Source organism: Schistocerca cancellata, chromosome 6 (genome assembly GCF_023864275.1).
Source record: "Schistocerca cancellata isolate TAMUIC-IGC-003103 chromosome 6, iqSchCanc2.1, whole genome shotgun sequence".
In the NCBI taxonomy this organism is placed as follows: domain Eukaryota; kingdom Metazoa; phylum Arthropoda; class Insecta; order Orthoptera; family Acrididae; genus Schistocerca; species Schistocerca cancellata.
The window spans coordinates 156939653-157011741 of NC_064631.1; positions in this window are offsets into that span (position 1 = coordinate 156939653).

Consider the following 72089-nt stretch of genomic DNA (forward strand, 5'->3'; position numbering starts at 1 on the left):
TGCACTGCAGTATAAAAAAACTGCCAAGCGTCTGTTGCGCAGAAATGATATTTCTGGATGTAGGGTCACTGACTTTTTCCATCGTTCCATGAGACAGGTAAATATTCACTCCATGAATGACTTTGCCCATATACGGTGTGGCGCAAAATGGATCACATTTGAATTTTCCATCATTTCACGTGCTTGGTAAAATTTCGCTGTAGTCACTAACGTTGTCGAAACATGATTTGACTGTCACATGGCTCAACCATCCTATAAGGATCAATAGAATAAATGGTATCTTCCACTACCAAATTTACAAAGAAATCGTTTTCATTTTTTTAGGGTCACCTGTCTTACTTCGGCGGGCGAGACATGGTTAACACGCGAAGTGTTATGGCCTTGGTAACAGGTTAGATTTTAAAAGTCAATGTCTTGATCACATATTTTATTACAATTGATTACCAGTTTCGGCTCTTTACCCATAATCAGATCCAAAAATTTAGCAGCGACAAGTGGACGCGTAGCCAATACATCTGACGACGCGCCTACGGGTCGATGCTAAATTTCACGTGGCTGAAAAGCTGAAACTGGTTATCAGTTTTAGTAAAATATTACGTGACTTTTTTAATCTAATAGTTTTAATTAACTAATGCAACCGCACCTCTGCTTGAGCCTCGCTGCTGGCTGCTCATGATCTGAAAACTCCTAGATCCCATCAGTGGAATAGATGTCAGACCCCACTAATCTACCCACTGATTCCAGTCAGAATCCTTCAATTACTGCTACAAAGAACAGTATTTAGACTAAAATTGACTACATCCTTGCGCAGACACAAACAGTGCCACTCCCAGATTTTGTAAAGAGAAAAAAAAAATTGATTGCTAACGGTCAGGCATCTGATCTTTTGCAGAGGACTTGCGTTGCAGCTCCAGTAGCAATATAAAGTGACGGAATTTGACGGGACGATGTGCGACTCGGTTTTACAGGTAGTCTTGCTACTGATCCACATCGACAAATGCGTAATGTCGCTGTAAGTTGTGCAAACAATATGAAGCAATGGAAGAACACTATATATAGTGATGAGTTCGCAACATGTTGTGGATTCGGGAGAGTGACTGGATGACTAGAAACTGCACGAGTTTGTTTGTTGGTTTGTCGGTGTTTCTGATTTGGGCGCTATGATGCTATTAATGATGTCATGTTTCCTGAACTGTGGAAACAGTTTGGAATCATATCTTTCTTGTATTTGTTCTTGTATCAAGAACTATGGTGTCGGCGTTCGAAAAAAATTAATTGGTTTGTGGGCTTGGATAGCCAATATACTGAAAAAGGGGAGCAGAAGGCAGTAACATGTTACTTAATATTGTTTATAATTCGAATAAAACATTCAATACGACACGTGTTCAACTTTTATTGCTTACAAGGATACAGTTTCATTTTCAATGTTTATACTCTATTTGCAAGAGGTATATTTAGTCGATTAAAATCAATATGGCTTCGTAGAGACAAATTTTCAAGAGCTCTTCTCTGTAAATATGGTGTGGTATGATACTCAGCCAATTGAGTGGGCTTGTGCAGTCGCATCATCTTACACTGCCTCGAAAGACTTTTTTCGAAACGAGCTTCAAGCATTATTCTAGCATGATGGATCCCCTGCACATTCTATATTTAGGAGACACATTATCTAAACCTAACACATCCCTGAAGATGTACTGGCAGAAATGCTACGTTTCTAGACCTCCGCGTTCACCGAACCTCATCCCCCTAAATCTCCTGGGGGGGGGGGGGGGTGGCTAGAAGGTTAAGTCAACAAAGAAAAATTAAACACAACAGATGAATTGACAGTTCAGGCTACAAGCAGTGCTGCCTCCGAGATAGAACGCCAAGATTGCCTCAGCTACACGGGATTAAAAAAATGCGGTGAAGTCGGATGTCGAGTTTCTGAAAATCAACTTTGAATTAAGTCATTTGACCTTCTGTGAGTTTTTGTTGGGTTACATTGTCACAGTTGTATTGCTGTAACAAAATAAATTAGATAAATATTATATCTAATAGGTTATTTGAATTACTCTGTACTGTTTTACCATTTTAATTAAACGTTAGACATAAAAACACAGAATGTTAACGAATATTACTTATTTTGCTTTTCTCTAAAGGATCAAAGTCTCCTCCCACTTTTCGAGAAACGCCAATTCAAAAACAAGCTCTTAGGTTGAAGTCTACGAGTGAGCTTCTGCGGGTGGATTTCGTTCTCTTCAATGCTTAAAAAAGCAACATGCACATGTAAGTCTAAACATCGACATAATCGTAGCTGCAGACTTGTAATGTCGTGAAAATTTACACTGTGGAAACAGAAGTCTAGGAGACTTCTATGAAAATAATCACGCAAACCTCACACTGTAGGTGTGTTAGCCCTAGCTATAGCAGAGTTTCCACACTGTCAAGATAATCCGAAAATCAGTGAAACTGTGAAACCCTTTGCAAGCTGAAAAGCAGGATGGCAATTTGATCTAACTGCAGATTCATTCGTTACGTGTTCCTCTGAAAAAAAAGTGTTTTAATAGTGAAAATGTAGGGAAAATCATTGAGACGTTTATTTTACTTTATTTTATTTATTTTTTACATACATTGGCTTCTTGTTTTTCGCCTTCCAAGTATCCTTAGTTTTTTGCTTTAAATCTGTTGTAATGTTCTTGTAAACAATTTTTTCGTTGTTTTCAAAGTTCGAAACACATTGATAGAACACTAAGAACTCTAAGCGTATAAAGACACCACCGCATACAATAAACATATAAAAGTTTCTAACTCGACCATCATGCTACTTTTCATCCCTTTAAAAACAGCGATTCTCCACTTTAAAAAAAAATTAATTGCTGTTTCATATCTTCGGAAGGTTTACTTTTACATCCCAAACGATTTGGCTGTATTGGGATTACAATCCATCTAAGAAAAGTTTAAATAGGGAATGTGACACATTCCAGAACAAAGATAATTTATGATTTTTATCACCATCAAACAGAGGGATCTTTACTCCAAACTTAGAATAAACTCAGAAACAAATTGCTAGACTTCCAGGAAAACTGAAGCCAAGGAAATGGTAGCCTGTCAATGGAAATCAATTACTGTTCCTGTTAATAGTATAAATATAAGTCTAAGGCACAGATTTTTATTCAGAAATTTCAAGAAAAGGCTACCCCGATCTTAACTAGAAGAAACCTAATATACTCAGGAAGAGAAAATGTTTTGGTGCCGGTGAATTTTGATGGTTATGTGTCTTGTAATAGCATTCATTTTTAGATAAAATGTTAAAATCCATTTTATCATAAATTTGATTTCTAAGATCAGTGTCAACTTTATTATCATAAATGTTAACCAGTTTGAATGCAGTTTTTGCAGGAAGTAGTCTTGATGTGTTTGCATACTTCTGTGCATTAATACACTACTGCCAATTAAAAGTGCTACACCAAGAAGAAATGCAGATGATAAACGGGTATTCATTGGACAAATACGAGGGCTGTTCAGAAAGTAAGCTCCGATTGATCGCGAAATGGAAACGACTATGATAATCCGATAAAGCTTTGCACAGATGTGTTGGGCAGTGTCTCTAGTATGACCCTAGATAGCATCACGTCACCCCTCTCATTTCTGGGCTCACAGTGATCGCGTAAAGTTGTCTAGAGAATAATGTCTCCCGCCAAGTACGAGGACCTGGTGAGAAATTTCGCCTGAAGCTATACAGCCAACATTACATAACTGTCGTGCAGTTTCTTCTACAAGGCAATATTCTCAGCCGCATTCTGAAGGAGCAATGAAGATGCTGCTGCATCGTTTTCAATTGTAAATGTTTGACTACCCACAATACAGCCCGTAATTGACTCCCCCTGCGTTTCATTTCTGCTCACATGAACCGCTGGCTATGAATACAACATTTTGGCACAGAAAACGAGCTGTAGGCCAGCGTAGAGAATTGGCGGAAAGCACTGGCGGCTGTCTTTTATGATGAGGGTATTGGAAAGCTGGTACAACGCTACGACAAATGTCTTAGTCAGGACGGCAACTACGTAGAGAAGTAACTGGATGGTGTAGCTAACTGTTAAAAATAAAACATTTCTAATTTTCACTGTGGTTCCCATTTCGCGATCAATCGGAGCTTACTTTCTGAACAGCCCTCGTATATTATACTAGAACTGACATGTGATTACCTTTTCACACAATTTGGGTGCATAGATCCTGAGAAATCAGTACCCAGAACAACCACCACTGGCCGTAATAACGGCCTTGATACGCCTGGGCATTGAGTCAAACAGAGCTTAGATGGCGTGTACAGGTACAGCTGCCCATGCAGATTCAACACGATATCACAGTTCATCAAGAGTAGTGACTGGTGTATTGTGACGAGCCAGTTGCTCGGCCACCATTGACCAGACGTTTCCAATTGTGAGAGATCTGGAGAGTGTGCTGGCCAGGGCAGCAGTCGAACATTTTCTGTATCCAGAAAGGCCCGTACAGGACCTGCAACATGCGGTCGTGCATTATCCTGCTGAAATGTAGGGTTTCGCAGGGATCGAATGAGGGTAGAGCCACGGGTCGTAACACCTCTGAAATGTAACGTCCACTGTTCAAAGTGCCGTCAATGCGAACAAGAGGTGACCGAGGCTTGTAACCAATGGCACGCCATACCACCACGTCGGGTGATATACCAGTATGGCTATGACGAATACACGATTCCAATGTGCGTTCAACGCGATGTCGCCAAACACGGATGCGACCATCATGATGCTGTAAACAGAACCTGGATTCATGCGGAAAAATGACGTTTTGCCATTCGTGCACCCAGGTTCGTCGTTGAGTACACCATCGCAGGCGCTCCTGTCTGTGATGCAGCGTCAAGGGTAACCGCAGCCGTGGTCTCCGAGCTGATAGTCCATGCTGTTGCGAACGTCGTCGAACTGTTCGTGCAGATGGTTGTTGCCTTGCAAACGTCCGCATCTGTTGACTCAGGGATCGAGACGTGACTGCACGATTCCTTACAGCCATGCGGATAAGATGCCTGTCATCTCGACTGTTAGTGATACGAGGCCGTTGGGATGCAGCACGGCGTTCCGTGTTACCCTCCTGAACCCACCGATTCCATATTCTGCCAACAGTCAATGGACCTCGACCAACGCTATCAGCAATGTCGCGATACGATAAACCACGATCGCGATAGGTTACAATCAGACCTTTATCAAAATCGGAAACGTGATGGTACACATTTCTCCTCCTTACACGAGGCATCACAACAACGTTTCACCAGGCAACGCCGGTCAACTGCTGTTTGTGTATGAGAAATCGGTTGGAAACTTTCCTCATGTCAGCTCGTTGTAGGTGTCGCCACCGGCGCCTACCTTGTGTGAATGCTCTGAAAAGCTAATCATTTGCATATCGCAGCGTCTTCCTCCTGTCGGTTAAATTTTGCGTCTGTAGCACGTCATCTTCGTGGTGTAGCAATTTTAATGGCCTGTAGTGTATTATCGAAAATTTAATTTGTTTCTTTTATCATCACATTTATGTAGACATAATTACAGAAAATTTAGGACCGAAATTTGAAATAAACACCGGTAACAAATTATTAATATTTCTTATAAAAAGAGTGCACATAACTGTTGAGCTATGTCTTGTGAATGTACCTACAAAATCTGGCGTGTGAAACTGTGGTGCGTATACCAAAAGTTCGTTTACAAAAATACCATTAAAAATCATACACTCCTGGAAATGGAAAAAAGAACACATTGACACCGGCGTGTCAGACCCACCATACTTGCTCCGGACACTGCGAGAGGGCTGTACAAGCAATGATCACACGCACGGCACAGCGGACACACCAGGAACCGCGGTGTTGGCCGTCGAATGACGCTAGCTGCGCAGCATTTGTGCACCGCCGCCGTCAGTGTCAGCCAGTTTGCCGTGGCATACGGAGCTCCATCGCAGTCTTTAACACTGGTAGCATGCCGCGACAACGTGGACGTGAACCGTATGTGCAGTTGACGGACTTTGAGCGAGGGCGTATAGTGGGCATGCGAGAGGCCGGGTGGACGTACCGCCGAATTGCTCAACACGTGGGGCGTGAGGTCTCCACAGTACATCGATGGAGGGACGAACGGAGACGTGTCGTCTTCAGCGATGAGAGTCGCTTCTGCCTTGGTGCCAATGATGGTCGTATGCGTGTTTGGCGCCGTGCAGGTGAGCGCCACAATCAGGACTGCATACGACCGAGGCACACAGGGCCAACACCCGGCATCATGGTGTGGGGAGCGATCTCCTACACTGGCCGTACACCACTGGTGATCGTCGAGGAGACACTGAATAGTGCACGGTACATCCAACCCGTCATCGAACCCATCGTTCTACCATTCCTAGACCGGCAAGGGAACTTGCTGTTCCAACAGGACAATGCACGTCCGCATGTATCCCGTGCCACCCAACGTGCTCTAGAAGGTGTAAGTCAACTACCCTGGCCAGCAAGATCTCCGGATCTGTCCCCCATTGAGCATGTTTGGGACTGGATGAAGCGTCGTCTCACGCGGTCTGCACGTCCAGCACGAATGCTGGTCCAACTGAGGCGCCAGGTGGAAATGGCATGGCAAGCCGTTCCACAGGACTACATCCAGAATCTCTACGATCGTCTCCATGGGAGAATAGCAGCCTGCATTGCTGCGAAAGGTGGATATACACTGTACTAGTGCCGACGTTGTGCATGCTCTGTTGCCTGTGTCTATGTGCCTGTGGGTCTGTCAGTGTGATCATGTGATGTATCTGACCCCAGGAATGTGTCAATAATAAAGTTTCCCCTTCCTGGGACAATGAATTCACGGTGTTCTTATTTCAATTTCCAGCAGTGTATTAAAAACTCAAAATTCGAAAATCAGTGACGTTGTGGGATTCAAAGCTTGGATATTGTTACATCCTTACATAACAGACACGATTTTAATCGATTGGTTGCTATCGACAGTAGATAAAATTAAATTTTTGAGTGGAGTCTCCCCTCAAGCAGTGCACCGTATTTACTGTACCTAATTACGGTGATTCCCCTGAAGGCAGCGCAGTGTCTGCACGTCTCCCGCGTTACGAGTCGGCCGTGCTGCGCTACGTAACAACGTCTGGCCGTTGCATTTTACCGCGAGCGATCAAAATCCAGGCGGCGAGCGGACGTGAGTGCCGCTGCTCGCCTAGCCGCATTCTCAACCGGCTGCTGTAGCCTACTCCGTCTTCAGGCCACGAGTGGCTTACCGGGACCATCCGACCGCAGTGTCATCCTCAGTGGAGGTTGCGGATAGGAGGGTCGTGGGGTCAGCACACCTCTCTCCCGGTCGTTATGATGGTATTCTTCACCGACGCCGCTACCAATCGGTCGAGTAGCTCCTCAATTGGCATCACGAGGCTGAGTGCACCCCGAAAAATGGCAACAGCGCCTGGCGGGCTGGATGGTCACCCATCCAAGTGGCGACCACGCCCGACAGCGCTTCACTTCGGTGATCTCACGGGAACCGGTGTAGCCACTGCGGCAAGGGCGTTGCCCCGCTGTAGTCTACAACATATACACTCCTGAAAATTGAAATAAGAACACCGTGAATTCATTGTCCCAGGAAGGGGAAACTTTATTGACACATTCCTGGGGTCAGATACATCACATGATCACACTGACAGAACCACAGGCACATAGACACAGGCAACAGAGCATGCACAATGTCGGCACTAGTACAGTGTATATCCACCTTTCGCAGCAATGCAGGCTGCTATTCTCCCATGGAGACGATCGAAGAGATGCTGGATGTAGTCCTGTGGAACGGCTTGCCATGCCATTTCCACCTGGCGCCTCAGTTGGACCAACCAGCGTTCGTGCTGGACGTGCAGACCGCGTGAGACGACGCTTCATCCAGTCCCAAACATGCTCAATGGGGGACAGATCCGGAGATCTTGCTGGCCAGGGTAGTTGACTTACACCTTCTAGAGCACGTTGGGTGGCACGGGATACATGCGGACGTGCATTGTCCTGTTGGAACAGCAAGTTCCCTTGCCGGTCTAGGAATGGTAGAACGATGGGTTCGATGACGGTTTGAATGTACCGTGCACTATTCAGTGTCCCCTCGACGATCACCAGTGGTGTACGGCCAGTGTAGGAGATCGCTCCCCACACCATGATGCCGGGTGTTGGCCCTGTGTGCCTCGGTCGTATGCAGTCCTGATTGTGGCGCTCACCTGCACGGCGCCAAACACGCATACGACCATCATTGGCACCAAGGCAGAAGCGACTCTCATCTCTGAAGACGACACGTCTCCATTCGTCCCTCCATTCATGCCTGTCGCGACACCACTGGAGGCGGGCTGCACGATGTTGGGGCGTGAGCGGAAGACGGCCTAACGGTATGCGGGACCGTAGCCCAGCTTCATGGAGACGGTTGCGAATGGTCCTCGCCGATACCCCAGGAGCAACAGTGTCCCTAATTTGCTGGGAAGTGGCGGTGCGGTCCCCTACGGCACTGCGTAGGATCCTACGGTCTTGGCGTGCATCCGTGCGTCGCTGCGGTCCGGTCCCAGGTCGACGGGCACGTGGACCTTCCGCCGACCACTGGCGACAACATCGATGTACTGTGGAGACCTCACGCCCCACGTGTTGAGCAATTCGGCGGTACGTCCACCCGGCCTCCCGCATGCCCACTATACGCCCTCGCTCAAAGTCCGTCAACTGCACATACGGTTCACGTCCACGTTGTCGCGGCATGCTACCAGTGTTAAAGACTGCGATGGAGCTCCGTATGCCACGGCAAACTGGCTGACACTGACGGCGGCGGTGCACAAATGCTGCGCAGCTAGCGCCATTCGACGGCCAACACCGCGGTTCCTGGTATGTCCGCTGTGCCGTGCGTGTGATCATTGCTTGTACAGCCCTCTCGCGGTGTCCGGAGCAAGTATGGTGGGTCTGACACACCGGTGTCAATGTGTTTTTTTTTCCATTTCCAGGAGTGTACTGTATCTTTACCAGTTTCATGCGGGTTTTCTCATCTTCTAACTGTGGGAGAAAGTATGGATTTAATTGCTGTCATTTGCTTGCGTTTCTGCTGCAAAGATTTTGTATTCGGTATCTGCCCATACAGCTTTTGATTCTAAGAACCACTCAAGGTGAATGCTGCGGTTATGCCATACGAAAGGCCAACTTTGAGATAATCTTGTCAGTCTTCATTAGGGAATATTTTAGAAATTTCAAGAGACATTTAACCGACTTTGTGTCGTTCCAGAGAACACACGAGGACGTAGTTTCTTCTCGTCCCCCGTTAGATTTATTTATAGTATTTAGAAGATTGCCAATAAATACATTAAACTGTTTTTCAATATTTACATATTTTTCAGTGATTCTGACATGTTATTCGGCTTTGTAACTGCTGTCCTTAGGCCACAGAAATGATTTTAAGTTCCCATCAAATTGTAGTTTATTGAAAGCCTTTGCAATCGTTTCGGCAATGTTAATTGCTGATTTTTTTTCTTCTTTTCCAATCAAAGTTTGAAATTAGTCGGTCGGACTGGTGGCCATGGTACTCTGCATCTTCTCGATGATTTTTCACCAATAAGTAGACATTAGGATGAACTTTTTATAAAGTATTTTTCTTGAGTTCCACCATTATGACGCGTTTTTATTGCGATGGCGCCTGCCACTGCACCCCTCTCTTGGCGTGTGTTCGTCATCGAGTCAATGGTCCACAAAATAGTCATACAAGTCCTGAAGCTTTGATTTTCAGGCGTGCTCTCGAGAATACACAGCCAACTATTACCCAACGTTTCCAGGGAAAGATGTGCTAGAGCAGAACACGTTATAATAGGACAGCGTATTTCCTCGTTCCCTTATGGGCTGGCCGGCCGGTGTGGTGCAGAACTGAAATAGAGAAAAAAGGATTGTATGGCACATTGGCACATGTTGACTTAAAGAAGAGACTGGTTGATAGAACGCATCCTGAGATTTGAATGAATCCTCAGTTGGGAGATGAAATTAGCTGTGGGGGTTTTGCAACCGTATATGATCAAGGACTGAGGACAGCAAGCAGGTTCAGATGGACGTAGGTTGTGGTAGTTATGAAGAGATGAAGAGGCTAGCTCAGGATAGACTAGTGTGGATAGCACCATCAAAGCAGTCTTCGGAATAAAGAGATGCAAGAGAGATGCAAGAGAGCGCCGGCCACTGTGGTCCAGCGGTTCTAGGAGCTTCAATCTGGAATCACGCGACCGCTACGGTCGCAGGTTCGAATCCTGCCTCCGGCATGGATGTGGGTGATGTCCTTAGGTTAGTTAGGTTTAAGAAGTTCTACGTTCTAGGGGGCTTATGATCTCAGATGCTCAGTCGCATAGTGCTCAGAACTATTTGAACCTTATGGGCTGGAACGAGGCCACAACACTGAACATGTTTCCTCAAACATTGATTCAAACGGTAATTGCAATCATTAATATCTGTTTCAGGAAGCAAACTGTTAGCTGCTTGGACGATGGCAATATCGAAGTCCATCATCAGTGATGGATGGTTCCACCCAGGTACGTTTAGTTTTAAAAGCTTTAAAAAACTTCATATGTTTCTCACTTTTTATTTGGCAGCAAAGCATAAACAAATAGAATAATGTTTGTTTCCTTGCGAGGTGCCAGGGCAAGCAGTGTATTTAACACTAAATTATTCTAGAATCTACATATGTAAATGATGCTCTAAGCCCCCCTATTCTAACTCCGACTTTTGCTGTTGCACAAGGATTAAAAACAATACGCGAACTGACTCTAATCAACTCTGCCAGTGGAGTAGAAGAGAGTTTGGCACCTGCAATAATTTAATTTGATAAATAAGTTAAATAAACGAAGGTTTCATTAACATAGTGAGGAATTATAGGGTTGCTCTACCGATTAACAGAATGAAAGTTCTGTCCAAAATAACATTATGATTTATTAAGATAATGCACAAAATAATAAACAAAAACACATGAAACATTTACAATACATCAAATTGGCTCAAATTGGATACTCAAACAAACGCTGTGAATGTGAAGTTGTCCCTAAACTAGATTGTGAGGATTATGACGAAGTGGTATGTGCAGCCAATTCCTTGCAACTCAAATCTTAGAGAAAACACATAGCCAACCCAACATTAATTGCTGCTACCCAAGACAGAACAAAGTTAGAAAAAGACGAACAGGCGCGCTCTGCTGAGCTCTGATTATCACCTAGGAAAATCCCTGTCTGCCGGTGCTGCGGACATATCTTACCAAACTGTCTTCTTAACTGCCAGAACACGATCTGGCGTACTGGAGGCGATGGCTGGTTGCTTCGACATCCTCGACCGAAAGGCCAGAGCCGACTACCCACAAGAGCACCCGTACAAAACCGAACACAGAACATTCTCGCACCCACGACAGTGGCCGTGGTTAAACGTTCCAATCAGCAACTCGAAAACCGGCGGAAAATTCCACTCCATTGCCGGAACACTACCATTCCAGCAATGGAGATTCTTGGCGCAAATTTCTGCGTCGATTTTGCTACGTCACGGAGCTATGCCCTGAGCAAGCCAATCACAGTTACGATTTTGCAGAAAGCGCGGGAATTTGCCCGCCAGAACTGCCTGGGTACACAAGTCATTCCCACGCCTCGCTGTTAGCCCGCCAGAAAGTGTTTTCGCTAAGTTTCTGCGAAGTAACGGAACCTCTAGCCCAGCCGCAACTTCAGGCTCCTGCGGGCGTGCCTCTTGACAATGTCGGCGTCTGGAAAGCATTCACTCGACTCTCTCACACCCGTCAGCTTACCCTTTCAAAGTCAGCAGAGCCCGCCTGTCACCGGACCACCCGGGTGACGAGAGACGCTGCGTGGGAAGTCCGCGTGTGAAGGAATAGCAACTTTCCACTGCATGCAATTAGAGAGGAGAATCGTAAGATAGAAATATGAGAGGGGGCTCATGCCACCTCTCATCCTCACAGGAACTATTAAGGTCGGGGCGGAGTATAAACATCTGTCGTAACTGCTTGCTCGAACTCTTGAACGATCCACCCACAGCCGACGATGTCAGCAGTCTGGTCCCATAAGACCTTACCACAAATTTCCAAATCGGTGAAAGCTTCCCTTTGGTGGTGTCGGTGAACTCCATTAACACGAAACGCTATTTGCCAGTGCGGTCAACTGCAGTACTGAACTCTGGGAGAAATCGACGCACGCTACGAACTGGTGCAGGGATAGGGAACTTTGTGCAGGGACTGTGCTTTGGTCTTCCCCTGAATACATCGTAGCAGGTGTGTGGGGGGGGGGGAGCAGGCCAGTGTATCCTACTTCTGGAACACCCTGTCCGCTACCTACAGTGTCCTAGCGACCTGAGCTTCGTACAAATGTCAACACATTCCCTCTCAGTACAAATGTCAGTCAGTGCACCTGTCACGAACGCCCTGCAGCCTGCTATCAGGGCCTCACACAATGGACAAGAGTGCACACTCCATAAACGCAAACAGACATCACTTTCACTACGAAGCTACGTTTATTTAAATGGCACATGTATCTTTTTTCTACAGCAATGAAAATTAGTGGTAGACTTTAGGGACAAGACATGGTTCTAGTGTTCTAAAGACAAGCCTTGTTTGTGTCATATTAGCCCACAGAAATTTCAGGTTTGAACATGACATCCAGCTCGGAAAATGCAATCACAAATAACGGGTTACGTTACCTCCGTGAAAGCTTCGTCACCTCAACAGATGTGCCAAGCTTGCATCAGTTCACTTGTGGGCATGTTGAACATGTGAGCGTTGCACAGACTGTAGTGTTTCCAAAGATACTGCCGCACACACAGAGTTAATACGTTGTTGCATATCCTCAGGTATCGTTGGGGATTCGTGGTACGCACACTCTTTCGGTGCGCCCCAAAGAAAGAAGCCTAGCTGCGTCACGTAGGGGGACAGGGCTGGCTAGCTCACAGGACCTCCCGGTTCTATCGACCTATTTGGAAACGTTGCATTCACAACGTCTCTGGAAACACGTGCGTAGTATGCAGGGCAACAAACACGCTGGAGCCACATTGATAGACGTGTTTCCAACCCCACGTTCTCCATGAGAGGGGGTCAGATAAAGACCTACAATCAGGATAACAATAATGCTGCACCAAACATTGATACCCCACTGTCGTTGATAAGCAACCGCACGAATTCAATGGGGTAATACAAGTTCTGCTGATTCATATGTCCATGATTTGAGAACGAAGCTTCATCCATAAACAGCGTATCACTCAGGAAGTGAGGATGACCTCTCAACCGCTGAAGTACAAAACGACAGAATTCGATGCAGAATTCAAAGTCATCCGTTTACAGTTCTTGGTACAATAGGTATGATAAGGGTGAAACGTACGCCCACGCAAAATTTCTAGACAGACTACTACGGTTTATTCCAGAACCGTGAGCGATCCGTCGTACTCTCACCTCGACACTGTGCGTCACAACAGCCAGAACGGCAATTTCGTTGTCATTACTAGTCACTGTGTTTGTATATTTTTTGGGTGACCAGCTGCCTATTTCGATGATATCTGTGCACATGTTGGAAACGGTACGACATGATGGACGCCGTCAATCTGGGAAGCGTCCAGCGTACACCGCTACAGCTGTCGTTGCATTTCTGTCACATTCGGCGTAAATTAACATATCTAGTTTTTATTCATTACTGAAGAACAGCGTATCGACGCCTCTCTCCAGAAGCATTTCCACGATTTTATCGTGCTGCCTAACTACAGACTGTAGCATTCTAAACAAGCTGTTTCACTTAACGTCCATTTCTTGCTTCCAGCTTGTCTGTACCGAATTCACGTTACCAGTTTTATTCATGAAACGGACAGTCTCTTTGGCAGCGTAAATCGTGGTATAAACAACTGCAACCTCCTTTAACAAAAAAAGTCACAGAAAGTGATTCAGGGCTGTGTTCAGAACACGAGTGATGCATGCATAATGCTGAAAGGCTGCAGTGCCCGCTTAGAGGTTCTTTGGGCCTCATCCGGAAGTTTCGGCCTTCGTTACCAAAATATTGCAGTAGATATGCTGATCTGACCGCAGATGTCACAAGCTACACCAAAACAGGAAAAGCACTGTCCGAACAAATAGATATAATTTACATTTCATCTCGCTAATGAGAAAATTGGGAAAATAATTTGTATGTGTTGTTACGTCGTCAGACGGACCATTTCGTTAGTTTATTATTGGTGAAGAAGGCAATTCTAACGTTGTATGATCTAAGTACATCTATATCTAGATCTATAGCTCGTAAGTCACCTTACGTTTTATAGCGAAAAGTAATTCTGGGACTTCCATATCTTCCTCCATTTTCCTGATCCATTCAAGAAAGGAAAGAGGGAAGAATGAGTGCCCGCAATATTCCGCATAAGCTCTAATTTTTGTGATTTTATTGACATGGTAATTTCACAAAACGTATACGGTAGGAAGTAATATGTTATATGACTCTTCTTGTAACTTGGCTCTCCAAAATTCAGCGGTGAACCTGTCTGTGACGCACAACACCTCTCTTGTAGCGTCTGCAGCTGGAGTTTGTTTCGCATCTCCGTAACAGTGTTGCGCTTAATAAACGTTTCCGTGACGAAAGGCACTTCGCTTCGTTTGATCATCTGTCTCTTCTCTTTTAATCCTACTTGGTAAGTTTGCCAAACTCATATGAGACTCTCAAGAATCGCCCGAAAAAGTCTTCCAAACGACTGCTTTCGTGGACGAATTAGATTTTCTGTAGATTCTCCAAATGAATCTGAGATTCGCATCTGATTTTTCTTGTATGTCTTTCATGTGGCCATTCTACTGTAGGATGCTCTGGATGGTTACTCCTCTGTGTCTTACGGCAGTGAATTGGTTAAATTTTTATGGAATGGTACCATAATAAATTATGAAATGCGTCTGCCCTGCTGTCCACTTGTTCCTTGTTTCTATTTTTGTTGTTATTCATTCCTTTAATGACTTTCCTACAAATCTGGTCTACGAGGGACAGTCTGAATCCTCATTCAGGAGGTACTTCTTTAATTTCAATTCAGTTGGCTGAACTTCGTCGCTGGATGGCACTTCGTGTGTAATTCGCCTGTTTGGAGGCGATATGGCGAGACGTGATTTATATTTGTGATCATAGATTTTCTATACATCCTACCGATATGTTCATTTTCTTACATGCCGATTTTAAAGTGAAACCGTTGTTAATATTTGCTGCCATTTGCAACCATTCAGTTGCAAACATGGAATTTTTTCTTGTCTGTAGTATAAGGCATAACTGAAGCAAAATTCCTTCATCAAGGAAGACGAAGTAAATATTCCTGAATTCAGATCAACTACAGCTGCAAACGTGAGTAACTTAAAAGCGGCTCTCCTCCGTCTGGTGTAGCAGCTTAAATCACTTAATAAAGGCAAATTATCCGGTCCTGACTGTATACAAATAGGATTCCTTTAGAGTTTGCTGATACAATAGCTCCATACTTAACAATCACACGCAACCGCTTGCTCGCCGAAAGATCAGTACCTAAAGTCTGTAAAGTTGCACAGGTCACACCAAAACTCAAGAAAGGAAGTAGGAGTAATCCGATCAATTACAGACTCTTATCACTGACATCGATTTGCAGCAGGCTTTCGGAACATATACTGTGTTCGAACATTACGAATTAAACGATTTATTCACAAATAGTGAGCACGGATTCAAAAAATATCGCCCTTGTGAAATTTCACAAGAAGTAAATAAATGCTATCGACAGGAGATTTCGAATTTATTCCATATTTCTAGATTTTCAGAAGGCTTTTGACACCGTTACTCACAAGAGACATCTACTCAAACTGCGTGCTTATGGATATCGTTTTAGCTGTGCAGCTGGATTCGTTATTTCCTGGCAGAAAGGTCACAGTGCATAGTAATGGACGGAAAGCCATCGAGTAAAACAGAAGTAATATTTGACATTCCCTTAAGAAGTGTTATAGACTGTCTGTTGTTACAGTTCTGCAAACGCGATTTAAGAGACAATCTGAGCAGTCCTCTTAGATTATTCGTAAATGATGCTATCAATTAACATCTAATAAAGTCATTAGTTGCAAAATGACCTAGACACGCTATCTGTATGGTGCGAAAACTGGCAAATGGCTCCAAATTAGAAGAAGTGTGACGTTAAGTACATGAGAACTGAAAGAAAGTGATTAAATTTCGGTTACACGATAAATCACACAAATCTGAAGGCTGTCAATTTTACTGAATACCTAGAAATTACAAATGCGAACAGCTTGAATTGAAACACTCACACAGATAACGCTGTGGTTAAGGGGAACCAAAACCTGTGTACTACTGGCAGAACAGTTAGAAGATGCAACGGGGATACTAAAGACATTGCCTGCGCTACGCTTGTCCGTCTTCTGCTAGAGTACTTCTGTGCGATATGGGGTTCTCACCGTATAGAACTGACGAACATCGAGAAAGTCGAGAGAGGGGCAGCTAGTTTTGCATTGTCGTGAAAGAAGGGGAGGGAGTGTCACGGATATGATACACAATTTGGTATGGTCTTTGTGGTGTCACCGCCAGACACCACAATTGCTAGGTGGTAGCTTTTAAATCGGCCGCGGTCCGCTAGTATACGACGGACCCGCCTGTCGCCACTGTCAGTAATTGCAGACCGAGCGCCGCCACACGGCAGGTCTAGAGAGACGTACTAGCACTCGCCCCAGTTGTACAGCCGACGGTGCTAGCCATGGTTCACTGAGAATTACGCTCTCATTTGCCGAGACGATAGTAGCATAGCCTTCAGCTACAATTGCTACGACCTAGCAAGGCGCCATTACCAGTATAGATATTGAGATTCTATTAATGTATCATCAAGAGCGATGTTCTACAAATGTGGATTAAAGTTAAGTATTCCAGAAGCTACGTACTTTTCTTTATAGCATTCATTACGTATCCTGTTTCAAACCTCACGCCAGCCTGCGTGAGTTTAAGCGCGTGCCTTTCGGCTTCCTCTCATTGTGTCTAGGCTGTCTTGTCTAGACACAACAGTCTTCATTAAAACACAGGCTTTTTAGCTGCGGCAGCGTCTTTTAACAAAATTTCAATCTTTTTCCTCTGATTGCGAAAATATTTTGTTGACGTCAGCCTATATAGGGAGAAACGATCATCGTAATAAAGTGAGAGAAATCAGAGCTCACATGGAAAAATTTTAGGTGTTCATTTTTCGCAGTTGCTGTTGGTCAGTGGAACGGAGGTTGTTAAAGGAACTCGCTACCTGGTAAGTGGGTGTGAACAGCAGAGTAATCATGTAGATGTAGATATAAATGCAGATGTGGATAACTGAAAGGGGGGGGGGAGGGGGAGAATATGCAGTTCAATATGCAACATTTGTGTAGTTATGAATGTCGCAATTCAAGTCGTCTGCTTTAGTTCGCCATCTTTCAGAGTATAAAAGAAAGAACATTGGTTGCTCCGAGTATAAAAGGAAGAACATTGGTTGCTCCGTAATTTACGAGGGTCACTCCAAAAGAAATGCACACTATTTTTGTAAAAAACACAGTTTTCATTCTGCATGTGTGAAAGTTTTATAATGTGTAGATACATCTTTCCCGCTTGTCTTCAAACTTTGTTCAACCAGTTCCCGTGAGTGGCACCGTCACAGAATGTCTTCAAGATGGCTGCTACACTTGACGTTCGTCAGAAGCAACGTGCTGTCATAGAATTCCTGAGCTGTGAAAACGAGACAGTAGGAGACATTCACAAGAGGTTTGAAAAGGTGTATGGAGATGCTGCTGTCGACCGCAGTACAGTTAGTCGGTGGGCAAGCAGGTTTCGTGACGAAAGCGGGCACGGCAATATTGTGGATTGTCCTCGCAGCTGCAGGCCTCGTACTGCACACACTCCAGACAACGTGCAGAGAGTTAAGGAAATTGTGACTGCTGACAGACGCATCGCAGCGAACGAATTGCCACGCTACGTTGGGATAGGGGAAGGAAGCGTTTGCAGAATACTGAAAGTCTTTGGCGTTAAAAAAGGTTTGTGCTAGGTGGGTTCCCAGGATGTTGACGGTGGCTCACAAAGAAACAAGAAAAACGGTATGCAGCGAACTTTTGGAACAGTACGAGAATGGTGGAGATTAATTTCTTGGAAGAATTGTGACAGGTCATGAAACATGGCTCCATCATTTTTCACCAGAGACGAAGAGGCAATCAATGGAGTGGCATCATGCAAATTCACCCAAGAAAAAATAATTCAAAACCACACCTTCTGCTGGACTCTGAAAGACTCTCTTCGTGGAACAAGGTTTGAAGATGATGACACCCTTGTGCACGCTGCCAAACAGTGGCTCCAACAGGTTGGTCCAGAATTTTACCATGTGGGTATACAGGAGCTGGTTCGAAGATGGCGTAAGGCAGTTGTGAGGGATGGAAGTTATGTGCAGAAATGAAAATATTGTTCCTAAAGGATGTATCTAAAGACTGTATAACTTTCAAATGTGTAGAATAAAAGATGGATTTAAAAAAAAATAGTGTGCATTTCTTTTGGAGTGACCCTCGTGATAAACAGTGTGAACTGGTCCATGTGTGTGTGTGTGTGTGTGTGTGTGTGTGTGTGTGTGTGTGTTGTAACCTCCCCACAAAATTCATTCCTTTCACATTTGTAACCTCCCTACAAGATTCTTTCCCATTTTTACCTCCCCACAAAATTTCGTTACCATTTTAGTGTAACCTCAAAACAGAAAAATTCCTAAACCTCTCAATTAAATTGTCGCTCACTTATAACTTTTTCAATAATTGATTGTGAATTTAACCTGGTAAATTTTGGACGTCAGCAGTGCTGCGTCATGGCCCTGAAAGATCATTCTGAATAAAAAGAGAAAAATTCTTACCTTAATGAAGTCGCCGGATGACGCATATATATCTGCTCTTACAATAAATATTTTTTTTTAGCACAGCCCTGTGCAATGCTGGCCGATAGATTTGTCATTTATGAAGGGAAGCAACTGATTTTTATTTTGCAACAATCGGAATGATCATGGATTGGAGAAATTAGTAAATTCTTTGAATTGAAATGCATGCTTGTTAAAAATTACTTTATATGAGAAAGATTATTATTAGGACATTTTTAAAACATTTACATGGGAGTTCAGATAGCATTACTAGATATGCGCGAGGCTGCTTTTTACCTTATACAATAATACTCAGGCTCCGGCATCGCTGCACCGCGACCGGCCCAGCCAACACGATACACCATACCAGACCAGAGCAGACTGCAGACTAGCAACAACTTGCTGCTACAGCTACACAGTTCCTACTCAGTCAACACTGCTCTCTGGTCAGCGATTCTCTTATACTTTGCATATCGCAGGCAGCGCATTAGCAATACATCGAAATTACATCCGCTCAGACCTCTTACAATGTGTGTGTGTGGGGGGGGGGAGGGGGTGTTTTTGAGACCGGGAGATAGAGGAGAAGAGTCATTGACCTGATCGCCGCCTACTGAGAGTGATGGGATCGTCTTTCTTGTCCTCACGTGTGTCAGAGACACTACTAATTCGCTAACAACTAACGGCCTGCGTCATGTTCATACGCCATTCGCGTGTCGCAGCTGTGGGAAGACGCTTATTTCTTGAGATTTTCCTCCAGCCCACCGTTCTACAGACGTGTTAATCACTACAAAGTGCCCACTCCGTGCCAGGTCTAACAGTTACCTCGGCAGGTCGTCTGTTATTTTCCGCAGCACTGCGGCTCGTAATGAAAACTGATTTCGTGTGCGATAGCCGGCCGGTAGCTGCGAACATAGAGCGGTCAGTGGCTGTTGATTGGGCTCTCTGACGGACAATACGACGCCACGTAATTGCCGGGACTGGCGATGGCTCCGATTTTATGGACGCGGGCGCGCGGGTTGGCGGGTCGTAAAATCGGCCGCTTTCTGCGCCGCGCAGTGCTCGCGTTTCGGCAATCAGCTGGACAGCCCAAACCGCACTCGCCGAAACCCGACCACAGTCTCTCATTTAAGCCGAAGGACTGGACAGGAGCCGAGCGGCGAGAAAAAGTGAACGTCCGCCGCCATGTGTTTTACGGCAATATCACCGACTCTGCGTCTTCCTCTATCAGGTCCATTGATTTCCTACAAGGCTCCGAGCCCTCCACGGGCCGTAGGACGCCATAAAGTCGTACGGAGTAATAACTTCATCCAGAAACGGTCCGGCCAGCGAGGAAAAAAAGAAGCGGGCCTTAACTCGCTCTCACAGTGCCCGTAATAGAGACGGGTTGTAGCGCATTACTTAGCTGAGAGCTATAGTTTACTCCGGAAGGAAGACGAGGGTTTTCTCTTACCTCGGAGCCGAGTCACATCTGCGTCCCTGACTAGAATTTATCAGCAGCGCGTTGCCCTCTATCTGGCTTATTATCATCGATATAGCGTTCCGGTGCCGTATATTACCTAACTAGAGACCGAAAAACATTGTGATGTAATTTAGGCCCTCAATCGCCGCACTAATTACCCTTAACGGAGGGGCTCTTCGGCGTTCTGATTAAGATTGCTCTCCTAAAGGAACATCATAGTTTTTCGTGGTGTGGCCGTACGTAAAGACTGAAGATTTGTTATTGGAACACGATACGATAATAACCCGTTTTAGTATCTATCACGTAATCTTAAAGGCGTTCAAGAGGAAAGAGGTAATAAACATGGAAGACTGAAATGGACATCGTGTTACCGCTACTCTGAAGGGTTTTCTGCGCAACAAGAGCGTGCGACTTTTTCTCACTACACGAGAAGTAGTGCAGAAAGTCGCTGCTATTATAATTACGAACCAAAACCATCTCTGTAACAATTTGGGAACATTTTTTTGTTTGTATACGCGCGTGCTTACGTTGGCGTTTTTATAAGTGATGCTTCATTTACAAGCATTCGTCAAAAGTTCTTAAAAAATACGTACACCTCAAAAACAAATTGTAGTTAGATTATACTCATTATCTCCAACAAGTTCACAGTAGCGGCTCTGAAAACCACAGAGGAAACCCACTTCTCTCACTTGTTCTACACAGGAGACTTGTTAATACTTGTTAATATACATAAAATGCTGCGTTTCGTAGAAGAAAGGAGAAATGCAATTTAATTTTTTTCCTCTTGTAGAGGAATTAGATCTCATTCCTTCGAAAACAGGAGATACTTTGCGTAACAATGGTTAGAAATGACGATTTCAATGACAAGTCATTTCGAAAACTACACTCCTGGAAGTGGAAAAAAGAATACATTGACACCGGTGTGTCAGACCCACCATACTTCCTCCGGACACTGCGAGAGGGCTGTACAAGCAATGATCACACGCACGGTACAGCGGACACACCAGGAACCGCGGTGTTGGCCGTCGAATGGCGCTAGCTGCGCAGCATTTGTGCACCGCCGCCGTCAGAGTCAGCCAGTTTGCCGTGGCATACGGAGCTCCATCGCAGTCTTTAACACTGGTAGCATGCCGCGACAGCGTGGACGTGAACCGTATGTGCAGTTGACGGACTTTGAGCGAGGGCGTATAGTGGGCATGCGGGAGGCCGGGTGGACGTACCGCCGAATTGCTCAACACGTGGGGCGTGAGGTCTCCACAGTACATCGATGTTGTCGCCAGTGGTCGGCGGAAGGTGCACGTGCCCGTCGACCTGGGACCGGACCGCAGCGACGCACGGATGCACGCCAAGACCGTAGGATCCTACGCAGTGCCGTAGGGGACCGCACCGCCACTTCCCAGCAAATTAGGGACACTGTTGCTCCTGGGGTATCGGCGAGGACCATTCGCAACCGTCTCCATGAAGCTGGGCTACGGTCCCGCACACCGTTAGGCCGTCTTCCGCTCACGCCCCAACATCGTGCAGCCCGCCTCCAGTGGTGTCGCGACAGGCGTGAATGGAGGGACGAATGGAGACGTGTCGTCTTCAGCGATGAGAGTCGCTTCTGCCTTGGTGCCAATGATGGTCGTATGCGTGTTTGGCGCCGTGCAGGTGAGCGCCACAATCAGGACTGCTTACGACCGAGGCACACAGGGCCAACACCCGGCATCATGGTGTGGGGAGCGATCTCCTACACTGGCCGTACACCACTGGTGATCGTCGAGGGGACACTGAATAGTGCACGGTACATCCAAACCGTCATCGAACCCATCGTTCTACCATTCCTAGACCGGCAAGGGAACTTGCTGTTCCAACAGGACAATGCACGTCCGCATGTATCCCGTGCCACCCAACGTGCTCTAGAAGGCGTAAGTGAACTACCCTGGCGAGCAAGATCTCCGGATCTGTCCCCCATTGAGACTGTTTGGGACTGGATGAAGCGTCGTCTCACGCGGTCTGCACGTCCAGCACGAACGCTGGTCCAACTGAGGCGCCAGGTGGAAATGGCATGGCAAGCCGTTCCACAGTACTACATCCAGCATCTCTACGATCGTCTCCATGGGAGAATAGCAGCCTGCATTGCTGCGAAAGGTGGATATACACTGTACTAGTGCCGACATTGTGCATGCTCTGTTGCCTGTGTCTATGTGCCTGTGGTTCTGTCATTGTGATCATGTGATGTATCTGACCCCAGGAATGTGTCAATAAAGTTTCCCCTTTCTGGGACAATGAATTCACGGTGTTCTTATTTCAATTTCCAGGAGTGTATATTAGCTGAAAGGGAAACAGAAAAGGAAAGAAGGTCGGAGTTTAGTACCTTGTCGACACGAAGGTCATTAGGTACGGAGCACAACATCAGATTGTGAAAGGCAACAGGCAGTGTCCTCTTCAGTTGAAACGTCTTGGCATTTGCTCTTATCAGTAATGAAAAAATCGACACAGCGCTATTTAAACTTATTACAACAGCCCTGTCCAGAAACGCATAACCAGCTGTTCGGCACTGTAGTTGAGCTTACTTTGTGGTTCCCTTGTAGACTGATGTTACGAGACCGGTTTCATCATCGTGCGCTCTTGGTCATTCATTGTGTCTGACTCATTCGCACAGAGCATGCCTTGCCGCTACTCACAGGAAAAATATCTCAATATGTAATTGTGGGTACATATTTTCTTTTCGCTATGTCCGATGCAGCTTGACCTTTAACTTTTAATCACGACTTTGTCCTTTTTCATAAGTTGGGGATGTTCACTAGCCACGAGGAAAACAAGTGAAAGAAAAGTTGTTCTTTCCAAAAACAGAAATAGCACATAAGAGAATAGGGACACACCTGCGTTATCATAATTTGTTATCAGTTCTTACCAGACTCGCCTTTGGGGTTCAGGAAAGATTCACAGAAGATGTAGTTTATTATTTTGTGCATGAAGCATTAGCGGGACTTTGATTTAACAAAAACATTTGATTGTGTGAACAATGCAATGGTTTTGCGTAAATAGGGACATATTTGGATTGGCAAAAAAGGGACTTCATATCACGACAGAAGGAAGCTGAAAATTGTCCGTAAGTGTCAAAATACAGGAAGGAGATTTCAGTGTCACCAGGGTCATTTCAAGTTGTAGGTGGCACAGGGTTCTCTTCTACATCCACGGCTGTTATTAAGAAAAATAGTCACAAGTGTCAATGTATTTGCAACAGCTAGCCACAACTCCCAGCTAATAATAAACTAAGTAATCGCCGCTCCGACTTAGACATTTGTTGTAGCGCTGAACTAATTTTCAATACCCTTGTCATAGAAGGCAGCCGCCAGTGCTTTCTGCTAATTCTCTAAGCAGGTCTACAGCTCGTTGTCTGTTCCAAAATGTTGTCTTCATAGTCACCGATTCGTGCGAGCAGAGATGAAACTCAGGGAGTCAATTGCGGTCTATACTGTGGCTGATCAAACACTTCCCACTAAAAACGGTGTAGGAGGATCTTCATTGCCCCTACAGAGTGTAGCTGAGAATTGTCACGAAGAAGGAACGGCGTGACAGTTGTGTTACGTGTGCTGCATAGCTTCAGGCGAAATATTTCGTACTTGGTGGGAGACACTATTTTCTAGGTACATTCACGTGCTCACTTTGCACTCAGAACTGGAAAGGGTGATGTGACGCGATCGGCGGGCGTTCTACGGATATTGACCCACACATCTGAGCAAAGCTTCATCCGATTTGTACAGTGGTTTCCGATTCGCGACCGATCGGAACGTACTTTCTGGATAGTCCTCGTACTTAACTGGCTAGTCGGTAACATACGCATGCGGCTTTCGCATAGCTTTCAATCCAAGGTGATCAGACAAAGAAGACCATTTTAAACTCTTAGCATTGAGCGTACAAGAAAAGATTTCTTGGAATTATCACGTTCAAAACCACTTACAGAAGCTGAATGCCATCTTTACTGCCGGCCGCGGTGATCTAGCGGTTCTGGCGCTGCAGTCCGGAACCGCGGGACTGCTACGGTCGCAGGTTCGAATCCTGCCTCGGGCATGGGTGTGTGTGATGTCCTTAGGTTAGTTAGGTTTAACTAGTTCTAAGTTCTAGGGGACTTATGACCTAAGATGTTGAATCCCATAGTGCACAGAGCCATTTGAACCATTTTTTATCTTTACTGTCTCTGACACTGAATACTTGTTAAATTTGCTTACATTTACTTCGTTAAGCACTTCAAGACAAAAAAGAAACCCACACCACGAATTTATTATCCGAATGGAACGGAAATCGGTAGATGCTGTGCTGTCTTCGCAGGGCGTGCTGTCTTCGCAGTAAATTGAAAAAATTGGATGATTTATTGAGGACAAAGAGCTTAAGAAAATGAGCAAGTACATAACGTGTTAATCCATCTATGGTCCTTATGTAAGAAGTTATTTGGAGTGGCAAGTGACTGATAAGAGTTGTTGGGTATCATTCTGAGGGATTTCATCCCATATCTTCTCCAGTTGCTGGGTTAGATCGTCAAAATCCCGAGCTGGTTGGAATGCCTTGGTCATAATGCTCCAAATGTTCTCAATTGGGGAATGATCTGACAAGCGTTCTGGCCAAGACGGGGACTACAAAGATAAGCAGTAGAAACTCTCCCCATGAGTGGGTGAGCATTATCTTGCTGAAATGCAAGCCTAGGATGACTTGCCATGAAATGCAACAAAACGGGCTGTAGAATATCGTCGAAGTACCGCTGTACTGTAATGGTCCCGAGGATGACAACCAATGGTGTCCTGTTATGAAAAACATAGCACACCAGTTCTTGGATGTCGGGTCGTAAGGCGGGCGACATTGGCTCTGCTATCTCACTGCTATCTCGGACGTCTCCAGACAAGTCTTGGCTTGTCATCGGCATCACTCAAGAGTCTGTTAGACTCCAGGCCGATGGCCTGTCTGGTGCCTCCCTGGATACCAACCTGAGTATCGCCAGTCATGCGGCCCGACAACCAGGACTATTGGTCTGGGGTTCCATTCTCTTCATAGCAGGACTCCTTTAGTTGTCATCCGCCATTCCCTTGAAGCACAGCGGTACGTCGACGATACTCTACGCCCCGTTTTGTTGTCCTTCATGGCAACCCATCTTGGGCTTAGATTCCAGCAAGATAATGCCCGCCTGCGCACGGGGAGAGTTTCTACTGCTTGTCTTTATGCTTGCCAAACTCAAATTTGGCCAGCACGGTCGCTGGACCTCTGCCCAAGTGAGAACGTTTTGAGCATTATGGGTAGGATCCTCCAACCATTCGTCCCACTGGGATAATTGCTTCGTGACGCGTATTCTTTTTTCCCTTAGAGTATGTTTTGGGGCAAGTCTCTGCACTCAACAACAATATTATTAATGCAGAAGAGGGCGATTAGTCTGATCTGCTATGTTAGGTCGCGAATTTTGTGTAGGCCGTTGTTCAGGTATCTCGAAATTGTAGCTCTGCCATTCCTGTGAATGTACCTCATCATGGAATGTGTCGTTGGCAACGCTGACTCATTTAGAAGACACAGCAACAGTAATTTTGTGAACGAAGATCAAAAAAATATATTTACACTTGGATGAAATTACTTTAGCTAAAGTATACCCTATTAAGCTGGTTTTATTATCAATAGGCTTCCAACGGAGCTGGAAAGCGGAATTACACAGTATTAAATGGTGCTAGTAACTACTTCACTGAGAGTGACTAATTTTTTGTCTAGTGAGCTTAGATTGTACCTAGACGACTGAAGATTTTGGTTGCAATTTCTTCCTTTAACTTATTCAATGCCCAGCCAGTGTCTGTAATTCCTTTGTGTTTTAGTTCAGTGTGGCTGCTGGATCGTAATGGTATCTGTTCTTTTGGACATGTCCGAAAGAACAGACAGCACATGTATACCTCTAATTTATATTATGGTTCCCCTTGTACACTGACTTAAAAAGAATCGCAACACCAAGGAGTAGTTATGCGAAATAAACGAGAGCTGGTAGCTGTATCTCTACACTTGGAAGATGATGTCTGTTCTGATTTCCCGCCTGTCACCGAGCGAGGTGGCGCAGTGGCCAGCACCCTGGACTCGCATTCGCTAGGACGACGGTTCAGTCCCGCGTCCGGCCATCTTGGTTTAGGTTTTCCGTGATTCGCCTAAACTGCTCCAGTTATAAGCCGGAATGGTTCCTCTGAAAGGGCACGGCCGACTTCCCTCCCCGTCCTTCCCTAATCCGATGAAACCGATGACCTCGCTGTCTCGTCTCCTCTCCCAAACAACCCAACCCAACCCCTCCCGCCTGTTGCATAAAAGAGGCACTAGTAACGCCACTTTGAGGATGCAAATCAGGTTTGTTTCAAATTCACTCTGAAACGGTCCTGAGCGTTAGTTACCTTTGAGATTGGAGGTGGCGAGATAATGTTGGCGAAGAACGCCCTTAAGGCGACAAAGACACCATTATCAACACCTCATTGAGTCTGAATGGGGTCGAGCAATAGGGCTACGAGAAGCTGGATGCATACATGAGTTGACTCACTGTGCCTTCCAGAATCACGAAGTCAGCAAGGGAATGCCCTCCGGCATGGCCTTTCCCACGTTTGTTACAAGGTGTTTGTTTTCAGACGTTTCACGCTGTATGCGCCAACGGCCGCCTGTCCAATGGAGCATAAAACGTTATTCACCTGAGAATGGCACCTGTCACCTCTAAGTGGACGTCCAGTTATGGTAACAGCGTCCAAATTCCAGTCTTCGTCGCCGGTGAACAGCAGTCAGCATGAGTGCATGAACCGGCGCCTGCTGAAGAGGCCCATATGTACCAACGGTCGCTGAACGCCCGTTGGTGAAGCACTGTTGGTAGTCATTTGATTCGTCTGGGCGGTCAGTTGCGCATCCATTCGCCCGTGCACATCTCCCCACCTGTTATTCACCCCTGTCAAGTATGGTCCGTCGTGCAACGCTGCTCCCTCAGTCTCGGTTTTGCATAGCGCCATTTTGCTATTGTTGTGAACATAGTTCCGCGTAGTCAGCGCGTACTTGGATATTTTATTTGAATCAGCAAAATTGAAAATAATAGTATTGTCGATGCTATTGCTTGGACAATAAAATATTTAATTGATGATTCATTTATTATTATATTTTTATTTCTTGTTAGGAGCGGAATAAATGAAAGTAAGTTGATCTCAAGCCCTATTCAAACCCCAAATCAGGAATTTGATGAAATGGACAGGATCGTTCCTATCATTAATGTTGATAGGAAGAGAAGTTTTGTAGAGTTGTTGGTCATTAAAAAGGAGAGGATTGATACCTCTATAAATGGGGTATGAACCCATCCCACTATAGCGCGCCCCGCTAAGCACAACAGCGCAGGCGCAGCGCTCGTCCGTCTTCGCACTACGAGATGGCGCTGTCTTAGAGACTGACCAAATTCTGCTTCCGCCGATCCGCGTATTAAAATGTAACGCAACCAACGAGATTGCTCCTAACGTAGAACCTTTTCTCCTCGCGCATCACACTTGCGCAGTGATACCTGAACGCGCGAGGTATTATAACGAGTGTACAGACCTCCGATTAGTCAGTCTGCACCAGTCTGCACGAGTCTGCATTAGTCTGTACCAGTCTATAGTCAAGTTTCAGTCTGCGCCTAATAAGATTATCATATTCCTGTACATAGCCATGAAGATAAATGAATAGACACTTTGCCAAGTATCAGAGAAATGTGAGAATAAGATTATCGTACCAAGACCAAAGGAACTTCAGATTGTCAGTTGTAAATAGCATCCAGAAACAAGTTACGTAATATCTATGATTTTTATTATTTTAATAAATGTGTGTGAAAATTAATCAACTTCTGTTTAAAGTTGGTCACCGTCAATCTGCTACTCTAAGCGTGCAAGTGGCATTTCTATCGTCTGACCTAAACGGCAGAAGATAAACACTCCACGATAAGACCACGAGACATATTGCTGACACTCGCCTACTTCGTTAGAGCGACAAGTCAAATAATCTGATGGTGTGTGTACCGAAGGTCTTACAGTACGCACACCACAACTATGTACGGTGTTCTTTAACCACGGCGGCACGCGAACGTTTCACAAACTTGGCTGTTTCAGAAATGCTTCGAAAGCCAATGATAATGCTCCTTTGGACATCAGATAATCAGCCCAGTTTCCGCATTACGGCAATGACTGCGCTCTTTTCTGCACTCCCCCCCCCATCCCTTCCGTTATGTTTTATACCCTGAAGCGCCAAAGGAAGTGGTGTCTAGTATAGGCATGTGTATTGTGTGTATTCAAGTACATTTATTTATTTAATCGTGTGGCTAGGGTCCCCGTCGGGCAGGCCGTTCGCCGGGTGCTGGTCTTTCAATTTGACGCCACTTCGGTAACCTGCAGTCGATGAGGATGTTAGGATGATGATGAGGACAGTAAAACACTCAGTTTCTGGGCGGAGAAAATTCCTCGAGCCAGCCGGGAATCGAACTCGGGCCCATAGCATTAACAGAGATATGTAAACAGACACAATACGGCGCTGCGGTCGACGACGCCTGTATAAGATAACAAGTGTCTGGCGCAGTTTTTAGGTCTGTTACTGTTGTTTCAATGGCAGGTTATCAAGGTTTAACTGAGTTTGAACGAGGCGTTAAAATCGGCGCACGAGCGATGGGACACAGCATCTCCGAGGTAGTGATGAAGTGGGGATTTTCCCATACGACCATTGCATGAGTGTACCGTGAATATCAGGAATGCGGTAAATCATCAAATCTCCGACATTGCTGCGATCGGAAAAAGATCCTGCAAGAACGGGACCAACGACGGCTGAAGAGAATCGAACAACATGAGAGAAGTGCAACCCTTCCTCAAATTGCTGCAGATTTCGGTGATGGGCCATCAACAAGAGCGTGCGAACAACTGAACGAAACATCGTCGACATGGGCTTTCGGTGCCGAAGGCCCACTCATCTACCCTTGATGACTGCACGACACAAAGCTTTACGCCTGTACTGCACCCGTCAATACCGACATTGGACTGTTGATGACTGGGAACATGTTGGCTGCTCGCACGAGTCAGGTTTCGAAGTGTATCGAGCGGATGGACGTGTATAGGTACGTAGACAACGTTATGAATCGATGGACACTGCATATCAGCAGGGTACTAATCAAGCTGGTAGAGACTCTGTAATGGTGTGGGGCGTGTGCAGTTGGAGTGATAATGAGATCTCCGATACGTCTAAATACGACTCTGACAGGTGACACGAACGTAAGCATCCTGACCGATCACCTGCATCCATTCATGTCCACTGTGCTTTCAGAAGGACTTGGGCAATTCCAGCAGAACAATGTTTCACCCGACACGCCCAGAATTGATACAGAGTGGCTCCAGGAACACTCTTCTGAGCATAAACACCTCCGCTGACCACCATACTTCCCAGACATGAACGTTATTGAGCATATCTGGGATGCCTTGCAACGTGCTGTTCAGAAGTGATCTCCACCTCCGCGTACTCTTACGGATTTATGGATACCCCTGCAGGATTCATGGTGTCAATTCTCTCCAGTACTGTTTCAGACATTAGTTGAGTCCATTCTACGTCGTGTTGCAACACTCCTGCGTGCTCACGGAGGCCGTACACGATATCAGGAAGCTGTACCAGTTTCTTTGGCTGTTCAGTGTATATCATACTCTGCTAGTGCTGCCACCTGCCAGCTTTGAGTGGTTATTGCATGTTGACCTCGAACATTAATATACATATTATGTACACTCCTAGAAATTGAAATAAGAACACCGTGAATTCATTGTCCCAGGAAGGGGAAACTTTATTGACACATTCCTGGGGTCAGATACATCACATGATCACACTGACAGAACCACAGGCACATAGACACAGGCAACAGAGCATGCACAATGTCGGCACTAGTACAGTGTATATCCACCTTTCGCAGCAATGCAGGCTGCTATTCTCCCATGGAGACGATCGTAGAGATGCTGGATGTAGTCCTGTGGAACGGATTGCCATGCCATTTCCACCTGGCGCCTCAGTTGGACCAGCGTTCGTGCTGGACGTGCAGACCGCGTGAGACGACGCTTCATCCAGTCCCAAACATGCTCAATGGGGGACAGATCCGGAGATCTTGCTGGCCAGGGTAGTTGACTTACACCTTCTAGAGCACGTTGGGTGGCACGGGATACATGCGGACGTGCATTGTCCTGTTGGAACAGCAAGTTCCCTTGCCGGTCTAGGAATGGTAGAACGATGGGTTCGATGACGGTTTGGATGTACCGTGCACTATTCAGTGTCCCCTCGACGATCACCAGTGGTGTACGGCCAGTGTAGGAGATCGCTCCCCACACCATGATGCCGGGTGTTGGCACTGTGTGCCTCGGTCGTATGCAGTCCTGATTGTGGCGCTCACCTGCACGGCGCCAAACACGCATACGACCATCATTGGCACCAAGGCAGAAGCGACTCTCATCGCTGAAGACGACACGTCTCCATTCGTCCCTCCATTCACGCCTGTCGCGACACCACTGGAGGCGGGCTGCACGATGTTGGGGCGTGAGCGGAAGACGGCCTAACGGTGTGCGGGACCGTAGCCCAGCTTCATGGAGACGGTTGCGAATGGTCCTCGCCGATACCCCAGGAGCAACAGTGTCCCTAATTTGCTGGGAAGTGGCGGTGCGGTCCCCTACGGCACTGCGTAGGATCCTACGGTCTTGGCGTGCATCCGTGCGTCGCTGCGGTCCGGTCCCAGGTCGACGGGCACGTGCACCTTCCGCCGACCACTGGCGACAACATCGATGTAGTGTGGAGACCTCACGCCCCACGTGTTGAGCAATTCGGCGGTACGTCCACCCGGCCTCCCGCATGCCCACTATACGCCCTCGCTCAAAGTCCGTCAACTGCACATACGGTTCACGTCCACGCTGTCGCGGCATGCTACCAGTGTTAAAGACTGCGATGGAGCTCCGTATGCCACGGCAAACTGGCTGACACTGACGGCGGCGGTGCACAAATGCTGCGCAGCTAGCGCCATTCGACGGCCAACACCGCGGTTCCTGGTGTGTCCGCTGTGCCGTGCGTGTGATCATTGCTTGTACAGCCCTCTCGCAGTGTCCGGAGCAAGTATGGTGGGTCTGACACACCGGTGTCAATGTGTTCTTTTTTCCATTTCCAGGGGTGTATATGCTGCGAATGCCAATAGCTCTTATGATGCTTTTGACACGAATTGATAAATAAACACCGTGGAATGGATGAATTCGGCTCAAGTACTTTACGTTTATTATCTTCTTGCCAATACCTAACTTATTCTTTCAACAACATCTCCTCTAATTCCTTAACCCACTTTCCTCCAAGTCACAGCTAGTCTTCTAATAACATCAGTGGCGACGTAACGGTAAGCTCTAAACACGTTGCCTCATATTTTCCAGATCTGTGTCGCGAGGTATCTGCCTTGTCCACCAGTCACCACTATCTACTACCCTGGGATCCGTGACATCTGGTCAGAAGGAGCAGCAGATAACCTACATGCCGTCACAGATTCACAATCGCGCCGGCGTCAGCCAAATGAGCAGACAGTGCCTCGATCATCGGAGTAAGAAAATTTCTGATGGACAGGGCAATCAGATACACAGCAGGCGTTCCGTGTTGCTGGACAGCCCCCTCGCGGCACCTTGCTCTATTAAACTGTCAGCCGGTGGAATGGCACCAATTAAAAGCAACGCCATCCCAGGAGCCTGGCCGAACGGGAGCGCGAAGAGCGGCAAATTAGTACCAGGGCGGGCATCGGGCAGATATCCATCTGGAGAGCCACCTGCTATCTGGTGCCCTCCGAAATACATATAATTGCTTCTGCGGCTGCGCGCCGACCGTCCGTATGATAAGTTGCTGTATAAACAGGGGACGCCTCTTTATGCTGGCGATTTTCACGTGTCACGGTAAACGCCGTTCCTGGTAGCAACCGCCACGCCGAATTATCTCACTTTTCTCGATGTGTGCGAGGCACCGCCGTTATTAGAGTTCGCTGGCTTAGGTAATGTGGGCTGCCTAAGCGACTTTAATGGGGAAACGTCCGTCTAGATATGCCACTCGCTATCAGGCGCTTTCTGACCGCTGATGTTTAATTCAGGAGTCGTGTAATCCACTGTCGCAGCCACTCTACGGTGACCCCGGTCGGAATGATCAAGGCGGGAGTGAAACCTGTTAACTGTGGCCTTTAGGGAGTGGCCTAGTCTGAGATAATGTCCCCACTGGGTACCGGGGCCGAATATCGTGGCTCACTTGAGGTACTAATCTTAACGGATACTTTGCGTCCAAACTCCATCCGTCCAAGAGACGTTATATTTCACGGCATATTACACAGAAAGAAAATTTCCGTCTTTTTTCTGCATCATATAGGACAGCAGATTGTGCTACAGGTGCATTAGTATTTAAAACCGAAAGAGCTACTGATTACTGTTTGTAAAGAGGCACAGCGGAAATGTGAAATTTACATTGAAAACCAAACTATTAAAACTAGGGTACGCCTTCAAGAGAACCGCATCCCGTGGCACACTGTTTACTGCTAATACTTCTTTCTCATAGCAATATGTTTCTTTTTTTCCATCTTTGTAGTCTGACGATTGTAGGACACATATTTGAAAAGCGAAGTTGCGCTGTCTCAAAAGGGTACTCGTAAAACTCATATGAAGCCAAAATAGTAGGGAGAGACACAGCAGATCACATTTATGCGAGTAAAATTACAGTTTTTCGAAGTTCCGAAGAATAGCATTAAGAACAAATGCAGACACGAGTAACTTAAAAGTATATATCCTTAGTGTAGCGAAGCAGCTTAAATCACTAAATTTAGGCAAGGCCTCCGGTCCAGATGGTATTCCAGCCAGGTTCCTCTCAGGGAATGCCGATACGATAGCTCCATACGTAGCAATCATATAAACCGCTCGTTCGCCGAAATATCTCTGACTGAAGACTGGAACGCTGCACGAATCACACCAATACCAAAGAAGGGAAATGGACGTTACCCGCTGAATTACATTTCTATTTTGCCAAAGTCGATTTTTGGAACATATACTGTTTTCGAACATTATGAATGACTTCAAAGAAAACAATATGTTGACAAACAGCCACCAACCGTTCAGATAGTATCGTTCTTTCGAGACACAACTACAGCAGCTCTTTATTCTCACAAAGCAGAGTGTGCTATCGATCGGGAATGTGAAAGCGATTCCACAGTTTTAGATTTCCAGAAGGATTTTGCCACAGTTCCTCACCGGCGATTTCTAATCAGATCGAGTGCCTGTGCAGTATCGTCTCAGTTGTGCGACTGGTTTCGTGTTTTCCTGTCAGGAAGGTAATGGTTCTTAGCAATTAACGGAAAAAAATCGAATAAAACAGGATTAATGTCTGGCGGTCCACCAGAATGTTTTACAGGCCCTTTACTGTTCCTGAAGATTTAGAAGACCATCTGAGCAGCCCACTTAGAATGTTTGCAGATGATGGTGTCATCAGGTAATCAAAACGACGTGGAAAATAATTAAGGTAACTGCATGGTGCGAAAAGTGCAGTTCACTCTAAATAATGAAAAGCGTGAAGTCATCCACAGGAGTACTAAAGGAATGAGCTACATTCCGGTTACACGATAACTCAGACAAATCTTAAGGCTGTTAATTCAAGTAAATACTTAGGGATTACAATTACAAATAACTTAAATTGGAACGAACACGTACAAACAGATGATGTTGTGAGGAAAGCAAACAAAAAATTGCGATTTACCGACAGAACACTTATAAAATGCAACAGGTCTACTGATGTGATTTTGGCCTCGTCTGGAGTATAGCTGTGCGGTGTGGGATTCACATCAGTTAGGATGGACGGAGGACACCGAAAAAGTTCAAAGAAAGACAGCTCATTTTGTATTGTCGCAAAACAGGGGACAGAGTGCAACGAATATGATATGCGAATTGGGGTAGCAATCATTAACAGAAAGGCCTTTTCGAGGCAGGGTCTTTTCATGAAATTTTAATCACCAACTTTCTTCTTAGAGTGTGAAAATAATTTGCTGGCCACCACATACTTAGGGAGAAATGATCATCACAATAAAATAAGAGAAATCAGATCTCGCACTGAAAGATTTAAGTTTTCATTTTTCCCGTGCGCTGTTCGTGATTGGAACGGTAGAAAAATAGTTTGAATGAAGTTCGATGAACGCTCTGACAAGCATTAAATTGTGAATTGCAGAGTAATCATGTAAATGTGGATGTTGATGTATATCTGTAGTGGCACAATGCGTATTAGCTGACTGTTACTCCAGTTCACCTGCCTGTTCTACTGCCGATTCAGGGATACAACTGAAGTGTGTTTGCCGGCCGCGGTGGTCTCGCGGTTCTACGCGCGCAGTCCGGAACCGCGCGACTGCTACGGTCGCAGGTTCGAATCCTGCCTCGGGCATGGATGTGTGTGATGTCCTTAGGTTAGTTAGGTTTAAGTAGTTCTAAGTTCTAGGGGACTGATGACCAAAGCTGTAGTCCCATAGTGCTCAGAGCCATTTGAACCATTTTTTGAAGCGTGTTTACTTTCACTCATCAGAATACAACTCTCGGCGAATCACTACTATGCAACGTATTCAAAACATCTCACAATGACTTGCTAAGAAATCGAAAGCCGTTATTTACCGTTTGTGCGATCTGAGGTTTAAATAATACACTAGCGTTCAAAACTTAAGGACGAAAGTAATTTTCACATGTGTCACTACCAAGTCACATAGTTCGACGAAATCTGGATCACACGCACAAAGAACTGCTACAATATAAAACAGAAGGTAACTGAAAGAAATGTGCAATGAGACGAACAGAAATGACACGTGTATTCAAAGACAATAATTACACTGAAGGCACCGCGATTTATGATGGTCCCATGGAGATTACAAAAGCCGTGACATAGTTCTTAATAGGGTATGCGATCACCACGGAAGAAACGCATGTTTTGCGAAGTGCTGCAGTGCTGACCTTAAGGTTCATAAGGAGTTCCTACGGTAAGGCGTTCCATTTTTCCGCCAGCATGGTTGATAGTGGCGGGTAGTCGTTGGTTTTGTGGACGTCCTGCAGTACATGTCCCCACCACATCCCACACGTGCTAGACGACATTCAAGACGGGGACAACGGGCAGTCCATTTCATTCGCCGACTAGAGTTCCTCCACCAGCCCTGTTCGATGTGGTCGCGCATTGTATCTTTAAAAATGAAGTCAAGGCCGAATGCATCCCTGAAAAGACGCACATGGGGAACGAGTACAGTGTACTGCTTCAGAGATGTGGAGGTCAGTGCGTCCATTCAACATTATGCCTGCTCACAACACAACACCTGGACCAACAAAACGCTCATACCCGAGAATAGTTCTGGGTGCATTACGTGTTCCCACTTCTCGCCATATGAGGCTATGTCCAGCGCTATACCTTATTCGTCATCTCTTCATTCACAACTGAGGGACACCTACTTATTTGAAACTTCCTGGCAGATTAAAACTGTGTGACGGACCGACACTCGAACTCGGTACCTTTGCCTTTCGCGGGCAAGTGCCCTACCATCTGAGCTACCCCAGCATGACTCACGCCCCGTCCTCACACCTCTACTTCTGCCTACCCGAGTTCGAGTCTTGGTCCGGCACACAGTTTTAATCTGCCAGGAAGTTTCATATCAGCGCACACTCCGCTGCAGTCTGAAAATCTCATTCTGGAACCTACTCATTTGTTCGTCATGAACAATTATCAACTTTAAACTCACGACACTACTTGTGCACCGAGGCTCAAATGGCTCTTAGCACTATGCGACTTAACTTCTGAGGTATTTAGTCGCCTAGAACTTAGAACTAATTAAACCTAACTAACCTAAGGACATCACACACATCCATGCCCGAGGCAGGATTCGAACCTGCGAACGTAGCGGTCACACGGTTCCAGACCGAAGCGCCTAGAACCGCACGGCCACAGCGGCCGGCGTCACGGCATCACCATAAAACTTTCCGATTTCGATAAAAATCCAGAACGGCGCTTTTCCCTTCTCAATAAGAAACAGAATTACGTTCTTCACTTCGCAGCTGGCGGTATTAGGACTGTTTTGGACACAGCATTACAACAAGACAACAGACAAAATAAAATGCCAACAAACTGCCTATTGGCTTCTGTCTCGGGTTCTTCGGCCGACGTTCATCTAATGATTTTTCTGACGTTTCGCCAGCACGAGTGGCTGGCATTGTCAAAGCTTCACCCTCCATTGCCGGTGGTGAACTGGAGCCGAGCTCGCGGCCGGAGACTATATGAACCTGCCGCGCCAACGTCCGAGGGCTTCTCCGCGGTCATTTCCGGTGCGGTTCTCCTCTTGCTACCTGCGACGGTCGTTCGCTGCAGTACGGGAAGCCAGGATCCGTTTACCTCTTTCTTGTTGAAACTGTTCGCGTGTTCTGAACAAGCGCCTGTGATAGTGCTTCTCTAGAGCCAGAACTTCCGTGTCGAAGCACAGGCACTGGACTCGGCGACTTGCTAAACCTAAGGTGTGGTACAGGTACGTCGATGATACTTTCTTGGTGTGGAGCCATGGTGAAGAACAGCTCGGTTACTTCCTAAGACACTTGAACAGCCTCCATGCCAACGTAACATTTACCATGGAAGTAGAAAAGGACAAGAAACTGCCATTTCTAGATGTGCTGGTCACTAGGGAAGGCAAAAACCTGGGACACAGCGTGTATCGGAAACCGACACACACGGACCGATACCTGCACAAACTGTCAAACCACCACCCGAGCCAGAAAAGAGGCATGATTAGTACGCTCGTAACGAGAGCAGGACGAATATGTGAGCCGCAACATCTCAAACGAGAAATGCAACACCTGGAAACTGTCCTGAGGAGCAATCGGTACTCCACAAATGACATTAGAAGTGTAACAGCCAAACACTCGGCGAAGTAAGAAACCAGAAAAAGAAATGTCGGGTACGGCCTTTCTGCCATACATTCCCAGAGTGACGGACAGAATCGACCGTATATTGCGTAAACATGGCGTAAAGACGATTTTCAAACCGACAAGGAAGATAAAAGAGTGTCTTAGATCGGCGAAGGAGAAAAGTGACCCACTTCCAATGTCGGGAATATACCGTATACCATGCACATGCGGAAAAGTTTATGTCGGAATGACTGGACGATCAATTAACACCAGGATCAAAGAGCATAAGCGACATTGCAGGTTAGGGCAGGTGGAGAAATCGGCCGTGGCAGAGCACGCACTGAATGAGACCGACCACATAATAAAATTCGGCACCAGTCGACCCTGTAACACTTCGTTCAAAAGAGTCGTAAGGGTAGTACACATTAGCGGCCAAAAGCGCACGTAAAATTCCTTGGGATGTCCGTCCAGATCCGGAGACTTCTGAGAAGGCGATTCCACAGTAAGTTTGTAAACTTCCTCAGGCTGAAATGCAGCTAATAGCGTTTCATTTTGCTCAGGTGTAATTGTCGTACCCAAGATGATAGCTAGTTAGTCGCAAGGGGTTGCACTGAACTCATCGACGTCGTAAATGTCTGCATAGTATTGGTGCAAGATACGCACTATATCAGCTTGCTCCGATACGATACGTCCATTATTTGTCGTGAGAGAATGGATCCAAGCACGTCGGCGACGGTTGTGATGCCGAAGCAAATAATGTAAGGAAGTCAGTTCTTCCGTCGCCATTGATCTTGGTTTGGATCGCATTTTCAACCCTTCGATTTGTATTCTTTTCAAGGTCAACAGTTTTGCCTCTACACGCCTAACATCCGCTATTCGCAAAGGGGCGTGATCCGCAGCATCATAAAGGTCGCGCAGGATGGAATAGTGATATTCGTAAGTTCCCCAAAAGCTTCGCGCTTTGGCAGCACATAAAAGCATCGTAGTTCGCCTGAGCCTCGGTTTTGCCAGCTTTGTCCACCAGTCAAGGATAGAAGAGTACTTCCCAGTGGACCACAGAGTACGCTCCCACACGGGTCGAATCACGTCGTCGAGAGAGGGATCAGCTAGGTGAGCGACGTTTAACATCCACGAAGTGCGAAACAAGTTAATTGGTTGCCATTCAAGATTGAGGGTTGTAGTCACAGCACAGGGATCGGTAAAAGAAGCTGGGATGACTTCAACATTAAGAATGCAATCGCGCAGGCAGTACGATAAGTAAAACCTATCTAACCGGCTGCTAGAAGTCGCAGTAAAGTGAGTAAATTTAACTAACGTCGGATATTTACGTATCCAGACGTCTTTCAGGGGTACGTATGGGACCAATTCATGTAATTCACGACAGAAATTGAAATTGGGAGATTGATCTGCAGGACGCAACACATAGTTAAAAACACCACCCAACAGGATACCCGGAGGACTCTTACGCAACAAATAAACAATGTTGTTGTGGTCTTCAGTCCTGAGACTGGTTTGATGCAGCTCTCCATGCTACTCTATCCCGTGCAAGCTTCTTCATCTCCCAATACCTACCGCAACCTACATCCTTCTGAATCTGCTTAGTGTATTCATCTCTTGGTCTCCCTCTGCGATTTTTACCCTCCACGCTGCCCTCCAATACTAAATTGGTGATCCCTTGATGCCTCAGAACATGTCCTACCAACCGATCCCTTCTTCTAGTCAAGTTGTGCCACAAACTTCTCTTCTCCCCAATCCTATTCAATACTTCCTCATTAGTTATGTGATATACCCATCTAATCTTCCGCATTCTTCTGTAGCACCACATTTCAAAAGCTTCTATTCTATTTTTGTCCAAACTATATATCGTCCATGTTTCACTTCCATACATGGCTACACTCCATACAAATACTTTCAGAAATGACTTCCTGACACTTAAATCTATACTCGATGTTAACAAATTTCTCTTCTTCAGAAACGCTTGCCTTGCCATTGCCAGTCTACATTTTATATCTTCTCTACTTCTACCATCATCAGTTATTTTGCTCCCCAAATAGCAAAACTCCTTTACTACTTTAAGTGACTCATTTCCTAATCTAATTCTCGCATCATCATCGGACTTAATTCGACTACATTCCATTATCCTCGTTTCGCTTTTGTTGATGTTCATCTTATACCCTCCTTTCAAGACATTGTCCATTCTGTTCAACTGCTCTTCCAAGTCCTTTGCTGTCTCTGACAGAGTTACAATGTCATCGGGGAACCTCAAAGTTTTTATTTCTTCTCCATGGATTTTAATACCTACTCCGAATTTTTCTTTTGTTTCCTTCACTGCTTGCTCAATAAACAGATTGAATAACATCGGCGAGAGGCTACAACCCTGTCTCACTTCCTTCCCAACCACTGCTTCCCTTTCATGCCCCTCAACTCTTATAACTGCCATCTGGTTTCTGTACAAATTGTAAATACCCTTTCGCTCCCTGTATTTTACCCCTGCTACCTTCAGAATTTGAAACAGAGTATCCCAGTCAACATTGTCAAAAGCTTTCTCTAAGTCTACAAATGCTAGAAGCGTAGGTTTGCCTTTTCTTAATCTTTCTTCTAAGATAAGTCGTAAGGTTAGTATTGCCTCACGTGTTCCAACATTTCTACAGAATCCAAACTGATCTTCCCCGAGGTCCGCTTCTACCAGTTTTTCCATTCGTCTATAAAGAATTCGCGTTAGTATTTTGCAGCTGTGACTTATTAAACTGATAGTTCGGTAATTTTCACATCTGTCAACACCTGCTTTCTTTGGGATTGGAATTATTATATTCTTCTTGAAGTCTGAGGGTATTTCGCCTGTTTCATACATCTTTCTCACCAGATGGTAGAGTTTTGTCAGGACTGGCTCTCCCAAGGCCGTCAGTAGTTCCAATGGAATGTTGTCTACTCCGGGGGCCTTGTTTCGACTCAGGTCTTTCAGTGCTCTTCACGCAGTATCGTATCTCCCATTTCATCTTCATCTACATCCTCTTCCATTTCCATAATATTGTCCTCAAGTACATCGCCCTTGTATAAACCCTCTATATACTCCGTCCACCTTTCTGCTTTCCCTTCTTTGCTTAGAACTGGGTTTCCATCTGAGCTCTTGATGTTCATGCAAGTGGTTCTCTTATCTCCAAAGGTCTCTTTAATTTTCCTGTAGGCAGTGTCTATCTTACTCCTAGTGATACTCGCTTCTACATCCTTACATTTGTCCTGTAGCCATCCCTGCTTAGCAATTTTGCACTCCCTGTCGATCTCATTTTTGAGACGTTTGTATTCCTTTTTGCCTGCTTCACTTACTGCATTTTTATATTTTCTCCTTTCATCAATTAAATTCAATATATCTTCTGTTACCCAAGGATTTCTACTAGCCCTCGTCTTTTTACCTACTTGATCCTCTGCTACCTTCACTACTTCATCCCTCAGAGCTACCCATTCTTCTTCTATTATATTTCTTTCCCCAATTGCTGTCAATTGTTCCCTCATGCTCTCCCTGAAACGCTGTACAACCTCTGGTTTAGTCAGTTTATCCAGGTCCCATCTCCTTAAATTCCCACCTTTTTGCAGTTTCTTCAGTTTTAATCTACTGATCATAACCAATAGATTGTGGTCAGAGTCCACATCTGCCCCTGGAAATGTCTTCCAATTTAAAATCTGGTTCCTAAATCTCTGTCTTACCATTATATATCTGAAACCTTTAAGTATCTCCAGGGTTCTTCCATGTATACAACCTTCTTTCATGATACTTGAACCAAGTGTTAGCTATGATTAAGTTATGCTCTGTGCAAAATTCTACCAGGCGGCTTCCTCTTTCATTTCTTAGCCCCAATCCATATTCACCTACTACATTTCCTTCTCTCCCTTTTCCTACTACCGAATTCCAGTCAACCATGACTATTAAATTTTCGTCACCCTTCACTGAATAATTTCTTTTATTTCATCATATATTTCTTCAATTTCTTCGTCATCTGCAGAGCTAGTTGGCATATAAACTTGTATTACTGTAGTAGCCGTGGGCTTCGTATCTATCTTTGCAACAATAAAGCGTTCACTATGCTGTTTGTAGTAGTTTACCCGCATTCCTATTTTCCTATTCATTATTAAACCTACTCCTGCATTACCCCTATTTGATTTTGTGTTTATAACCCTGTAGTCACCTGACCAGAAGTCTTGTTCCTCCTGCCACCGAACTTCACTAATTCCCACTATATCTAACTTTAACCTATCCATTTCCCTTTTTAAATTTTCTAACCCACCTGCCCGATTAAGGGATCTGACATTCCACGCTCCGATCCGTAGAACGCCAGTTTTCTTTCTAAACGACATCCTCTTGAGTAATCCCCGCCCGGAGATCCGAATGGGAGACTATTTTACCTCCGGAATATTTTACCTAAGAGGACGCCATCATCATTTAACCATACAGTAAAGCTGCATGCCCTCGGGAAAAATTACGGCCGTAGTTTTCCCTTGCTTTCAGCCGTTTGCAGTACCCGCACAGCAAGGCCGTTTTGATTAGTGTTACAAGGCCAGATCAGTCAATCATCCAGACTGTTGCCCTTGCAACTACTGTAAAGGCTGCTACCCCTCTTCAGGAACCACACGTTTTTCTGGCCTCTCAACAGATACCCCTCCGTTGTGGTTGCACCTACGGTACGGCTGTCTGTATCGCTGAGGCACGCAAGCCTCCCCACCAACGGCAAGGTCCATGGTTCGTATCCTCTTCATAAAAACGTGAACGATCCATTGCGCGACCAGTGCCAGAACGAGCATATAAAAGAACCGAGGTAAGATTAAGAAGTGGACAGGCGATGCCCCTGCCAGAGTCCAAAGTTTCCACCTCAGCGACAGGAATACCTTCGCGAAAGAATAAGGTGGTACCCGTACAATATTCGGGTGCTACAAAGATCACACGAAAACCAGGTAAGGAGAAATGCCTAAATAACGCTTCCTGTAAGAAGACTATGTCCGCACATGAATCATAAATGAACTGACGCAGCGAAGCCATTCTCAATTCTGGTTCCACATGGTTAACGTTTAAGGAAAGGAAAGTGTAGGGTTGGCTCATTGATCACAGCTGTACAGGGATGTACGGAACGTCCGAGCAGAATTAGGCAGACAGCTGAGAGTCTAGGTCCATTGCGGAATCCACATAGGAATGAGACATCGAGGGACCATAAACCCACTCATCGGGACCTTTTTTCTTAGCTTTCTTACGTGCCACCACACGGTCAGGTTGTAACGCTGTTTCTGTCGGATACGTGGCATGGCGCCCTCTGCAGACGGAGGTGTGGGAGGGGTCATAGGCACAGCTTCCTGCCCCACAGAATTAGGATCATGTAATGCAGTTCCAGTCACTAAGGCGGAAGTATCTGTTTAGCAAGAGTAATAGGAAGCAGGTTTCAGACTACCTAACAGATCAAAACGAAAATTTCTGTTCCGACACTGGCAATGTTGAGTGTTTATGGAAAAAGTTTAAGGCAATCGTAAAATGCGTTTTAGACAGGTACATGCCGAGTAAAACTGTGAGGGACAGGAAAAACCCACCGTGGTTCAACAACAAAATTAGGAAACTACTGCAAAAGCAAAGAGAGCTTCACTGCATATTTAAACGCAGCCAGAACCTCTCAGAGAAACAGAAGCTAAACGATGTCAATGTTAGCGTAAGGAGGGGTATGCGTGAAGCGTTCAATGAATTCGAAAGTAAAATTCTATGTACCGACTTGGCAGAAAATCCTACGAAGTTCTGGTCTTACGTTAAATCAGTAAGTGGGTCGAAACAGCGCATCCAGACACTATGGGATGATAATGGAACTGAAACAGTGGATGACACGCGTAAAACTGAAATACTAAACACCTTTTTCCAGAGCTGTTTCACAGAGGAAGACCGCACTGCAGTACCTTCTCTAAATCCTCGCACGAACGAAAAAATGGCTGACATCGAAATAAGTGTCCAAGGAATAGAAAAGCAACTGAAATCAATCAACAGAGGAAATTCCACTGGTCCCAGGATGACTTAACTAAATGGGTACAAGCAGCACGAAGGTTCCAAATGATTGGAACAGAGCACAGGTAGTTACAGTTTTCAAGAAGGGTCGTCGAGCAGATGCGCAAAACAATAGGCCTGTATCTCTGACATCGATCTGTTGTAGAATTTTAGAGCATGTTTTTTGCTCGCGTATCATGTCATCTCTGGAAACCCAGAATCAATATGGATTCCGGAAACAGCGATCGTGAGACCCAGCTCGCTTTGTTTGTTCATGAGACACAGAAAATATTAGATACAGGCTCCCAGGTAGATGCCATTTTCCTTGACTTCCGGAAGGCGTTCGATACAGTTCCGCACTGTCGCCTGATAAACAAAGTAAGAGCCTACGTAATATCAGATCAGCTGTGTGGCTGGATTGAAGAGTTTTTAGCAAACAGAACACAGCATATTGTTCTCAATGGAGTAACGTCTACAGACTCCCAAAGGGGAGTGTTATGGGACCATTGCTTTTCACATTATATATAAATGACCTAGTAGATAGTGTCGGAAGTTCCATGCGGCTTTTCGCGGATGATGCTGTAGTATACAGAGAAGTTGCAGCATTAGAAAATTGCAGCGAAATGCAGGAAGATCTGCAGCGGATAGGCACTTGGTGCAGGGAGTGGCAAATAACCCTTAACATAGACAAATGTAATGCATTGCGAATACATAGAAGGAAGGATCATTTATTGTATGATTATATGATAGCGGAACAAACACTGGTAGCAGTTACTTCTGTAAAATATCTGGGAGTATGCGTACGGAACGATTTGAAGTGGAATGATATAAAATTAGTTGTTCGTAAGGTGGGTGCCAGGTTGAGATTCATTGGGAGAGTCCTTAGAAAATGTAGTCCATCAACAAAGGAGGCCGCGCGGGATTAGCCGAGCGGTCTTCGGCGCTGCAGTCATGAACTGTGCGGCTGGTCCCGGCGGAGGTTCGAGTCCTCCCTCGGGCATGAGTATGCGTGTTTGTCCTTAGGATAATTTAGGTTAAGTAGTGTGTAAGCTTAGGGACTAATGACCTTAGCAGTTAAGTCCCATAAGATTTCACACACATTTGAACACATTCAACAAAGGAGGTGGCTTACAAAACACTCGTTCGACCTATGCTTGAGTATTGCTCATCAGTGTGGGATCCGTACGAGGTCGGGTTGACAGAGGAGATAGAGAAGATCCAAAGAAAAGTGGCGCGTTTCGTCACAGGGTTATTTGGTAACCGTGATAGCGTTACGGAGATGTTTAGCAAACTCAAGTGGCAGACTCTGCAAGAGAGGCGCTCTGCATCGCGGTGCAGCTTGCTGTCCAGGTTTCGAGAAGGTGCGTTTCTGGATGAGGTATCGAATATATTGCTTCCCTCTACTTATACCTCCCGAGGAGATCACGAATGTAAAATTAGAGAGATTCGAGCGCGCACGGAGGCTTTCCGGCAGTCGTTCTTCCCGCGAACCATACGCGACTGGCACAGGAAACGGAGGTAATGCAGTAGTATGTAAAGTCCCATCCGCCACACACCGTTGGGTGGCTTGCGGAGTATAAATATACATGTAGATGTAGAACTGCCATTGCAGCAGGTGATACTTGGTCGCTAATTTTATTCTCCTCCGGAGTTACTGTAGCCGACAAATTCAGGAAACCGTCGGCGGCTGAAGACGAAGGAGCAGGACGACATTGCATCGACTCACACTGTAACAGAGGACACGAAGACGAAGGGGGTGACTCCGCTCCCTCTCCACACACAGGCAGCTCAGAGGGAGCCACTTCGCGAGCAGGAGGGATGCTGGAGATAACTTCTTCGCCACTCACTGTACCACAGACGGGAGGTATCGTAGCATCGAGAGGGGCAGGGCACATAATAGATGCGGAGGAGGTTGGCGCAGAAGGCACAGCCAAATCCTCACCATCACCATCCTGAGTGCGACGTCTCTTGTTTGTCACTGTTGCAGGTTCTACCCTGGGGGCAATAGGATTCTGAACCTGTCTCGAAAGTAAAGGTGGAATATCATTGACACGATTATCAGAACTGACTTTATGTTCATTATGATCCGAAGCAGAAGTATATCCGACGGCGGGAGGGGAAGGAAGAAGATCAGCAACCGTCAACTTGCGACGCTGCACTAATGACGGCTTTAATACAAAAACCCTCCTCGGGCAATCAGACCGAACGTGACTACTTGCATTACATAGGAAGCAGGTTTCCTCTTGACCAGTACACACGACACGAGCGCGGTAACCACACACTTGTAAATGTGGTGGAAAGTCGCGTTTGACATGCATTTCCGAGGAACGAATTCCTTTATAACACTGTAATCTGTGTTGAGTAGACCAGCGTTCACGACGGACCTTATTCACGTTGCCGTAAGGAGTTAATAGGTCCTTTAGAAAGTTGTCATCAACTTCCAGCGGGAGGTTGAACACTCGAACATCGATATATTCGATTTCAGTATCTGCGAGTGACACCATACTAACGGAATTATCGCGGTGCTTGAACGGGACTAGAGAACCATGTCGCGACAGTAATCTTTCAGCGTGAAGGGGATCCATAAATTTCTCGTAAAACACGCACTCGTCTGCATGAAAATAAGCGGTGTGGACCCGATCAGAGCTCACACGAATTGTATCGACAAGCCAATCGTGGATTTCTATAGACCCGGGCTGCACGTGTCGCGTTGTTTTATCGAAAGTAAAGCTCACAGTACCTTTTCGTGGAATACACGTGGAAACCGTGGTAGCCATAGCGGGGTGGTCGACGCCGCTGCGAGTAGACGAACACAAAAAGACAGTAAGGCGGAGCGGAGGCGCTACGACACACCTGGCAGACGGAACAACACTAACGTGAAACGTTCACACAAGCGACGCAGCGGCAAGTGAAATAAACAAGAACCTACCTCGTCGGCGCTCGAAGCGGAGCTGACTTGACCACAATGATTTGTTACGGGCAACCCTTTCGCACAGATACATCAGTTACGTAATGGACGCGAAAAATTCTCTTGCGATTTTCTCGGATTGCCAGAGTAGTGCACCTTACTACTTGAATTATGTTTTTTTAATGGCCTACCGAAGGCGTACAAAGTTTGAAGTATATCTGTGATCCCAGCTTCGTGGCCTCCCCTTGTGATTCAGCTCTCTCACAAGGAGACGGCACGACCGTGGGGTTGGGGATTTGCCCGAAATTTTGTGTGGTGAAAGAGGACCACCTCACGTGATTAAAATATTAGGAGGCACTATCCGGAAAAATCCCGGGAAAAATCCATCCAAATTTTCTTAGGTGCGCTATGAGTATAAAATGTTAGTCCAGTGCTGAGCCACCGTCTGGCCTAGATGGTTAGCGGTTGGGTTTCTTACGCCACAGGTCTCGGGTTCGATTCCTCCTGTGGCACTTTTTTCTTCTGTTTCATTTTCTTTTGTTATTTCACTAATTATTCAGAAAGTTTCCCAAACCTACATTATCTTTAACAAATGAGTTACATTATTGAATAACAATTATTCTCTTTTTGTCCAACAACACAATTCATGGCGGTGGATTTTCCATTTTTCATTGTAAAGTATATGAGGAGAAACATTGGGTTTTTAATCAGAAAAACAAAGTCGATTGGGAAACTTTCAATTTTTATACATATAATGATTATAAACAAGAACTGCAGTGGTAATTATCGTAAAAACAAACAAAGCAATATTTTTTGCGACATCTTGTGCAACATATAAAAGCGGATTTTTTTACAGTCACAGGGCGTTTGCAACAAATCTGTACAAAAACATGCCCCATTAACATTTAAGAAAATGTTTTGAGTTTCTGATAATTTTGAGGCAAACCAGGCATACTGAATCATGTCTCGGAATATTGGTGACGGTAATTGATGGTGAATCATAGAATGCATTTTTATAAAGTCTTCCAGGGAATTAATTTCACGATTCTCCTGTAACAACGCGCTGCAATTTTGCAAGCGCTTTATAAAATTTTTAACTTGTCTGTAATAGTAAACATCACAAGGTTGCACCAAAGAATTGCATTTTGGAGCTATGACTTTTACAGACCAAGTTGGCATTTTTTCGTCATCTTGAAAAATTGCATCATATCTCTCCGGATTCGTTTGACCTCCCCAAGAGTCAATGAGAAGTAAATATTTATTCTCCCCAGTGTATTATTATGAAGTTCTCCGGCCAATAACATAGCATCCCGAGAGATTTCTTCCGAAGATGTCGATGCAATTATATTATTTTCCGCCAATAGCTTTTCATAATACTCCACTGCGTCCTTCAATCGTAATTTTGATAGATCACTACGAATGGATTCTTCAGGAATTTCTTCTTGTATGCCAGATGAGCCAGCAACTTGTTCAGTCGACATGTTTCAAATGGTTCAAATGGCTCTGAGCACTATGGGACTTAACTTCTGAGGTCATCAGTCCCCTGGAACTTAGAACTACTTAAACCTACCTAACCTAAGGACATCACACACATCCATGCCCGAGGCAGGATTCGAACCTGCGACCGTAGCGGCCGCGCGGTTCCAGACTGTTGCGCCTAGAACCTCTCGGCCACTCGGGTCGGCTCGACATGTTTAACCTCGTATCGGAATAACTTGTTGAAATTTGAAAAAGGCACGTCTGTTCACGACGAAATCGAAAAACAAACTGCCGTTTCCTTCTCACGGCTCGCGCACAGTCCTATGCGCAGATGACCGTTGTAATCCCAAGGGGACTCCTACAAAGTCCCTTTGAACCTTGAAACCCCATAAAACGAAGTAGAACAACGAGCACGAATATTTTTCACTGAATGAAAAACTTAACGTTCTTGAGCTAAAATAATGTTTTAAAAATAACGTAGGTTTGAGAAACTTTTTGAATAATTTGTGGAATAACAAAAGAAAATGAAACAGAAGAAAAAAATGTGCCAGAGGAGGAATCGAACCCGAGACCTCTTGGCGTAAGTGTGCGAGCCTTAACCATCTTTTTTTTTTTTTTTCCTGCCAGCAAGCAAAAATTAATCTCCTTCGTCGTGATGGCGAAGAAGCAATCTTTTGGAAAAAAAAAACATTTTTCAAAGCCAAAATCAAATTTCTTTTTCCTTTAAGAACAAATTATGAAGAATAAATAAGGAAAAGTTTTTTTATTTATAAAGTCGTCGTGCGACTTGTAGTTAAAGACGAGTTCTTACAGGAGCTCCTGAAGTGTCTCCGTCTTCAGCAGGCCAGCTCGTCCAAACGTGACTTCTCATTAAGTAGGCGTGGGTTCTGGGTAGCAGATCTATTCAGTTCGGTTCGGTTAATACAGTTTTCAGCTTCTCAGGGCTTGGACGTTCCAGCTACGAGGTGGGTTATCGAAGGTGCTCCGTAAGAAATTGGAAAAATATTGCTTATAGCGTGGGTTGCGTATCAGGACGCGGCGTCGTCGTTGAGATAAGTCCAAGATCCTAGCGTAGACCTGTCGCCAGAAGTAAAAAGATAGCGGATCGCGTGGCCACAGATCCAATTCACAGAGTGAGTTTTGGCGGAGGGGTATATAGTCTTATCTGGGTACAAAAGCATGTCGACGTCGATCTGAGCTGATGTCTGTCGAGTAAGAAACGCCAGAACTCGCCGCACAAGTGTCCAGACGTCGAACGCTGTGCCACAGTGGAACCGGTGGACATCCGTGTCATCCACTCCACAGTGGTTGCAGAGGGATGAATCGGCGAGATGGATGGGGTGCAGACGATCTCGGTTAACTTGTTTACCATTCACGGTGATGTACCACGCTGATTGAACGTCTGATTCGAGAAACCGCGCATGGATCGCCTTCCATATGTGTCACCACACGTATTGTGGATACTTACGTTCGATGGGGTTGGACGGGCGACACTGTTGTAACAATTCGGAGACTGTTTTCGTAAGGTACAAACGTGTAAGTGGTAAAGACCGGTAGACATAACTGAACTCCAGGAAAAATCGTTGGATGTAATAAAAGGGGGTTAGAATGGTCGATACCAGTACTGGAGCGGACAAGGAGGCCGGCAAAAAGTTGTGAAGCAGGAGGCTAGTAAGGCTCTGCCTTTAGTTGGGAGCTGACGTAAAGTGCCTTGACACGAGTCGGCACTTGGATGAGTCCCACCCCGCCACGATCTCGTGGCAGTGCAATGGATTCATACTGCACCTTGAATAACATCCCCGAACTGACGAAGGAGCCGAAAGCCATCAACAGTCGTTGGGCCAGGAGATTTGGGACTGGTAGTACTTGAGCCACGTGTGGTATACGGGAAGCATGATACATGTTCACGTATTGCGCGCGTTGGATAACGTCGAGAGCTCGTAGCCGGTGATCTGCGAGATTTGCTCTGATTGTCTGTAGCAAGCGTCTACCATTGATAGTCCCTGAGCGGCGCAGATCTGCTGTGAAATCAAGTCCAAGGCATCGTATGTTGGCGGCGACACTAAGGGGGGCAGCGCATCTCTCCGGCAAGCCCTCACCAATGAGAAGGACCTTGGATTTTGACACGTTGAGGCAGCTCCCCGACGCTTCGCCGTAAGTCGCCACCCATGTCAGTGCTGCTCGTACTTCATCTTCACTGCGTAAATATAGTACTATGTCGTCTGCGTAGGCTGTAAAACAAAAACGGTGGTCGTGCACAGCCATACCTGCCAAACGTTGGCACATGCCCTGGAGCAGGGGTTCCAAGGCGAAAACATACAAAATCGTGGAAAGAGGGCAGCCTTCTCGTACAGATCGTGCGATGACCATGGACGGTGTGAGGCGACCATTGTACATGATTTTAGAGGTTGCACTACTCAACAGGCGCATAACCACTGTGACAATACCGCCAGGAAAACCCATATGCTGAAGAACTGTCCGTAAATAGAAGTGGTCAACACGGTGAAAGCCTGGCTAAAGTCCAGTGAAGCCAAGGCGCCAGGGAGACGCTGATAATGCGCTAATGCTATCATGTCTCTGTAACGGCAAAGGGCCGTACGGATGTCGTTGTCGCCACCTAGGGAAGCCTGGTCGCAGGATGTGACGTAACGTGCGACCTTCTTGAGTCGCGATGCCAGTAGCCGTGTGAATATTTTCATGTCGCTGTTGAGCAAAGTAATTGGTCGATAGTCCTGGACCCTCGATAACCCGCGCGGTTTATGTACGGGGATAATAATGCCTTCTAGAAAGGCACTCGGGACCACTGTCATCGGTGACATCAGCTCTTGTGCGATTGCCGTCCACGTGGAAGCCAACAAATAGTGAAAACTTTTATAAAATTCGATGGGTATACCGTCAGGTCCAGGAGATCTGTTATCGGAACCCGCCTTGATAGCATCTATCACTTCATCTGTGGTTACGTCGTCTTGGAGGTCATGCACTGCATCCTCCGGAAGAGTGTTCGTAGTAAGCTGAGCGACTTCTGTGATCAGTGCTGCAGAATGCGGTACGGCTGCGTATAGCCCGGCAAAATGAGCATGGAGAGCACGACCGATGCTTTGTCGTGCCGGCGCCCTTCCACATCAGTGAGTACTTGGATCAGAGCTCGTCGTCGTCGTTGTCTTTCCTGAAGGAGGTGGTACATCGACGGACGTTCTTGAGGGATACGATTAGAAGCACGAGAACGGACCACAGTTCCTTCCAAGTGACGCCGCATGATCAAGGAGATCTGCGCCTTCTTGCGATGGACCATCAACTGCCGGGCTGGTGAGAAATGCATCATCGCACAGTCACATAGTATGGTGTAGTAGAAGTGCAGGGTATTAGTTTGTCACGCCTTTAATTCCTTCCCATAACTCATCAGTGTCTTCCTGAGGGTCGGCTTTGCACAGGAGAGCCACCATGATAAGATGGGGTCATAGGCTTCTCGACGATGGCGGCAGCGTGCCCACGCTTCTTCGACCATACGGCGAAAGTCTGAGGAGGTCAGGTGAGCAACATTGAGTTTCCACAGACCACGACTATGCCACAATCGCTGTCGGGCGAGAGTGACGTCACAGAGGTACGCATCATGGTCTGAAAACGCCAAGGGCCAGACTTCCGCATGACGTGTGCCATCAGCAAGGGAGCGGGTAACATAGATGCGATCTATGCGGCTTGACGAGTGAGAGGTGTAGAATGTATAGCCCGGTTGATTTCCGTGGAGCTTCTTCCAAGTGTCAACAAGTCGTAGACGGTCGATGACCACTGAGAGAGATGCACGAGGGGAATGTTGCGGGAGTTGGTCCGCGGGCTCTTGTGTCGAGTTAAATTCCGATCGAGTACCAAATCGTCCTGCGGACCTATGAAGAGGGGTGTGACGCTTTCGGCAAAAAAAAATTGTCGGTCATGACGGCGGCCAGTGCCGGACGGAGCGTAGATATTAATAATACGCACGGCGAACAGTGTGAGGGCCATACCTCGCGCAGTGGGGAGGTAGATGACGTCCTCTGCAGGGAGTCCGTCGCGTAGCAGGATGGCGACGCCGCTACCGGTGTCGAATGCTGGGGAAACAGGGGCGTTGTATCCGGTGGGAACTAGGAAGTCAGCCACAAACACCTCTTTGTCTGGCGTGAGGTCAGTCGCTTGACGGCGCGTTTCGGTGCGGGCCCGCCCGTTGCCGGCGCGCCGTAAGGCACGGAAGCTCGCACTGAAGCGTATCGCTTTACGTCGAGCGTGCCGCGGCAGTCCTCACTCGGGGAAGTGATGCGTCTCAAACAGCCTCTCCTTCCCAAGTGGCTCTTTCCGCCTTCCCGTGGTGCCAGACGTTAAGCTTGGCATTCTGCCTTGCGTCAAAAGGGAGAGCTGCGACCCAACCCGATGCGAAAGCGAAGGGTGCGTGGCACAGGGGAGCTGTGTCGAGGGACCGAACACCAGTCCCTTTCTGTTCGCAGGGCACAGACCAGCAGGTGCTCTGCATGCCGGCGACCTCGTTTGTCGGCGTGGGATCACGGCGCGAGTCGGCAAGGGTGCTTCGCCGCGCCCCTGGGTAACCGGGGCGTGTTCTGCCAAACCCAGGAGGTGGTGACATCGCCTGGGCTAGGTTAGATGGGCCCAGACCGCCGAACGACTGGGGGACCGACCCACCACCTGAGTAGGAGTGGGTCCTTGGCCTTCAGGTGGAAGCTCGGGCTAGTAGGCGGCGAAGGGCGAGGGGTGCATCCGCCTCTCCGGAGTGCGGGGTGCACTTGCCGAGGAGCGTCGTGTGAAATCGTCGACGACGGGGCCTTCGACGAGGACCAGTGCGCTGGCAACGGCGCGCTGAACCTGGCAGCTCTGAAGTGCCCTTGACCTAGGGGCGAGGTTGGTGGGCGAGCTGCAGAAGTCCCCCCCCCCCCCCATGCCAGAGGAGCCGGTCCGGGGCAAGAGACGGGCTCCCAACTTTTTCACTCGTCTAACAAATCATGGCAGAACAAGAGACGAGTGATCTTAGTGCGACTTCGAGGGCGAGTGTGTCCACTGTCCCTACCTCGCAGGAGGAAGTGGGACATGACGATGAGTATGTTTACGATCGACATTGCCGCATTAGTCAAATATTAGACTCCAGTGTCAAGAACGGCAAAATAAGCCAGGCTGCGGTCCTGGCAATAAAGAACGAACTCGCTGCCTGGGCTATTGCAAACGCGAAGCTCGAGGGGCGTCTCGAAGAGCTGGAGAAAGAGAATGCTAGATTGAGACAACAACCTGTCAAGACATGGGCCGGAGTGGTGGCGCAAGCCGCTACAAAAGCCCAAACAACTAAGGAAACAATTGCGAAAATCTCCAAAAAACCAGACACGGCAGTCTTTTTAAGACCCCTGCCTGGTCAGACTATCAAAAAGGTACAGGAGATCTTTACAACAACAATTGACCCGGCTAGAGATAAAATAAAAATTAACAAAGTAAAGGCCACAAAAAATGTAGTTGTAGTAGATCTTGTCACAGAGGAAGACAGGGACAAAATTTTAAACAATTCTAAACTTAATAAGGCCATTAAATGTGAACCTCCCAAGAAAAGAAATCCTCTGGTGATACTGTATGACGTACCTGTGGCCCTAACTGAAAGCGACATCTATGAAACTATGTATAATCAAAATTTTGACGATACAGAATGGGAAACATTTAAAAATGAATTCAAGCTGCGTTTCAAAACGGGACCTCGGGAACGGGATGTTGTCCATCACGTCGCCGAGGTTTCTGGCAAGATGTGGCGAAAACTTACCGCTATGGGGAAAATTTATATAGGATTTCACGCCATTAATGTTAGAGACTACCTAGTAGTCCCTCGATGCCACAACTGTGGCGATCTGGACCACGTCCATAAGCATTGTGAAAGGAAGCCGGCCTGCTCCAGGTGTGGGGCTGAGGACCACACAAGAAAAAACTGCAATAAAAACGCAACCTGCATTCCATGTACCAAAAGGGGAAGGAAACCGTGCAACACCACTGGGAGGAACTGCCCAACGTATAGGATGCTAGAACAGAGACTAATCTCTCGAATTGATTATGGCTGAGGCCGTAACTGAACTCAGGAAGCCAAAAAGGAAATCCCCAAGCAAGAGGCTGAGGGACGCTCTGAGGGCAAACAAATTCAAAGAATTTATACAAAAAATCACACAACCACGATCTCTGGTGACAATAATGAAAGATGTTTGCATACAGACTGACCCATGTGAAGAAGACGTTCCCTCTCCTCCTTGCTGGGGACCTGGGTCGAAACAAGAGCATACTCGACCACACTGGCATCCTATACTTGGGAGTTCACAATCACAACCACACAGTATAGAAGTAGTATCCACCAAACATGTTCAGTATAATGAAGTAAGTAGCTCAAACCCATCCTCTGACACACCATCCCGGGGCGTAACGGGAATTGATCCCCAGCGAATTTACCCCAACCTGGAGCATGCGCTACAGTTATCAAGATTAGAGGAGCCGGCAATCCTCACAACTGCATTGAGACATGTGGTACGTGTCGGCCACGAGTATGGAAGAGATGTCACTTTTCCAGCAATGGAGGCTGTGGACAGAATTCAGCTCAAGACAATGAATCTCCCCACCGACTTCGGAACCCTGCGAGATCTAGTCAAAAAGGTCTTCGAAAGAAGAAACGAAAAATTTGACATGGATGATCTATATTGTCAATCAGTGATAACCAATGGCAGAGTAGCCCACGACTGGACAAAAAATTGGCCAGAATCACACATTCATACATACTTCCCACGTGAGTCAAATAAACGTGGGTCAGATAAACACTCATAATAGCAAACTAGTCTTGCAGGAACTCCGGAAGGTGGTGGAAGAGAAGAGTCTAGATGTACTCTGTTTACAGGAACCGTACTCCCAAGCGGGGCGGATCCCATTCATGGCTGCCAATTGGCAAATTATACATTCTAACATAGAGCCAAAGGCTGCAGTTGTAATCACCAACATATCACTTAGGGCTACAGTCCTTGCGCAATTCTCTGGCGAACACTGCAATGTCGTGGAGCTTCAAACACCCGGAGGAGTGATTTACATCTGTAATATATACTTCCAATATGGAAGAGGAATAGACGAGTTTCTAGAAATACTTACACAAGTTGCCACGGCATTGCAGGGACGAAGATTGCTCGTAACAGCAGACATAAATGCAAAGTCCCCCCTATGGTTCAGTGGCACGCACGATGACCGGGGGCTAAAAGCCGAGGAAACAATCATGGCGTTACAACTGGTGGTTGCCAACCAACAAGGGAACCCCCCCACGTATACTGGCGGAGGGGGAGAAGGCACAAATATTGACGTCACTTTAATAACACCAAACCTGGCCACAAAAGTCGATAAATGGAAAGTGTGGGACAAAGCAACCAACAGTGATCATAATTTAATTACATTCATCATTGGGGAAAGGGAGTGCCACTGGGACATGGAGTGGGAGCTGCAGCTTAACTACAACAAGACTAACTGGGACCGTCTCGCGGAGGAGTGCAACATTCCGACATTGCTGGAGGGTGACGAAAACGTGGAAGAATGCGCCGAAGGACTGGTACAGGCGATCACCATAGCGGTGCGAGCAGCTGTACCAACCAGGAGGAGAGCCGTTGCGGCCACCCCCACACCATGGTCGGTCGAACTAGGACAGATGCGCCAGGCTGTGAGGAGGGCAAGGAGGTACTACCAGCGGAGTGTCGTCTGGGGGGAAAAACAAAGATGGCTTCAGGTCTATCGAGAGAGCAAAGAACAATTCCAACAGGAGTTAAGGGCAGTCAGACTCAGAAGCTGGGAAAATTATGTAAAAAGCCAATTGGCTATAGACCCATGGGGAGTCCCATACAAATTGGTACGAGAAAAGATAAGATCACCAATGGTGTTATCCACCGTTAGGGACGGGGACCGGATGACGGGCACTTGGCAGGAAACTGCTGAGGCCCTCCTCCGGGTCCTGTTGCCTGACGACGTGGAAGAAAATGAGACTGAAGAACAAAAAAGAATAAGGAGAGAAGATCAAAGGGACTATAACAATAACATCAGAGTCTACCCCTTCTCTGAGGAGGAGGTTGCTGCCCAGATCAAAGCCCTCAAAAGAGGGAAACCTCCTGGCCCGGACGGCATTACTGCAGAAGTGGTGCAATTCCTTGCCCCCCAGCTCGTAGCTCCTCTCACTAAGTTATATAACGAGTGCTTGAAACTCGGGAAATTCCCAGAAATATGGAAAAAAGCCAATGTAATTATCATTAAAAAGAGTCCAGACAAAGATCCCACACAAATTAAATCCTACAGACCTATTTGCTTGTTGGACGTACTGGGCAAACTTTTTGAGAGGCTACTGGCGGACAGACTGACAGCACACCGCATGCTGTGCGGGATGACTGACAGACAATTCGGCTTTCGGTCTGGGTGTTCTGCGTCTGACGCAATCGCCCTGGCTGCCGAGGTCTGTGGCTCCGCCCCGCACAAGTATGTCGTCGGCATCATGGTGGACATCAGTGGCGCCTTCGACAACCTGTGGTGGCCCTCACTCTTTTCCTGCTTGCGGGAGAAGAACTGCCCAGGGCCACTATATGGGTGTCTGAGGAGCTATTGTGTAGACAGGGAGGTCTGGCTATCGGCCCCTAGCGGCATAGTCAGGAAGATTGTCACCAAAGGATGTCCTCAGGGCTCTGTCCTGGGACCTCTCTTTTGGGACATCAATATGTAGCCTTTACTTGAAGATCTCAAGAACTGTGACGATGTGCTAGAGGTCATAGCATACGCTGACGACCTCCTCCTGCTGGTCGGCGGCCGTAGCCGCGAGGAATTAGAGCCGAAAGTGGAAAGAGCCCTAACTGTTCTTACATCGTGGTGCCATAGAAGTAAAATGACAATTGCACCCAACAAATCCACATACCTACTCCTCAAAGGCCAATTGGTCAGAAATCCGACGGTAAGAATTAATGGTATACCAGTTCTTCGGCGCCGCGAGGCCCGATACCTGGGTGTAATCATCGATGAGAGGTGGAACTTTGCATCACATATTGACACCGTATCACAAAAATCCTTGGTTCTATTAAACAATCTCATCGGAATTGGTCACAAGCGGTTTCACCTCCCACCAAATTTAATCAAGTTATACCATAACAGCATCCTGACCTCAATAATAGGATACGGATCTGGAGTCTAGGCACACAGACTCACGAGGGTCATGCCTGCCATGGCCGTAAGAAGAGTGCAGCGGAATATGCTTCTACGTTCAGCAGGGGCCTATAGGACAACACCTGGGGGAGCATTGTTAGTGCTAATGGGAATCTGTCCATTAGATATAAAAATTCGTGAACAGGCTGCCTGGTACTGGGCAAAAAAGGAGAACAGGGACAAAATTAGGGAGATACTTGGGGTTTACGCAGGGGATAAGTACACCATCAAAAAGAGAGGGATAGAATTATGGCAAGATCAATGGAATAATGAGGATACAGGTCGTAGAACCTATGAGCTGCTACCGGACATAGAAGAAAGAATAAAACTTACATTTTTCACGCCAACGAGAGGAATGCTGCACTTTCTTACTGGACATGGACCATATCCAACATACCTATGTAGGTTTGGGAAGCAGGCTACACCAGCGTGTGACTGTGGTGCAGTGCAGGGCACCCCAGAACATGTGGTGTATGAGTGCCACCTCTTCGATGATGTAGCCCATGAACTAAGACAACAACTACCAAACAATGACACGTACCACTTGTTAAGGCGTGACATCACCTTTGACATCTTAAACAAACTTACAGATGAAATATCAAAAAAGATACTTAAGAACTTTTTAAGGGACAACCACCATCATTAAAGACCAATAACTTTCACCGACTTCGACCTCGTGCACCCTTCCTGTACCGCCGGGTAAGGACTGGCCAGCCGCCTCACGGCTGGAATCCGCCTTGCCCTGGACTAGGAGGGAGGGGTGTACATAAATACCGGACTATGACGCACACCGATTTTGACATTTAATTAAATTAGAAGTAGAAGATAGGATAATACCTTAGAATAGACTGCAGCGACACCAAGTTAAGGGCCAGCCCAGTGCCAGGGGCATGCCCACTGGGATTAGCTCAGTGGGCCTGGCCAACAACTAGTAGGTTTATAGCAGCTCTGGCACAGCTTGTAACGCTGCAGGTAGCATGTAGTTTCCCCGTAGATTAAGAAGATTAGAGCCTCATAGCGGTAAGATTAGAGTAAATAATAATAATAATAAAATTACCTGTAGTGTAGAATAACATAGCTGCAACTTATCTGTATCATACTAGGACCCACTAATGTAGTTAGGTAGTGGGTTATCATGTATAATGTAATGGAATGAATAAAGAATTAAAAAAAAAAAAACACCTCTTGTAAGAGTGCTATATCAACATCCGCAGAGTAAATAGTGTCTCGGAACATGGTCAGTTTGTGGGGGGCACGAATGGTGGCAAGATTCATCGTGGCGATACGATATTGCTGTGTACGGCCATCCTCAGTATTTGCAGAACGTGCGGTAGAAGTAGCCGGCAGGTGGAGACCCGCCGGTGGTGCCCCAGTGGTGTTCATTACAGGCGGGGCGCCGTGTTGGACTCCTGTGTAGACACGCTGGCAGTCTGTTCCACTTCTTCTTCAACGTCATCGGCCCAGGAAGCTGACGACGTGGACATGTGACGGTCACGTACTTCTGGAACGGGTGTTGTGGATTCCGCATCATGAGTGGCAGGGGGACCGCCGTCATCATTCGTTGACAACGGCGAGGACACGTCCCAGGCTGGGAGAGGAGGCGTCACAGGAGGGGCGCCTGTTGCTGCCACATCACGTGACTGGACGCAATGTGAGAGATCACCGTCAGACATCAGATCGACATCTCGCGGGGCCGTCTGAGAAAGGGCGTCATCGGAAGGCGTTCGTCGTCGTTTCCTGTGTTTGCGAGGCGACCGCTGTTTTCTGATGTGGCCTTCTGAATCAGAATGTGGTCGCCCGTCGTCTGACGCCGAACCTGTCTGGACAAAGGCAGACGTCGGCACGACACCGAGGTCGACGTCCATGGTTCCAACAGGAACATCGGTTTCGGTCTGCAACCCGGACGGTCCGGAAGCGAGCACTGGAGGCGACGCCGTGCTTGTGTCGTCTGCGCGTTGTGCTGCTGCGGGTGGCGTTGACGATGCTGCTGGCGCAATCGGGAGTGGCACGACGGGGTTTTGTGCAACCTTGGCGTGAGTGATGGGTAAGGACGTGACTTTCGAAGCCTGGGTCTCTTCACGTAACGGCGTCTGTATTAAACGGCGGTGTAAACATTCGGAACGTACACGCCCCTCCTGGCCACATCCTACGCACGTTCGTGACTGTCCATCGTACATGACGATGGCCTCACACCGCCAATCAGCAGGTACGATGGGACATGTTTCGTCAGCTCAATTTTTATTTGCCGCACGCCATTTAATACGTGGTAGGTCGTAAATGTTTGCCACTTCTCCGCGACGTGACCCAAGACGATGCCATATGGTTGGAAAGCGGCTATGACCACATCCTGAGGCACCTCGAACGGGAGTTCAAACACCCGCAATGTCCGGAGACCGAATCCAGCATGGGCGACTGTCACAGCACCCATATGTCCATCAGTGTTTAAATTTCAGTCCGGTGGAATAACGGTGAATTATGTCAGTGCAAATTTCCTCCGTCGACATCTTGATGTAGACAACACTTCCAGTGATGGAAAAATGTTTGCCGATTACGTCCTGGGGGTTCAAACGTGGATCCTCTCGTATGAACTGTTCGACTTCGAAAGCTCTGGGTCGCGGATGTTCGGCCTGAAACGTTACTTTGATCGTTGCACGGCGGTACGAGTGCGCCATGGAGTACGTTAGTACTGGATTCGATAGACACAAACACCGCGACGCGGAAGTAAACACCGCCGAGAGCGGAGCGTCGGACGGCGCGCGGAGCAGCTCCGCACGCTAACACGGCTGTGAGCCGACTCTCCATCTAGGCCAGACAGCAGCTCGACATTGGACTAACATTTTATACGCATAACGCACCTAAGAAACTTTGGATCGATTTTTCTCGGGATTTTCCGAGTAGTGCGTCCTAACATTTTAACCACGTGAGGTGTTAGGGGTCCTCTTTCACCACACAAAATTTCGGACAAATCCCCGACCCCAGGGTCGTGTCGTCTCCTTGTCAGTGCTCAGGTGGAGACATCTTCCTGTGCGACCGCAAGGCTCGCCGCATCAGTCATCCAGTAGCAAGTCATTGCTCCACGTTCTCCTAACTGCCTCTGTCTCCAGTGTTAACGCTCTGAAACTTCGCTTTCCCTGTCATATCTGGAATCTCGCTGACCAGTGGCGGCAGATATTGCGAGTTCTGTCGAGTCAAATTTAAGTAAAGACGTTGATTAATCGGGTTATTCGCCTCTGAGAAACCCGATTAATGGCTCTGAGCACTATGAGACTTAACATCTATGGTCATCGGTCCCCTAGAACTTAGAACTACTTAAACCTAACTAACCTAAGGACCACAGACAACACCCAGTCATCACGAGGCAGAGAAAATCCCTGACCCCGGCGCGGGAAGCGAGAACGCTACCGCACGACCACGAGCTGCGGACTAAACCCGATTAATCAACATGACAACAGCTCGCCGGGAAAGTCTGAAGAATTACATTAAGTAAAGATCTTAAACATTCCGGTACTCTTACAGATTTACTCTGTGTTTTATCAGTAGAGTCGTGGGGTTGGGAGACAGACAGAAAATGTCTTACACCACGGTGAAGTTTCGAAATAGACTTATGTGACGCTCAGCACGTTGACACAGACGAGAAAGCGCGTGCTGTAGGGAAAGTAACAGTAAGAACGAATCAGAACCCTGGATTCTGAAATTTAAACTCAATGACGTATTGTAGCGTCGCTCTTGAGGTAATAGATATTCACACGCTAGCTTGCTAGCCTCTGCGGAGCGATACCTGGGTTAGAGATTTCTTATCTTTCGAATGCGTTCTATAAAAAAAATACCGTTTTTTTTCCAACGAAAAGGCCGTCCCATGTCCCACCTGGAGAGCATGGGCTGAAGGACGTGGATGCTGCTATGGTTAGAAATGGTTCAAAATGGTTCAAATGGCTCTGAGCACTATGGGACTTAACATCGGATGTCATCAGTCCCCTAGAACTAAGAACTACTTAAACCTAACTAACCTAAGGGCATCACACACATCCATGTCCGAGGCAGGATTTGAACCTGCGACCGTAGCAGTCGCGCTGTTCCGGACTGAAGCGCCTAGAACCGCTCGGCCACCACGGCCGGCTGCTCTGGCTACCTGAGCCTTCAACTTTGCCTTTTGGTTTTACAAGTGCAGGGTGTTTCAAAAAGAATATACATATTTCGAATGCATATATTTATTAAACTTTAACACGTACGCATATGAAACTTTACACTCATTTTTACTAACCTCTCAAGTTCAGATTACAGATGTTCAATATGTCCTCCATCAGCGACACTATCAATATCACATCGATACACAAATTCCTCCCATACTCGGGCAAGCATGGTCTTCGTTACTGATGTTATGGCAGTACGGATCCGATTCTTCAACCCTTCCACTTTCTGTGGGAGCGGTAGTAGGTAAACGTTGCCTTTCCCCACAGGAAGAAGTCAGAGGGTGTCAAATCTGGTGAGACATGCTAAGTCGCCAGCTCCTTGATGACCAATCCAACGGTTCGGTAGAGTCTCATTCAGATATTCACGCACTTGGCGACGCCAGTGAGGAGGTGCCCCGTCTGTTGAAAAATAAAGTTGTCTTCGTGCAGCCTAGGAAACAACCAGTTTTCTAATTCAGCGAGATACTGCTGACCGTTAACCGTGTTTCCATCAAAGAAGAATGGACAGTAAACAGGCTCTGAGCACTATGGGACTTAACATCTATGGTCATCAGTCCCCTAGAACTTAGAACTACTTAAACCTAACTAACCTAAGGACAGCACACAACACCCAGCCATCACGAGGCAGAGAAAATCCCTGACCCCACCGGGAATCGAACCCGGGAACCCGGGCGTGGGAAGCGAGAACGCTACCGCACGACCACGAGATGCGGGCGACAGTAAACAGATGATCGGGATATCGCACAGAACACATTGACATTTGGTGAATCTCTTACATCTTCAATGGCTACATGTGGGTTCTATAGGCCCCAAATTCGAACATTGTGTTTGTTTACCTGGCCACTAACATGGAAAGTCGCTTCATCACTGAACATGATGCATTGTGCGAAAGCGTTATCATTGTCAAGAGCATCAAGAATCTCTTTACAAAATACCACACGTTTGCGTTTGTCATCAGGACGCAGAGCTTGTAACAGCTGTAACTTGTACGACATCATAACCAACCGACGTCTCAAAACAGGCCAAATTGTTGTTGTAGGCGGTTGTAACTCCCGACTGACACGACCAGTTGATTTTGAAGGATTACGTTGGAAAGCAGTTTGAATTCGTGCAACATTTTCTTCAGAAACACGAGTGCGGCCAGGACTTTACTTTACATACACATCCTCTATCTAGAAACTGTCGATCCCATCTGCGAATATTCCACCCATTCGGAGGGTCAATTTGGTACCTCAACCTGAAACGTCTTTTCACTGTAACCACGGAATTGCACTTGGCAAGTTCGAGAACACAAAATAATTTCTGCTGCGGAGTAGCCATTTTAGACATATGACGGTTACCAAGCAAAAAAGAAGACAACTGACATCTAGCGGCTATTAATATAAGCTAGACGATGTATTGGTTTCTCCAATAACCGAGACGAGGCGCAGCCTTCGATCTTTTTGAAACACCCTGTATGTTGCCCTGGCTTTTAAGAAAAACACTTCTCTCTTCCCACCTTTTTCAAATGCTTCCAAATCTGCGTTTCTCCACCGAGATAAAAAAGAAAGATAAAGAAGGGAAAAAGAGACAGCCACTGGAGGTACAGAATCTTGATTGTAATTATCATGCAACTTCAGAGATCGACTACTCAATCAAGGGAATGAGCACAAAATATTGCGAAATACCGGGTGATCAAAAAGTCAGTAAAAATTTGAAAACTTAATAAACCACGGAATAATGTAGATAGAGAGGTAAAAATTGACAACATACTTGGAATGACATGGGGTTTTGTTAGAACAAAAAAAAAACGAAGTTATCGGGCCTTTTTCTTCGAGGAAATGCATGATTCTGGTTTTGTAACTGCTGCCGTGACGGGTGAGAGGTACGCCGATATGTTACAGAATCGCATCATCCCCAGCCTGGCTGATAAACACCTGCTGGAACGTACGATGTTTATGCAGGATGGCGCTCCACCCTATATAGCTAGACGTGTGAAAGATCTCTTGCGCGCGTCGTTTGGTGATGATAGTGTGTTCAGCCGTCACTTTCGTCATTATTGGCCTCCCAGGTCCCCAGACTTCAGTCCGTGCGATTATTGGCTTGGGGGGGGGGGGGGGTTACCTCAAGTCGCAAGTGTATCGTGATCGACCGACATCTCTAGGGATGCTGAAAGACAACATCCGATGCCAATGCCTCACCATACATCCGGACATGCTTTACTGTGCTGTTCACAACATTATTCCTTGACTACAGCTATTGTTGAGGAATGATGGTGGACATATTGAGCATTTCCTGAAAAGAACATCATCTTTGCTTTGTCTTACTTTGTTATGCTAATTATTGCTATTCTGATCAGATGAAGCGCCGTCTGTCGGACATTTTTTGAAATTTTGTATTTTTTGGGTTCTAATAAAACCTCATGTTATTCCAAGCATGTGTGTCAATTTGCACCTCTCTATCTACATTATTCCGTGATGTATTCAGTTTTCAAATTTATGCTGACTTTTTGATCACCCAGTATATTGCATGATAGATTCAGAGAAACCTGGCCACGTAACAGTCTGTTTACCCCTGTCCGTTTGACACCTGTGCAGTTGCCACGGACGTACTGATCTCCGAATCTCTGAACATGGTAAATTCACCAGTCAACTTTATTTTGACAGTGCACTCCTTCCTCATGTGCATCTTTTCAGGGGTACCTTCAACCCTGACTTGATTTTTATGGATGACAATGAGCGACCGCATCTAACAGTGCAGGCTGAGCAGGTCTTGGAACCAGAGGATATTTAGCGAATAAACTGGCTTGACTATTACCGCAACATAAATCCCGTCGAAGATGTGTGGAATGCGGTAGTTAGACGTATTGCAGTTGTTATCAGCCGTAATGGGCGAGAATGAAACGGCCTATCACAAAGATTTCTTACCAACTATGTGACCAGTATGGGGCCATTTTGTAGAGCATGCGTTGCTTCCGTGGTAACCGTACACCATATTAACAACCATGCCCAACCTTTTGTAATGTCCAGAGGTCCATCAAAATTCGCGGTGACTTCAGTGCAATCTATGTCTTTGAATAAAAGCTCCATTTCTGTTCGTCTCACAGCGTATTTCTTTCACTTACCTCCTGTACTGTGCTGTACTGTACTTTTGCAGTTCTTTCTGTTTAGGGGCCTAGTTTCATCGAGGTCTATTACTTGGCAGTGACACACCATGCGAAAGTTACTATCGTTCTTATATTCAGCACCCTAGTATACGAGAAATTATTAAGATGTTCACAACTGATCTTGACATTGAACACTGTCGCATTCTTTCTCCTTGTTATAGTCGTAATCTTACAGGTATCTGCGTTTAAAGAGTTCTTTCATTCACTACTTCAAGTGGAAATTTTGTCCAAGTCCTCCTGCGTTGTCTTACGATAGCCCAACTACGGTATTTTTCTGTACACAACGACATGGTCAGTGAACAATCTTGTGTGCTGTTGCTTATGTCTGCCAAATTGTACACATGTACTAACAGTAAGCGCGATTTGACTTCAAAAATAGCACTCGATGTCACTTTCGTTGCTGCAGAACACGAGCCCATCATTGCGCTGTGCTGGGTGCTACGAGGTGCATTCAAGTTCTAAGGCCTCCGATTTTTTTTTCTCCAGACTGGAAAGAGATAGAAACAAGCACATCGTTTTAAAATGAGGCCGCGTTCATTGTCAATACGTCCCAGAGATGGCAGCACCGTACGGCAGATGGAATTTTACCGCCAGCGGCGAGAATGAGAACTGTTTTAAATACTTAAAATGGCGACGTATTCCTTACTTGAATAGCGTGCAATCATTCGTTTTCTGAATTTGCGTGGTGTGAACCAATTGAAATTCATCGACAGTTGAAGGAGACATGTGGTGATAGAGTTATGGATGTGTCGAAAGTGCGTTCGTGGGTGCGACAGTTTAATGAAGGCAGAACATCGTGTGACAACAAACTTAAACAACCTCGGGCTCGCACAAGCCGGTCTGACGACATGATCGAGAAAGTGGAGAGAATTGTTTTGGGGGATCGCCGAATGACTGTTGAACAGATCGCCTCCAGAGTTGGCATTTCTGTGGCTCCTGTGCACACAATCCTGCATTACGACCTGAAAATGCGAAAAGTGTCATCCAGGTGGATGCCACGAATGCTGACAGACGACCACATGGCTGCCCGTGTGGCATGTTGCCAAGCAATGTTGATGTGCAACGACAGCATGAATGGGACTTTCTTTTCGTCGGTTGTGACAATGGATGAGACGTGGATGCCATTTTTCAATCCAGAAACAAAGCGCCAGTCAGCTCAATGGAAGCACACAGATTCACCGCCACCAAAAATATTTCAGGTAACTGCCAGTGCTGAAAAAATGATGGTGTCCATGTTCTGGGACAGCGAGGGCGTAATCCTTACCCATTGCGTTCCAAAGGGCACTACGGTAACAGGTGCATCCTACGAAAATGTTTTGAAGAACAAATTCCTTCCTGCACCGCAACAAAAACGTCCGGGAAGGGCTGCGCGTGTGCTGTTTCACCAAAACAACGCACCCGCACATCGAGCTAACGTTACGCAACAGTTTCTTCGTGATAACAACTTTGAAGTGATTCCTCATGCTTCCTACTGACCTGACCTGGCTCCTAGTGACTTTTGGCTTTTTCCAACAATGAAAGACACTCTATGTGGCCGCACATTCACCAGCCGTGCTGCTATTGCCTCAGCGATTTTCCAGTGGTCAAAACAGACTCCTAAAGAAGCCTTCGCCACTGCCATGGAATCATGGCATCAGCGTTGTGAAAAATGTGTACGTCTGCAGGGCGATTACGTCAAGAAGTAACGCCAGTTTCATCGATTTCGGGTGAGTAGTTAAATAGAAAAAAAATCGGAGGCCTTAGAACTTGAATGCACCTCGTATTAGTCAAATATTCAGCAAGCCACTCGCGTATTTACGAAGAAACTCCATGCGAAAGTATTTTGGTTAGTTGTCGACGATTGTACAATACCGAACGCCTCTGAGAAACCTACGAAGACAGACTCAACCCATTCACCTTCATCCATTGTTTGGAAGTTGCCATGTATGAATAAAGCAAGTCACATTTAATATAAACCGTTTTTCCTGAATTCGTGACTATTCTTTGCCAAAAGCTTCTTTTTCTCCAGGCTCTGCGGTCTTGCAAAGGAGGAGACATCAGAGGCACTGGTGTCCGCAAGAGGAACGGAGGAAAGGGTGAGAAGCAGGAGAGGATACTCCTCCCCCTCCTCGTATCTGGAATACTGATTATTTATTCATTAAAATTTTATGTATAGCACATAATGAGTGGAAAACAATCAAGTCTCTGGGATATAATAAGCTTTTGGTGTCACCCATAAAATTTAATTCTTGTGGCTTGACTTGTTTAGAAACTGAACAACGCATTTATATAAAAACTGGCAATTTTAGAGTCTGACCACGTCCTGGAAAAAATTCTGTGGACGGCCATGGACAGCGTTATCCACCTGCAATTCTATGTATAGCGCCTGTTCTCCTTTCTGTAAACAGGTGTGACCTGTTTACTTTTCCATTACGTGAAGCTATACATTGCGCAAGAGTTCCCCACAAGCATGAGTTACGGTAGGCCCTAATTCGACAGCGTATTCAGTATAAAATCTAACAAGTACCTACACAAATCAAAAAAAATTGCATCACCTCGATTCCGAGAGTTCCGGAACCTGTACAGAAAATTGTAATAGGGAAGATAAACATCATTTCCACCCTTTTTTTTTTTTTTTTTTGGTCATCAGTCTACTGACTGGTTTGATGCGGCCCGCCACAAATTCCTTTCCTGTGCTAACCTCTTCATCTCAGAGTAGCACTTGCAACCTAGGTCCTCAATTATTTACTTGACGTATTCCAATCTGTCTTCCTCTACAGTTTTTGCCCTCTACAGCTCCCTCTAGTACCATGGAAGTCATTCCCTCATGTCTTAGCAGATGTCCTATCATCCTGTCCCTTCTCCTTATCAGTGTTTTCCACATATTCCTTTCCTCTCCGATTCTGCGTAGAACCTCCTCATTCCTTACCTTATCAGTCCACCTAATTTTCAACATTCGTCTATACCACATCTCAAATGCTTCGATTCTCTTCTGTTCCGGTTTTCCCACAGTCCATGTTTCACTAGCATACAATGCTGTACTCCAGACGTACACCCTCAGAAATTTCTTCCTCAAATTAAGGCCGGTATTTGATATTAGTAGACTTCTCTTGGCCAGAAATGCCTTTTTTGCCATAGCGAGTCTGCTTCTGATGTCCTCCTTGCTCCGTCCGTCATTGGTTATTTTACTGCCTTAACTTCATTGACATCGTGACCATCAATCCTGATGTTAAGTTTCTCGCTGTTCTCATTTCTACTACTTCTCATTACCTTCGTCTTTCTCCGATTTACTCTCAAATCATACTGTGTACTCATTAGACTGTTCATTCCGTTCAGCAGATCATTTAATTCTTCTTCACTTTCACTCAGGATAGCAATGTCATCAGCGAATCGTAACATTGATATCCTTTCACCTTGTATTTTAATTCCACTCCTGAACCTTTCTTTTATATCCATCATTGCTTCCTCGATGTACAGATTGAAGAGTAGGGGCGAAAGGCTACAGCGTTGTCTTACACCCTTCTTAATACGAGCAGTTCGTTCTTGATCGTCCACTCTTATTATTCCCTCTTGGTTGTTGTACATATTGTATAACCCGTCTCTCCCTATAGCTTACCCTACTTTTTTCAGAATCTCGAACAGCTTGCACCATTTTATATTGTCGAACGCTTTTTCCAGGTCGACAAATCCTATGAAAGTGTCTTGATTTTTCTTTAGCCTTGCTTCCATTATTAGCCGTAATGTCAGAATTGCCTCTCTCGTCCCTTTACTTTTCCTAAAGCCAAACTGATCGTCACCTAGCGCATTCTCAATTTTCTTTTCCCTTTTTATTGCTCATGAAAACCACACATTGCATGTTGTGCCACAATACAGCGAGACCTTCAGAGGTGGTGGCCCAGATTGCTGTACACTCCGGTATCTCTAATACCCAGTAGAACGTCATGTTGCATTGATGCACGCCTGTATTCGTCATGGCATACTATCCACAAGTTCATCAAGCCACTGTTGATCCAGGTCATCCCGCTCCTCAACGGCGATTCGGCGTAGATGCCTCAGAGTGGTTGGTGGGTCACGTCGTCCATAAACAGCCCTTTTCAATCTATCCCAGGCATGTTCAATAGGGTTTGGCCTCACATAATGCCACCCCAAAACAGCAGGGAAACTCCACCTTGTTTCATTCGCTGGACAGTATGTGTAAGGCATTCAACCTGACCGGGTTGCCTCCAGACACGACTCCTACAATTGTCTGGTTGAAGGTATAAGCGAAACTCATCGGTGAAGAGAACGAGAGATGTCATTCCTGAGCGGTCGTTTCGGAAGGTTGTTGGGCCCATCTTGTACCGCGCTGCTTGGTGTCGTGGTTGCAAAGATGGACGTCGCTGTGGAAGTCGGGAGTGAAGCTGCGTATGATGCAGCCTTTTGTACATGGTTTGAGTCGTAACACGACGTCCTGTGACTGCACGAAAACCATTATTCAACATGGTGGCGTTGCTGTCAGGGATCCTCCGAGCCATAATCCGTAGACAGCGGTCATCCAGCCGCGCAATTCCTTGGGCGGCTTGAGCGAGGCATGTCATCGACAGTTCCTGTCTCTCTGTATTTCCTCCATGTCCGAACAACATCGCTTTGGTTCACTCAGAGACACTTCCCTTGTTGAGAACCCTTCCTGGCACAAAGTAACAATGCTGACGCGATCGAACCACGGTATTGACCGTGTAGGCATGGTTGAACTACAGACAACACGAACCGTGTACCTCCTTCCTGGTGAACTGACTGGAACTGATCGGCTGTAGCACCTCCTCCGTCTAATAGATGCTCCTCATGCATGGTTGTTTACATCTTTGGGTGGGTTTAGTGACTTCTCTGAACAGTCAAAGGAACTGCGTCTGTGATACAACATCCACAGTCAACGTCTATCTTCAGGAGTTCTGGGAACTTTTTTTGGGTGTCTGCATAATGATCTCGCACTTTGTTCATTTCAAGTAGCCTAAACTGCTACTTAATACCGAGCGTGCTGTTACCGTGAGCGCTCATTTGTGAGTCTGAGCGATGTCTAGACGTTGGTACGGTGGTATCGTAATGCGTAAATACTTTGCTTGACAAAAATTTAGGAACATCCAGAATATATGGTCGGGTGTCAACGTAACTGCCCGCGCGTGCACACCTTCGCTGGATATGTGAATGATCAGAGTTGCAATTCTCTGTGACAGGTAGAACACCAACCAGAGCGCATTGCTGTTGTTCGTGTTTGATGTTATTATCAGGCTTAGTAGAATGTATAAAAGGGGTGCGGTGAGTTAGATGTTGGGTTATCCTTGGGGGGGGAGGGGGGGATATGGAAATGCCGCGTACTCGCACGAGACATTCTTATCGTCATCTGACTATGCTTGGATGGGGACTCAGTGTGGAACTGCATATGACCGGCCTGTCAGATATTAAGATTCATGGGGGCATATGGATCTCACAGTGCCCGATATTGGGCCTAGGACTGTTGATAAAATGTTGATATGTCGATACTTTTTCCAGGAAATATAGATATCTGAAGGCGATATTATTCTCACCGATATATCGTTAAGTTGTATCGAGTGCTGACATTTTTATTTCACATTATATTTTTTCGCAATTCTCTGGTAAATGGTTTCTTTGAAACTGTGGCGGAACATACTTTTACTGTCACTGTGTGAAGGGGTCTTACTACTTTTGGAACCTTCATCATGTCAAGTCTCTCTCTTTGACTGTGTGAAGCAAGTATAGATGGCACAAAGAAGCAGTACGATTGCAGTGGAGGGTAGCGATGCGAATGGAATTAAAAGATTGCCGATGTGAAGAAATAGCACGTTCGTTGCCTTAAAAACTATTTTTAACGCTGCTAGTGTGCTATTTCTTCACATTGGCTTTCTTCAAAAACAGGTTTTGAAACTGATGACCAAAAATCTAAATGACAAGATTGGTCTTTGCCATGGACGGAGACGTGTGCGGGGAAATGCTGTTGTACTCAGCGCTACCAACAGAAACTGCAACGTTTAACTTCACCATGCATTTCTGACACTACGACTGTTAGTTCACTGGCGTTTGCAGAAATGAAAGACAGGGTAGTCGACGTGAAGTTTTCCAGACAAATCTTATGTGTGACGAAACTGAACGACGGACTCATCAGACACCTTTTGTTGTGCCACTCACATGCAGTTACCATTGTTACCAAAGTGGTTATCGCCAAGCGTTAACGTGCATCGCTTTCCTCTCAATTTTTGCTCTGAGGGGGGATAAGCCGACTGCTAGCTTGTTGATGTACAGAATATCTAACAGTAAATCAATACTGAAATATAAAGCTCTAAAATTGGCAATATATTTAATTTGTGCAGCAGATTTTTTTTTTTGGCCGGAACGTAGATATTATAATCGTCGACATATCAATAATTTTCTCGATATATCGAGTACTAATAATGATATTTTTTTAAATGTCGGTATATAGGATACCCGATATTTAAAAAAAAATACACTACTGGCCATTGTATTCATTGGACAAATATATTATATTAGAACTGACTTGTGATTACATTTTCCCGCAATTTGGGTGCAAAGATCCTGAGAAATCAGTACCCAGAACAACCACCTCTGGCCGTAATAACGGCCTTGATACGCCTGGGCATTGAGTCAAACAGAGCTCGGATGGCATGCCCATGCAGCTTCAACACGATAGCACAGTTCATCAAGAGTAGTGACTGGCGTATTGTGACGAGCCAGTTGCTCGGCCACCATTGACCAGACGTTTTCAGTTGGTGAGAAATCTGGAGAATGTGCCGGCCAGAGCAGCAGTCGAACATTTTCTGTATCCAGAAAGGCCCGTACAGGACCTGCAACTTGCGGTCGTGCATTATTCTGCTGAAATGTAGGTTTTTGCAGGGATCGAATGGTGGAGCCACGGGTCGTAAGACATCTGAAATGTAACGTCCACTGTTCAAAGCGCCGTCAATGCGAACAAGTGACCGAGACGTATAACCAATGGCACCCCATCCATCACACCAGGTGATACGCCAGTATGACGATGACGAATACACGCTTCCAATGTGCGTTCACCGCGATGTCGCCAAACACGGATGCGGCCATCATGATGCTGTAAACAGAACCTGGATTCATCCGAAAAAATGACCTTTTGCCATTCGTGCACCCAGGTTCGTGGTTGAGTACACCACCGCAGGCGCTCCTGTCTGTGATGCAGCGTCAAGGGTAACCGCAGCCGTGGTCTCCGAGGTTTTAGTCCATGCTGCTGCAAACGTCGTCGAACTGTTCGTGCAGATGGCTGTTGTCTTGCAAACGTCCCCGTCTGTTGACTCATGGTTGGAGACGTGGCTGCGCGATCCGTTACAGCCTATCGGATAAGATGCCTGTCATCTCGACTGCTAGTGATACCAGGCCGTTGGGATCCTGCACGGCGTTCCGTATTACCGTCCTGAACCCACCGATTCCATATGCTGCTAACAGTCATCGGATCTCGACCAACGCGAGCACCAGTGTCGCGATACGATAAATCGCAATCGCGATAGGCTACAATCCGACCTTTATCAAAGTCGGAAACATGATGGTACGCATTTCTCCTCCTTACACGAGGCATCACAACAATGTTTCACCAGGCAACGGCGGTCAACTGCTGTTTGTGTATGAGAAATCGGTTGGAAACTCTCCTCATGTCAGCACGTTGTAGGTGTCGCCACCGGCGCCAAGCTTGTGTAAATGCTCTGAAAAGCTAATCGTTTGCATATCACAGCATCTTCTTCTTGTCGGTTAAATTTCGCGTGTCTAGCAGGTCATCTTCATGGTGTAGCAATTTTAGTGGCCAGTAGTGTATCAACAGTCCTAATCGGACTCCATAGGAATGTGAGGCCAGGTACACTGGTCGTCGAGGCTTCGGTCGACCGCATCTGATCCCA